The sequence below is a fragment of the Rutidosis leptorrhynchoides genome, chromosome 6 (genome assembly GCF_046630445.1).
Source record: "Rutidosis leptorrhynchoides isolate AG116_Rl617_1_P2 chromosome 6, CSIRO_AGI_Rlap_v1, whole genome shotgun sequence".
NCBI classification, from domain to species: Eukaryota; Viridiplantae; Streptophyta; class Magnoliopsida; order Asterales; family Asteraceae; genus Rutidosis; species Rutidosis leptorrhynchoides.
Genome location: NC_092338.1, coordinates 144086023 through 144158111, shown reverse-complemented (window position 1 = coordinate 144158111; position 72089 = coordinate 144086023). Strand labels below are relative to the sequence as shown.

Here is a 72089-nt window from a genome sequence, read left to right as displayed (position 1 = left end):
TTTTCATACACCAAAGGTATCCTTCAATCACAACACAAACACAAGCGGGTTTTCAAATGAAAATAATAATATAAAATGCGAAAAGTGACTTCCGTAAGGGTAAACCCCTAAGAAAGGATCGAACTATTAAAAGTTTAAACCAAATAACCAACTAGGCTAACCGCTTCCCCGGCAGCGGCGCCAAGAAAGTGTGATGCGTTCGTGCGATATACATCTTTTACCCTCTAAATTTATATTTGATTCAAACACTATAATCAAGCGCACACAACTAACGAGCACTTAGAACCCGATTATTATAGCACTTTGATGTAAGTATTCTTATCAAGTTCATCTCAAGGGAAGCGGTGTAAGTCAGATATTTGAAACTATCAATTGTCCATGGGTTTGTTTGATTGGGGGGGGGGGGGGGGGTTCGATTGATATCAACTAACAACTAAAACTTGCTCAATTAAACAAACCTAAATTTATCAATTAAACTAGTAGCAAGAAACAAGTAGTGAAGTATTAAGACTTAAAACAAATTAACTAAGACATGTTCACTTATCTAATCCTCTCTATGCTTGGCTTGCCCCATTTTCCCTATTTTTCTATCTCATTGGTTGTTGAACTATTAAATATTTAGCATCACTACTAAACCTCAAATCAAATGATACTCTGCGAATTCACATAAGCTTTATATCCTAGGATCGAGTTAAGCATGATTTGGTCATTGAGATTGAGCTTGGGTTGAAATCACTTAAAACCCCCAACTATCGAAATCACTTAAGATAATCGGCATTACTATGTTGACTAGAGGCCAATTGAAAACCAACCTAGATCAAGAACACAATCACTTGCAATTCCTAAGCTAGTTGTCTAGATCACCTAAGGTGTTGAAGCACATATTGATTCACTTTTCAAATCACTAAGAGAGCTACACAACATATGTAATCAAAGTCAAGCCTAAAACAAACTCATAGCAATGGATCTTTAGCTAACTCAACAACACATGATTATGTAATTCATTCAAACAACAATAATCAATTGATTTGGGGCAAACACTAGCATTAGATATTCGTAGATAAGCAAACACAGGAGATTTAGTCAATCATAGCTAAAATTAAACTAATAATAAGCATAGAAATGTAAATCATCATCATCTTCAAGTTATAACAAGTAATCAATGCAAAATATGAAAAGTAAAGTGAAGATTACAACCCAAAATGTAAAGAAGATGAAGATCTAATCTAAACAATGATGAATCTTGAGCTAGCTTCCTTGAATCCACCCATAAACACCAATGGATGATGAAATTAGGGTTTTGTATATGAAATTCGGACCTTAAACAGCTGCTCCCTAATATGCATATGAAAAATGACCTAATCTCGTTCCTTTTATAGTGCTGAAAATCTGGGCTGAAACAGCGACAGGAGCAGCGCTTTTGGCTTTAATGAGGAGCTGTACTTTTGATCAGGAACGCCGCTTTTAGCTCTAAACAAGGATGATGCTTTTGTTGAGGAGCGACACTTTTGGCTGAATAGGAGCGACGTTTTTCACTGTAGGAATGGCGCTTTTGCTCACTAGAGGAAAATGGAGCTGAAATGTGCATGAGAACGTCACTTTTAGAGTTGGTGCGGCGCTTTTGGCTCACAGGAGCGGCGCTCTTGAATGAGGAGCGGCGCTTTTGATGTTGATTCTGCACTTTCCATTTCCTTAGCCAATTTTGCCCAAGATTTGGTCAATTTTACACGAAATCAACTCCTTAGCCCTTAATTTACCATTTAGCTCAATAGCACACACAATAGGCTCCAAGATAGTCATAAACCAAGCAAAGTGAGGTAGATATCGCGAAACAAAACATATATAAATGGAGCGATATCAACCGTTAGGATAACCGAATATGTTCATGGAGTTTACGATTGTAAATCTGGCCATGGTGTTCATCATGGTTGACTTTCTTTTAAATAAGAACCTAACTAATCTTTTACCAATCATTAAGGAAATCATTGGAACACATCACGTCTCTCGATTACGATATGCCTTTTATTTTAGCTATGCTTAAGAAAGTTTAGACCTTCAGGATCGTTAATATGCCACCTTACCGGGTCGCTCCTATTGGATGAGCCGTCTAGTGTATTCACGTAGTCCGATTGCTCTGGCGTCGGGGGTATGTGGTGTTGCTGTCTATTCAGAATCGTCAAGCTTATCGGTATTATCTAGTGACATGTCTTTAACAGGGCCGTTTAGGATAGTATAGTAGGTAACTAGTCATTACGTACCCATGAGCCGGCATTACACATATCCAGCATCGTACTAACCAAAGCATTAACATGCACTAGCTTTAGCCTTATCTGAAATATAAATTTTATCATTTACTGCTTTATTTACTTATATATCTCTATAATTATTATTCAGGATTTAGGAAACTAAAATATATCACAACTAATCCTTAGAATAATACTAGGTTTATACTATAGCGAAATGTTGAATTTTGTTGACTTCTTAAAGGAACGACCCGAGGTCATACTTCCATTGCTCGCCCATAGGAAGGAGTAGTAGATTTAGGCCCCGCAATTATAAATTTAAAACCACTCACCCTTGTTGTTCACTTCATAGACGTTTAGCGACCTAACGACAACACATAAAATAACCGCGCGTTTTGTGCACAGTTGGGTAGGAGGAGTTTTTGTCGCTGCTGCCAGGGACTGGTATTAGGAAATACTTTTTTAATCAAATTTTTTGAATAGACTTACAATGGTGTCTAAGAAAGACAATTATACACATACTTGGCTGTTGGATTTTTTGAACAGTCTCCAATTTATTGGAACCAAAAGGATCGTGCCTCTCCGTAGTCGATCTGGCCACTTGGGTTTGCAAGACAATTTTGTGACAAACTTTGTTACTGAAGTACCAGGGAGTCATCAGTAAGAACCAAAACATCCGCCTTAGTTTATCCTTAGTATACCTTAGAAACCCATAGGTTTCCCTTTATCTGAAAAACTAAAAAAATAAGGCATACCTAGTGTATGACCTAAACCCGATCCAGTACAGGACCTCTCCTATTTGTTCTTGATCCGGAGTCAATATTATCCAAAGCGCGAAAGGAAGCCAAGCTCAAAGCTCTCGATAACCCGATGGCACTACGAGTTACTCTCGCCGAAAATACTAAACCCTCGATTGAATGTCGAGGAGGACCGATTCGATTTCCCGAGATACCAAGACAATCATTCGAGCTAAAACATCACATTTTTCAGCTTATCCAAAATGGCTGTCAATTTCATGGATTACCAAATGACGACCTCAACTCTCACCTCAATAAGTTTATCTATCTATCAAACTCCTACAAGCAGAACGGAGTAGGACGAGATATAGTCCAGCTATATCTATACCCCTACTCTCTTACTCATCATGCGCAGACGTTGTTTGAATGATTATAGAGCGAATCAATCACATCATGGCAGGAGATGGCTACCAAGTTCTTGACCAAATAATTTCCTATGTCCAAACAAACCAAGCTTAAAAATGACATCATCAATTTTAGACAAACTTATGAGAAATCTCTATACACCCCATGGAAGCGATTCAAGACCCTCCTGAAAAAATGCCCTAATCACCAGTTAGAACGGTCAGCCCAAATCTGTACCTTCTACAATGGTCTAACGGTACATCACAGGACGACCATTCATGCAACAGCTCCGGGAAATATGATGAACCAAACCGTAGATGAAGCATGGGATTTGCTCGAAAACATGACAATGCATCATCATGACTGGAATGTTGGTGAATAACTTTCATCATCTGCACCTCTCTTCACGCTCAACACTCAAACAGAGGCCATCAAAACCCTCACGGATAAGATGGATTCTCTTGCCAAACAACTTGGAGACCTGAAGAAGCAGTCGCAGCAAGTTAATCAGGTTCAGGCCTGCACTAACTGTGCTAATCAACCACCAATGGAAGAATATCAGGTTGAGTACGAAAACCCTGACGGTTCAGTCTGTTACGTTCAATACCCTGCTCGTCAACAAACCCTTGGATTTACTCAGCAATCCAGAGGAAACAAGTTTCAAAGAAGTGACCCACCTCATTTTTGATTCCCACCTTATCCTCAACAATAAATAACCTATGATCAGCCTCTACCACTCACTGGTCTACCACCAGAAGAAAACTCTCTTGCTACCCAAATTACAAAAGCAACCAACTCAACTCTCAGAACCGAAGAACATATCAACCAGTTCATTCAAGGTCAACACCAGCTAAATTAGAGAACTGCATCTAGACAAGACCAGATGAAAGTACACATGAGAAATTAATTGGATTTGCTTAAAAGTTTAGAGACACAGCTCGGACAGTTTTCTCAATGCCTTGAGGTCTGACCGCAGGGAAGATTTCCTAGTAATACCATCCAAAATCCCCACATAGAGAATCAAAAAAATGGATTCAATTATGTTGGTCCCTTGATAAATAACAGGAGTATTGTAGGGGGTGAATACAATTCTTTTAATTAACTTAACAGTCAAGACACAGTTTAGTATTCAAGCAAGTAAATTAAATAGAGTCAAAGGTAATTTTTCAACGGTTATTCTTTATTGATTAGATCACAAAGAATTACAGCTATCCTTGGCGAAATGATAGTTGGTTGATACATATTTACCTAAGTATAGCTACAGAGGGTGTTCTAAGCTATTACACATTTTGGACTCTAAATAAACAAACCCACACCACTAGTTGTTATAATAGTAGATACATAAATTTATACTAGTCCTATTATCCGTGTAGTTGTTCTATTGTCCACTGGTACATAGGATGTCTGTACTTGTGGGGACAACTGCATCAGAGAGCGTGCACTCTTCTTTCCTCTTTTGTAGCTATTTGCAGGAACACCCCAATTCGGTTTGGTACCACTATTTGTTTAAAAAAATAGAATGTTGTGTTCCCTACGCGTTGACAAGGTATAACACATGTCTGCACATGCGTTAAACTTCTGCATTCCCATGTGGTCTTGTAAGGTTACTTGTCAGCCACCGACGTGTGTCCTTTTCTGTTCAACTTTGTCTTTGACTTCTGTTGAATAGTACAATTGATGTAGACAACTCAGGAAACCACTATGCTTGTAATGGAGCATAGCTGTCTTGTGTAGTAAGCTGCATTCCAGCTATGATGGTTCTTCATTGCTGAGTCACTTGATATTCTTAAATTGCTGAGTACACATCATGTGCTTAATGAAGAATACTGTCTACATTGTGCTGGTAGACTAGGCAGCAAACTAAACACTCGACACAGCAATATCTGCTGTCTATACATAAACAAACTTGTGCTGGCTGCACATAATTTTTTAGTGCAAATAAATTACAGTTTTGTCATAATTAAATTCTTAATTATTTTGGGGACTTAAAAAATTACCCTGGAGGAAGAACCTACACCCAGAAGAAGGTCAGCCAAACTAAAGAAGAAGTCTGTTGACATACCGAAGACACCTCCACCAAATCCCGTTCATGTACCCTATCCTGGAAGACTCAAGAATGATCCGGAGAAGCTTGTTACCTTTAAGCTCGACGATAGATTCTTGGATACCGTTTCCAAATTACCTAACCGGAGTATATATATATGATGGCTTCTCTCTACGAAGGAACGGATGCCAGTTGCAGATAAAATTCCGCTAAGCGCTGAAAGCTCTGCACTACTCAGGAATACTCTACCTAAGAAACTAGGAGATACGGGATGATTTACTTTCCCATGTTCAATCTACCAATCTGGAACCATTCATGCTTTAACTGATTTATGAGCAAGCATCAACCTCATGCCCTATTCTCTCTTCAAGATATTAGACTTGAGAGACTTAACACCAACTAAAGTGACTATCCAGCTTGCCGACCACACTATCAGATATCCTAAAGGCATAGTTGAGAACATCTTGGTGAAAGTCAATAGATTCTTGTATCCTACGGATTTTGTAGTTATGGATATCAAGGAAGATCTTAATACCCCTATCATCTTAGGACATTCGTTCATGAACATGGCTAGGACTGTCATTGACATTTACAATCAAACCATGGTCTTACGATCACATGGGGAGAGCATTACTTACCGAATTGACCAGCCTACTTGTTTCTCTGAATGGGAGGAGATGTATGCTATTTCTGCCAGAAGGATTACTTCAAATGATGAGTCTCCACCAACCATCGACATGTTAATGGAAAATCAGCAAACGGTTAAAGATTTCAGAATGGAAGCAGATGATCCCGACGAAGAAATAGAAGAATCTGAGGAAGAAATGGAAATAGAGGAAGAAATAGAGAAAGAAATAGAGGAAGAGGATGAAGAAGAAATGGAAGACGAAACTAATATAATCTCACTCAGCGCTGAAGAAACAAAGAAATGTATTAATGAAATCATGCAGCTAGAGACGAAAGACCAAAGCAATAGAATGGTGATTCTTCTTCGAAAGACAGTCAATGGACCATCTGATTTGAAAGATATAGAGATTGACACTACCAATAGAGAAGCAAGACCTCCATAAACAGAAGAATCCTGCTCATCAGATGAGTTTCCCGACAGTTCAACTACTGATGATGACGAGTAAGATCATCAATTCACAAACGTTCTGGTTGATACTCGCTCTCTCCTGACAGCATCAGGACAAGAAGAGCTGGAATCTCCTCAGTCCAATCTCACAGGAGTCCCCATCATATCTAGTTACACCGATATGATCTCGTTCATCAATGATAATGATGAATTTAAGGATATCTTAGAAGTTATCCGTCATTCCACGATCATCTTAATGCCTTATATAAGGGATCAGATAGAAGATATCGAGGCAGAATATAGACAATACCAGCAAAGAGAAGAAGATAATAATGAACTGCTAGAAGAACGCATTAAGGACTTTATCACAGCACTTCATGGTCATAATCTCAGAGAAAGAAGGCAAAGAGAGCACGACTCAGTAGTATGCACTATTCACGAAACAAGATTCTGCCGAGATCAGAAAGTCATTTACTCTACGGTCTACAACGCATTAGCTGGATCTGCATTTCCTTTCTCAACCGACCAACGAGCACTACTTTCTCTCATCAGAAGATACCTTGACGAATCTACTGGACGCCCGACTTTCCATATTGATAACCTGTTGACCAATAAACTTCATAATATCTTCGTTCTCTTAGCAAGGAATGATTTTCAAAGCACATCAGATAGATTAGTGATCTACTGTAACCATCGATCATCATGCCGATCGGATTATCAAAGAATTACAAGCAGTAGTAACGGAAGAGGAGAACCAAAACAACCCTTTTTCTCATTTAGATCCTACCGGAGTCAACCTAGCCATGTTTGTGATGGGAGAGCTTAGGCGTATATTTAATGAAACAACGGATCCAAGTTTCACTTTCAAAGCCGGATTTCTAGAGATCTACCAAAAAGCAGCTACACTACTATTCGATTCTGGGTTAATCTTCACCTCTTGCTAACTCCGCATGTTGACCAATCTATGCCAAACTATCAACACATTTTGCGGGGATCCTGGTTCTGAAGACTTTGAGATAATAAAGATACAATTCCTGACATTCTTCGGAGAACTCGGAAATGAGCATCCTACGCGATAAGTAATCCACACCAGTACTGCCTATATGATTGACGTACATGGAACCGTCAGTAGGGCTGCACGTTACATTCTTACCGAACTCCATGACTTATCCAGAGCTACCAATGCCCATTTCCTATCTTTCAGAAGATCGACCAGAGAAATTCCGGATCTACTCCACCTCTTGATCCGACACTTTCTCAGGATCTACCCACCGAGCTACATCCAACCTCTTCTCAGTGAAGATTTCACTCACGAAGAATTGTCAACCTACCACATGTGAAAGAGACTACGGTCGAGAAAACAACCCTAAACAAAAGCGCTTCTCGGGAGGCAACCCGTGCAATAAAGTAGCAGTAGAAGAAAATAAGTGAATAAATGATGACAGAAGAGCATACAACTAAAGAAGCCGTGAGAATGTTGAAGCTTCCTGCCCTCCAGTCAGCCAGTTTCTTAATTTGCATCATCAACAACTCGTAGGGAAGTACTCGTTTTCATTCGTTACTAGCTTTAAATTCTAAATACATCAAATAAAAGCCGCATCTTGCTTATCACTAAGTGTAGGATTCCAAACCCAAAGCACCACTAAACAAATATTCCCCAAAAGTTTTATTAAAAATCCTAACTGTGGGATTTCACCCCATACAAAAAGAACATTAGGGACAATGTTCGTCTAAGTGTGGGATGGCGGTGTACACCTTTTTGATATCATATCATCCTATTACATAGATTCCATGTCATTAACTCAATTTTTGAATTTTTTAATAAAATAACGCCTTTGCAAATAAGTACTTTCTAACACCTAAAACGTTTGCAATAAAAAGAAAGGCACATTTAAGGCAGAATTCTTGTGGGACTAATCGATTCTCTAATAGAGCATTGCATGACTTGGCGTATTCGACCTATATTAATTATTGTGAGGTACCTAAATAAGGCCATGAAAGCATTCATTTTTAATGCTTCACTATTTTCCATTGAGTATGTCGATGTCTGTGCTCAGAATGTTCTCCTGATCTACATTTTCGAGTAGCGAAATGTGACATAGGTGATAATGCTAAAAATGAACATGTATTTCATAGCATTATCTTTCAAGAAAGATAAGCTTTTAGTTGCAATTGTTCTATTTACGAGTAATATTCGTTTAAATAATAAAAGGTGAAGACAAAAGACAGATTTGACAATTTGAAGACGCAAACGACCAAAAAGCTAAAAAGTACAAAGTACAATTGATGTGTGCAGCAGCGTATACGAAATAGTTATATTTTTATTGCGAAATACTATTAAATATGATACAATTTTACACAAGTTATTTATTTATTTTATAGAGTGGATATACCTAAACCTTGCTACAACACTTAGAGGCAGTGTACCTAATCGTACAGTAGTGTAGTTTTTAGTAAGTCCGATTCGTTCCGCAGGGAGCTAGCCAAGTTTAACGCTATATTTTTAAAACTATATATATATATATATATATATATATATATATATATATATATATATATATATATATATATATATATATATATATATATATATATATAAGTAGTAGTATTATTATTATTATAAAAGGGGGGGTTTTTACCGTTTAATGACCAGTTTGTCGATTTTATGTCTTTAGTCACAATTAAAACCTAATGTAAAATATTAAATATACAAATAACTTAATTTAAAGCATAAAGTAAATGACGATAAATAAAATGCCGATAAATAAAATTGCGATAATTAAAAAGTACGATAATTAAAAGTGCGATAAGATATAAAATAAAGGAATTATGCTTATTTAAACTTCCGTAATCATGATGTTCGACGTGTTGATTTTAGTTTATTACCATGGGTTAATTATCCTTTGTCCTGGATTATTCGATATGTCCATACGATTTTGTCCATAATAGTCCATCAATCATAAATATAAAGTGCGAGAGTCTTCGTCAAATTATCCTTATACCCGAAGTCAAATATTCCAACTAATTGGGGATTCGAACTGCAACAAGGTCTTAATACTTTGTTTAATGAATACACCAGGTTATCGACTGCGTGTAATCCAAGGTTTTACTACTTTTTTAACAATTACACCAATTACCCTTGAATGTAATCCACCCCTGTTTTAATGAGTCCATTAACTATTAATCCATTCACATGTCCGATAAAATGAACAATAATTCTAATTTATATATATCCCGCCCACCGTACCCGATAAAGCGTATGTGGTTATATATAGATACGTCAAATTGTAACCTTTATATTAAATTAACGAGGTATCGTTTAGTTAATATAAAGCCCATTAATAGCCCATAGTCTAATTTCCACAAGTGTCATTCTTTTGTCCAAACCCCAATTATGGTCCAAAGGCCAATTACCCCGTCTTTAATATTTAGCTCAACATCACGATTACTTTGGCTTAAATAAGCATAATAATAACTTAGCTACGAGACATTAATTTAAAAAGGTTGAACATAACTTACAATGATTAATAATAGCGTAGCGTTACACGGACAGAATTTCAACTTACACACTTACAACATTCGCCACTATAACCTTATTATTATTAAACTTAAATTAAAATTAAAATTATAAAATATAAATATAAATATATCGTAGAGAGTGAGAGATTGAATATTTTGTAATTAAATTGGCCGAATTCGTTGCTTTTTATAGGACTTGGCCTGCTAAAGGCTGCCATGCGATTGCATGGTTTTAAGCCTTCCTGGCCATGCGATCGCATGGCCTGCTTTTCCAGCTCACAATGATTCCAAAACGTGGGCTGTGCGTATTTATTTAATATATAATATAATATATATAATTTTATATAATTAATTATATATTATATTATATTCTTATACTCCGTTGACTTGTAATTTTAGCTCCGTTGCGTTGCGCGTTGATAGTTGGTTCATGTCCCGGTTCCGAATTTTCGAACGTCCTTGCGTACAATTTAATATCTTGTACTTTGCGTTTTGCGGCTCGTACTCTTGTAATTTTTAGACGTTTCTCATCAATAAATTAAACCACTTTGATTGTACTTTGTACTTTTTAGCTTTTTGGTCATTTGCGTCTTCAAATCGTCGAATCTGTCTTTTGTCTTCACCTATTAATATTTAAACAAATATCACTTGTAAATAGAACAATTGCAACTATAAGCTTGTTATTCTTGAGGGATAATGCTATGAAATATATGTTCGTTTTTAGCATTATCAAATATTCCCACACTTGAGCATTGCTTGTCCTCAAGCAATATAGAACTTGAATATAGCTTTACAAGAATCACTTCTTTATTCTTCACACTTTGTACATCAGTGATTTCTATACGGCGGTATGAAAAATGATAGTAACGATGTGGTTTACAGTCCCACATAACTATAAAAATTTAGATCCTTTAGGAAATTGGATCTTTATAAAAACATTTGATCTTTTGAAAATTCAATCTAGCTTTTACCCTAGATAAGTTTTCTGGAATAACCCTTCACCGGTGTTTGCAAATTGTTTTTGTGGGTTTAGTGGGTTTCAGATTTGAAAATTTTAGCTCAAAACTTGCGGTTTTGTGTCACCCACTTGCTAACCTTGTATTGGGAAAGCAACACGTCCAGTTTACTTGCTCCGTATATTACCTTTCTGTAAACTACCGTCCGGTTGTAAAGGAAAGCGTTGAAAAAGCAACTGTTAAGGCAATGTCCCGTGACATGCTTTTGATTATGGTCTATATCGTGTCGGATGCAATTACTATCCTTTGTAGGAGCAATAGTAAAGATTACCCTATAGTTTTTTTCGGCCTGGCACAAGGTCCTATCTTCGACCATGCTATGCAACCACCGTTCTTACGGTTGACACCTGATTTGGTTCAGGTGACCTAATGAATTCCAGGTGAATTCCTAGGATTTTACGTTCAATGGTAATGAACGCATTGAAAATGGGTTTTCAGAAAACAAACGGTTTGTAATTTGATCAAAATATTTTCTCGTTTAAGCTCGAGTTTAGATATCATCGAATTCCATGAGTTTGTAATTCTCAATCTTTAAGGTCAATCTCAAGGATTAAGTAATATCAGGCTTAAAAGCTGATTTTTAATCTTTAAGGATATTATCCTTTCTGGGGATCTGATTCATTAGTCTTATAAGCTAATTTGCACGGTGCCCCCCATTGTACAAGACAGATCCTCTCCTGGTTAGGATAAGTCTGACCACTTGGCGACCCTGTTTGATGCTGAGGTCCGTGGATTTCCAGCTGATTTTCGAGAAAACTTTTCAAGGTTTTTCGTAAACTCTACAACTAGTCTGGACGACAAATTCCTGACCTAAATCAAGAAGTGCGTCTTTTTCTCTTGAAAGACTTTACTTCCCTTTAAATTTCATTTATATTATAATAAACTGGGTAAAACTGATTAATATTGTCCAAAACAAAAGTATCTTCAATTATTTGTACAAAAATATGTGATATATGTTCTAAATAACTTGGTAAATCTTTCCCACACTTGGATTTTATTTTCCTTTCTTTGCCTTTTTATTTTCCCATATTCCATTTTAAATGAATTCAAGCGTTTTGAGTTGTTTCTCAATTTATGTCCTTTCCGAGGTAACAATAATTTCGGTGTTAACACCTAGTTTTATCGTTCATAAATATGTATAAACATAATTTTGAGTTCATTTAGTTGCAAATTTTTGAAAAATTTTACTAGAATTAGGTAGTCAGTATATAAGACTAAGGTTGATCTTTATTATCAGAGAGCACTAGATTCTAATACAACTACTGCGTTACTATTATTTTTAATGGTAACCAAGTGTTTAAATTTAAAATTTTAAAAATCCGAAAGAATTTAACCCCTTCCCACACTTAAGATCTTGCAATGCCCTCATTTGCAAGAAATCAGTACAATTTAAATTATTGAGGGTGATTAGCGTAGAAAAATGATTAAATTTTACCAAAGTTTCCAAACATATTGGCGTTTGTTTATTGAATGATAAATGGTGCACATCATTTGTTCATTCCGTCTTGTTGTTACATCACATTTGTTTTTCGTTTTGTCGTCAAAATTAGTAGCTTTTGCTGAACTTAATGTCAGTCTTTGAAAGTTTGCTGTTTTACCCTGTTGTGTACAATTGACAATATACATACATACAAATAATAACATGCATGGTAATTTGAAATGAGACTTAACATCCCACTTTCAAATTATAAATACGAAATATTAGTAACAAAATAAAAAAACAAATGTTAAAAATTACATAAAAGTATCATAATATTATATGTTTTAAACATAAGTAAATAAAAATAATAAAAGATAAAAATCACCAACGGGAACTGTATCAATCTGGATAGAGGTTCCAGTTCATGTCATCGGTCGGGTTCCATGGTTGGTTATAGGTGTGCTGATAGGCTTGGTTGGGGTCGTAGAGAGTAAATGGTGGTCACATATCGGGCTGGTGTGGCGGATAGTAAGCAGGTCAGGTCGGTACGTAGTTATTTAGTACCTGAGATGATAGCTGGCTCATGATCTGATACTGATGATAGTGCCATCTATAATGCTGTCATTTCCTGGAATGCTCGTACACATTCTCGGCGTGCCACTGCTCGTACTGACTATGTCTAGCCTCGTTTGTTATTTCTACCTCATCTATACGTTGGTAAACGTCAGTAACAGCCTCCCTAATGACATCCCTAATGTCATCCACTTCTTCCATTTTCTCATCTGAACCTCTCTCTACCTGTGGATGAGAGCCCTGATATGGTACTGCCTGATTGCGTCTGCTCTTTAATTCCTTTGCACTTTGATAGACCCGCAATCCTAAAGTCTCATCCTGTTCCCTACACACCATCAGTGGACCCTCTTGATCCCTATCTACACCCAAATACTCTCCAATGAGAGTAACAAAAATACTTCCTCCTATTATTCCCCCGTCCTGTATTCCTTCCACCATTTTAGACAGATAAAAACCAACACAGTAGGGGATATTAACAAAGCTTCTAGTGTTTCGAATGCACTTAAGGTAAAATAAATCGTGTAGAGTCATTTTCTCCTTGTTGTTACCTCTTTGTGTAATCGAGTTTGCTAAGAATCTATGTATTATACGAAGCTCGGCTTTGTTAATATCTAAATAGGAGGGTCTTCCTCCCCGCGAAAAAACATTATAATTTGACATACGCCTCCAGATGGCGTGCGCGTCAAAATTCCTATCTACCCTCTCACCATGATAAATCAAATTTGTACAATCAGGTAGTAGTAATTTGGCGGGAGTGTAAATCTGTAAAGCCCTGGCCATGTCCAGCATGGACCTCCTGTACATCCTACGGCCAAGTAAAAATCTAAGAAAACTCTTATCATCTACCCTATCTACATCCTTATTAAAAGCGATAGTACTCATTAGCTCAACACACCATTCTTTATATACAGGCCTACGAGTAGTAAATAAACGTTCCCAATCGGGAAAAGAAGAGCTGCCATACCTTTGAATTAGATGCTGCCTAACTGAGTTAGCTAGGTGGACCCTTTCCAAAGGCTCCCAATCGATTACCCTCGGTACTTCCACATTTTTCGTTGCCAGTTTAAATTTGTTACGTTGGTACGTCGGGTAATCTCTCCAACTTCTATCAATCCTTAAATTGGGATGCAACTGTTCTTCATGAATTATTGGGTATTCTACTATATGGTGAGCGGGAAATACAATGTAGGAAATAAAAATTGTGGGTCCGGTTTATAGTATGGTACATGTTGATCAGGTTGTTGTTGTTGTTGTTCCTGTTGTTGCTCCGGTTCGTGATATTGCATCTCTGGCTGTGGTTCCGGAGCAGGTTGCCTAGATGATGATGATGCACCATCAGTATCGGTATTTCTCTGCAAAACACATTAAACACAAAATTTGTGCATCCAAATATACATTTGTGTTAGCAAAATAACAAATTAAAATAATTACAATAACATGTTTAATCCATATTAAACTGATATTCATTTTCATATTTTTATCAATTCTACACTTTTTCAAATAAGCATATATGAAAATGTTTACAAAGTTCATAAGCATTCAACTTAAATAACATGTTAAAATAACCATTACTAGCAATTAAACGAGTTTCAAATGGCATTTACATCAATTTAATCAAGTTCATAAATTTTAGACTTAAAAAGTCCACTTTAATTCTAAAAAAAATCATGTTTAGGATCAAAGTTTGGATCATTTAGCTACCTAAACATGTTACACTACTTAATTTAGCAATAATTCATGATAAAAATCGGCCATAACCTGTTTATATCAAAAAGCCTCAAATTGCTCAAAAACACAAACCCTAGATTTCTAAAATTTTTGAAGTTTTTGGCTTCAAATCATGTTAAATAGCATCAATCTAGGTTATACATGCATAATATACTAACAATTTAACTCTAATTACACTAGAAATTAACAAAATTAAATTAGGTAAAATTTAGTTTAAGAACACTAAAATTCAATTTTAAAGAGTTTTAGGGGTGAAATCTTTACCTTCTTTGAAAAACTTCTGAACAATTTCATGATTAAAGCGGATTATAGCAAGAAAATGGGTGAATTTTGGTGAAAAATTGGTGAAAATTGAGGGTGTTTTGGAGTGTGTTCGTTTATGTGTATGTGTATGTGTGTGAAGTGAGAAGGCAGAACATGCGAGCTGCTCTTTTGATTCTGACCTGCATTTGGTCCCTATGCGACCGCATGGTTTTGAAGCACAAACCCCATGCGATCGCATGGGGTGTATTTTCTTTTTTCTTTTTTTTTTAAATAAAAACATTTTACTTGTTAAACATAATAATAGATTAATTTTAAAAATTTGTTTTTTAAGAATGAGGGCGTTTCGGATTATTGTCCTAGTCCGTCTCTCGACAAAATTTTAAAATTTGTCACTTTTTAAGCGTCATTTTAAAAGCAAATATTTTTGAGTTTTTTAATGTTTTTGGCATACTTTAATTCAATAAGATTAAAAATAATGATAATAAAATTTCTCGTCCCGCCCTCGGGTAAAGCAATTTCGGTTCAACGACCTAGTCTTCAACTCACGAAGAATTTTTAAATATCAAATTTTTAACTTAATGAAATAAAGTAAAATTTTTGTTTTTAAATTCACACCAAACTTAAATTTAAAATGCATAAAATTAAAAATTCATATAAATATCATTAATATTTTTATACATTAAATTTAAAAACTTATATTAAAAATATTAATTTTTTTAAAAATATATAAAAAAAACTTAAATATATTGATTTAAAAAGATTTACTATAATAATTTAATATTTATATATTAATTTTAAAAATATGATAAAAATAAAATTAAAAATCTTTTTGGTCTTTTATCCCACTTTAATCAATCAAATATTATCAAAAATATACGCCCCTCTTTTGGGTAAACTAATTTCGTCTATTTTACCTAGTTTTACTCCTGACGAATTTCTGAAATATTTTGGATTGATTGATTAAAGATATTTATACCTCAAGAATAAACGGTAAATTTCGCAGTGATGTAATAAATTTTTGTATGATATCAATAATTTCGGTTTCGCATACCTAATTTTATTGAATATCAATTTAATACTTTATAGCGAACGATTCAGCGTTTATTATCAAAAGGTTAAAAGAAATAAAAACAAATAAAAACTGTACAAACTTACCTATGAGAAAGAATTCTCAGAGACCTCCTTTAGCTGACTCATAGGAGAGTCGTGTGATTTGATTTTTCATAGCTACATAAGCGTAACCTCGATTTTTCAATAACTTTTCTTCTAAACATATGAATGGTCCTTCTCTGCATAGAGTAACAAATTCGGTATTTGAATATGTTTGATTGTTTGAACATTTACCTTCGTGTGACCATTTTCCGCATTTATGACATCTTTCAAGGTGTTGTGCTCTTCTTTTTGTTGCAGATTTTGATTTTCCTTTACCAAAATGTGTCTTATGATGATCTTTCCTGAGTTCTTTCCATACTTCATCCATTTTTCCTCTTATGAAGGATACCAGTTCACTCGGAAAAGTGTTATTATTACGTTTAGTAATCATAGCGTGTAGTAGTAGACCATGGTTCAGATCAAAGGAATTCTTCATCTCATAAAACCTAAAAGAAATAAAAATTCAGAATGGAGGGAGAAGACTAGTTCTTTAGGGTCTGCTAGGGAAAGACCATTCGGATTCCATTCTCGAAAACTACATGAAAACAGAATATCTAACTCTAACAGAAATATATATTATCCTTAAAAGACTTGATTCTCCCCACACTTAGTTAGCTGTGGTGTTGAAATTGTGATTAACTTCATTGTCAACTTCTATTGGACCATGTATGTAATGTTTAACTCTGTGACCATTAACTTTAAATTCAATCCCATTTGAATTTATCAACTCTATTGTTCCATATGGAAAAACTCTTTTAACTATGAATGGTCCAGACCATCTAGATTTCAATTTTCCAGGAAATAGCTTGAATCATGAATTGAAAAGAAGGACTCTGTCTCCTTCCTTAAATTCTTTTGAACTTCTGATTCTTTTATCATGTCATTTCTTCGTTCTTTCCTTATAGATTAACGAATTTTCATATGCTTCATATCTTAGTTCTTCTAATTCATTTAGTTGACTTAACCGTAGACGTCCAGCTTCATGTAAATCAAGATTACATGTCTTCAAAGCCCAAAATGCTTTATGCTCAATTTCTACTCGAAGGTGACATGCTTTTCCGTAAACGAGTCTAAAAGATGTGGTTCCAATTGGAGTTTTGTAGGCTGTTCTAAAAGCCCAGAGTGCATCCTCCAATTTCATGGACCATTCCTTTGGATTCGATCCTACGGTTTTCTCTAGAATACGTTTTAATGCTCGGTTGGTATTTTCAACTTTTTCACTTGTTTGTGGATGATAAGCGGTTGAGATTTTATGAGTCACTCCATATCTTTTGAGAACTTTCTCAAGTTGATTGTTACAAAAATGAGTACCCCGATCACTTATTAAAGCTTTCGGTGTTCCGAACCTAGCAAAAAGACGTTTTAAGAAGTTGACTACAACTCGTGCATCGTTAGTTGGGAGAGCTTGTGCTTCCGCCCATTTAGATACATAATCAATGGCTACGAGTATATATAGATTATTATGAGATTTTGGAAATGGACCCATAAAGTCAATACCCCAAATGTCAAATACTTCACATACTTGTATGACATTTTGTGGCATTTCATCACGTTGACTTATTTTTCCGGCCCTTTGACATGCATCACAGGATTTGCAAAGAAGGTGTGCGTCTTTGAAAATTGTAGGCCAATAGAATCCAGCGTCATAGACTTTCCTTGCTGTTAGTTGAGGCCCATAATGCCCTTCTGTTGGTCCTGTGTGACAATGGTTTAAGATTTGACTAGCTTCATCTCCGAATACGCATCGGCGTATTATTCCATCAGGACAACTTTTAAACAAATGTGGATCTTCCCAAAAATAGTGTTTTATATCACTAAAGAATTTCTTTCGTTTTTCGTACGACAACTCTTTTTTAAGGAATCCACATACTAAGTAGTTTGCATAATCTGCAAACCATGGAATTTCTTTATAATCGATCTTCAAAAGATATTCATCAGGAAAGTTATCTTGTATAGCCGATTCATTTAGAACTTCTAATTCAGGATTTTCAAGACGGGAAAGATGATCAGCGGCGAGATTTTCTGCTCCCTTTTTGTCTCGAATTTCAATATCGAACTCTTGTAAGAGTAAGATTCAACGGATTGATCATGGTTTGGCATCTTGTTTCAAAAACAGGTATCTAAGAGCAGAATGGTCGGTATAGACCACCGTTTTTGCTAGAACGAGATACGAACGAAATTTGTCAAAAGTAAAGACAATAGCAAGGAGTTCTTTTTCAGTAGTTGTGTAATTCGTTTGTGTTCCTTGTAACGTCTTACTAGCGTAATAAATAGGTTTAAAATCGTTTTTCAATCCTTTGTCCTAAAACGGCTCCCATTGCAAAATCACTTGCATCGCACATGAGTTCAAATGGTAGATTCCAATTTGAGTTATCATGATCGGCACATTAGTGAGTTTTTCTTTAAGAATATTAAATGATTTGATGCATTCATCCGAAAAGATGAATGGAGCATCCTTTTCTAGGAGTTTATTCATAGGAGTGGCAATTTTAGAAAACTCTTTTATGAACCGTCGATAAAAACCGGCATGCCCTAGAAAACTCCTAACTCCTCTAACATTGGTGGAATGTGAAAGTTTAGCAATTACATCTACTTTAGCTCTATCCACTTCAATTCCTTCTTTTGAAATTTTATGACCAAGAACGATGCCTTCTTTAACCATGAAATGGCATTTCTCCCAATTAAGTACTAGATTTGATTGCTCACATCTAATAAGCATTCGTTCAAGATTAACTAGACATGTTTCAAAAGTATCACCGAAGACTGAAAAGTCATCCATGAAAACTTCCGTGCATTCTTCTATCATGTCATGAAAAATCGCCATCATGCACCTTTGAAAGGTTGCAGGGGCGTTGCAAAGTCCAAATGGCATGCGTTTGTAAGCAAAAGTACCATAAGGGCACGTGAACGTGGTTTTCTCTTGGTCCTCGGGTGCGATTGGAATTTGAAAGTATCCGGAGAAACCATCAAGAAAACAATAGTAACTATTCCCAGCTAATCTTTCCAACATTTGATCAATGAAAGGTAAGGGAAAGTGATCTTTTCTAGTGGCGTCATTTAATTTTCTATAATCAATACAAACACGCCATCTTGTTACAGTCCTAGTAGGAATAAGCTCATTTTTTTCATTTGTGATGACAGTCATGCCACCCTTCTTAGGTACGCATTGAACTGAGCTTACCCATGGACTATCAGAGATTGGTTAAATTAAACCTGCATCTAGCAGTTTAATAATTTCTTTCTTAACAACATCTTGCATATTTGGATTTAGTCTTCGTTGGTGTTGCACATACGTTTTATGACCTTCTTCCATAAGGATTTTTTGTGTGCAATACGAAGGACTTATACCTTTAATGTCATGAATCTTCCATGCAATAGCTGGTTTATGAGCTTTTAGCACAGAAATGAGTTGAGATTTTTCATTTTCCATAAGAGAACACGATATTATTCCAGGTAATTCAGATTCACCATGTAAATAAGCGTATTCCAAATGGGTTGGAAGTGGCTTTAACTCTAATGTCGGTGGTTCTTCTATCGATGATTTGTATTGATATCTGTCTTGCTCTTTTAACATTTGAAGTTCTTCTGTTGTTGGTCCATATTCATTAGCCATAAGTGTAGCTAACATTTCAGCTTCATCAATTGGTTCAGTTCCTTCTCCTAAAGAACATTCTCCTGTTACTTGTAATTCTGGAAGTTCTTCTAACAATTCTGCATGTGAATCTATAGTTTGAATATAATAACATGTATCATCTGCAGATTGCGGTTGTTGCATGGCTCTATCAACAGAAAAGGTAACACTCTCGTCCTCTATACTTAGGGTCAGTTTCTTACCGAACACATCTATTATTGCTTTAGCCGTGTTTAAGAATGGTCTTCCTAATATAAGAGGAACTCGAGAATCTTCTTCCATGTCTAGAATAACAAAATCTACTGAAATATTAAAGAATAACAAAATCTACTGGAAATACTAAAGTACCAACTTTAACTAGCATATTCTCCATTATCCCTCTAGGATATTTTACTGTTCGATCGGCTAGTTGTATGCTTATTCGTGTTGGTTTCAATTCTCCAAGGTCTAGTTTAGTGTATAGTGAATACGGCATTAAATTTATACTAGCACCTAAGTCTGCCAATGCTTCTATTGAACTAAGACTACCCAGAAAACTTGGAATTGTGAAACTTCCTGGATCTGATAATTTTTCTGGTATCTTATTCAACAGCACTGCAGAACAATTAGCATTCATTGTAACAGCCGAGAGTTCTTCCATTTTCTTTCTATTTGTGATTAGATCTTTCAGAAATTTAGCATATCTAGGCATTCCTGAAATCACATCAATGAAAGAAAGATTGACATTTATTTGTTTAAACATATCCAAGAATTTGGATTGCTCGGCTTCAAGTCTTTCTTTTCTCATTTTACTCGGGTAAGGAAGTGGTGGTTGGTATGGTTTAACATAAGGCTTAGCCTTAACTGTGTTATCTTCATTAACCTTTTCAACTACCGGTTCTGTTTCCTTCTCTTACTCAGATTGTGGTTCTTGTGTAGTAGGAATAGAGTCATTAGAAATTTCAGGTATTTCAAGTGGTTTAAGTGTAATATCACTTCTTGTGGTAATTGATTTAGCTGTTTCATTTCGGGGTTTAGCATTTGTATCGCTAGGTAAACTTTCCGGTTTTCTTTCACCTATCAACCTTGCTAGGTTGCTTACTTTTTGTTCCAGATTTTGAATAGAAGCTTGTTGATTTCTAAATGCTTGAGCATTTTGTTCATTCGTTTGTTTCTGAGATGTGAAAAAATGCGTTTGAGATTCAACTAGCTTCGACATCATGTCTTCTAAATTTGGCTTTTTATTATCGGTTTGTGGTGGTTTATTTTGAAAAATAGGTCTTTGCTGATTGTAAGTATTGTTAGATACTTGTTGATTGCTAGGACCTTGTTGATTGTTGTATGGAACATTTCGGTTATAATTCTGATTTTGATTGTAAATTGGTCTTGGCGGTTGATAATTATTCTGATAATTATTTCCAGGCCTTTGGTTGATGTATGAAACATTCTCTCTTTGTTCCATTGTTTGTTCAATACTGAGACAATCTTTTGTCAAATGTGGTCCTCCACACTACTCACAACTAATTCGTATTGTGTGAATATCTTTAGTCATCTTTTCCATTCGTCTCTCGAAAGCATCTATCTTTGCGGACATGGAATCAAAGTCATGGCTAGAATCGGCTCTAGCCGCTTTAGATGATCTAACGATATCTTTTTCTTGGTGCCACTCATGTGAGTGGGAAGCAGTGTTATCAATAATTTTGTAAACTTCAGTTGCGGTTTTCTTCATAATGGAACCACCAGCTGCTATATCGATGTCTTTTCTTGTAGTGATGTCACATCCTTGATAGAATATTTGTACTATTTAATAAGTGTCTAAACCATGTTGCGGACATCCTCTTAACAACTTTCCAAATCTTGTCCACACCTCATATAGAGTTTCATTTGGCTTTTGCGTGAACGTAACTATTTCTCCTTGATGTCTCACGGCTTTAGACGCCGGAAAGAATTGTTTACGAAATTTTTCAACTAAGACATCCCATGTATCAATCGCCCCTTCAGGTAACGATTCTAACCAATCTTTGGCTTCTCCCTTTAAAGTTCAGAGAAATAACATGAGATAGATCTGTTCATCCTTAACTTCTCTGATTTTGAATAGAGTACAGATCCTATTAAAGGTACGAAGATGTTATTGTACAGATCCTATGTCCTAAAAACTAGAGCGTCGAGAAATAAGAAAGAAAAAGAGCGCGTCGAAAATAACATTAAGTTATTTGTACAGATCCTATGTCCTAAAAACTAGAGCGTCGAGAAATAAGAAAGAAAAAGAGCGCGTCGGAAAACGTCGAAAAACAAATGTCGAAAAACAAACAGTCGAAAAATAAAAATAAGAAAATAAAGCGTCGAAACTTAAAAGGTACTGAATACTAAAAATTAAAACTTACGTCTAAAAGTATTAAAGCTTAAAATGAATTCTATATTCAAAACGGTAATAACTTAAAAAGTACAACAATCTTAAAACGGCGTTCTAAAATTCTAAAGCACCTAAATGTTAGTCTAAAGAAAAAGCACTTTTACGGCAAAGCCTATAAATTTAGAAATAAAAATAACTACGGAAAAATATTACACTTAAAACTAATTACGAACGAAAAACATATAAACTACGAATTAACGATAAAAATATACAAAATGTAAAAATAAGCTTAAATTTATAAAAATTCAATTTTTTATAAAAATATTATTTTTATATTATTTATATAAAAGTATTAGTTTTATATATTTAATTAAACTTAATAATACTAATTAAAACTAAAAATAAAACTAAATTAAACTAATTATTATTTTAATTAACCCTAATTCTAATTAATTAATAATAATAATTAATTTTAAACCTAACCCTAATCGTACCAGTTTAAGGATCAGGCATGTCAAGTCACTCCATGCGATCGCATGGAGTGTTAGTTAAAATTTCATGCGGTCGCATGACCCTCGGATCCAGTTCAGATGTTGGGATGCTACAGTGCCAGGCCCGAATACTTTTTATATATTTTTTTTCTGTTTTTAATTTATAATTTTATTTTTTAAGTTTACAAAATAATATAAGTTATAATTTTAAGAACTAAACAAAAAAATATTTTTATACTTTTTTTTATAAGAAATATTTTCTATTTATAACACTTAAATATTTATATATACTTTTTTTTTATATTTTTGTATTTCAATATTTATATGAAAAATATTTTTACAAAAATAACTAAAAAAAAATTTTTTTATAGCGTTTCGCTTTCGGGTCCCCGGCAGCGGCGCCAAAAATACTTGATGTGTGCAGCAGTGTATACGAAATAGTTATATTTTTATTGCGAAATACTATTAAATACGATACAATTTTACACAAGTTATTTATTTATTTATAGAGTGGATATACCTAAACCTTGCTACAACACTTATAGGCTGTGTACCTAATCGTACAGTAGTGTAGTTTTTAGTAAGTCCGGTTCGTTACGCAGGGAGTGATGCTTCGCGAGGTGTATACGAAATAGCTATTAATTTTTGCAGGAAATACTATTAAATACGATACAATTTTACACAAGATATTTATTTATTTAGAGAATGAATATACTTAAACCTTGCTACAACACTTATAGGCAGTGTACCTAATCGTACAATAGTGTAGTTTTTAGTAAGTCTGGTTCGTTCCACGGGGAATCTTTTTAACCAAAGCTTAACGCTATATTAGTTTACTTTTATAAAAATACAAATATATATATAAGTAATATTATTATTATAAAGGGGGTTTTTACCGTTTAATGACCGGTTTGTCGATTTTAAAACTTTAGTCGCAGTTAAAACCAAATGTAAAATATTAAAAATAAATACAAGACTTAAATTAAAGCGTAAAGTAAATAACGATAATGAAATTGCGAATAATAAAAGTGCGATAAAATAAACTTGCGATAATTAAAAAGTACGATAATTAAAAGTGCAATTAAATACAATAACAATAAAAATGCGATAATTAGAAGTGCAATTAAATATAAAATAAAGGAAATTAAATATGAAATAAAAGAATTATGCTTATTTAAACTTCCGTAATCATGATGTTTGACGTGTTGATTTTAAGCCCATGGGTTAATTGTCCTTTGTCTTGGATTATTTAATATGTCCGTCTGGTTTTTGTCCATAACAGTCCATCAGTCATAAATATAAAGTGCGAGTATCCTCGTCAAATTATCCTTATACCCGAAGTTAAATATTCCAACTAATTGGGGACTTAAACTTTAACAAGATTTTAATACTTTGTTTAATAATTACACCAGGATGTCGACTGAGTGTAATCCAAGGTTTTAATATTTTGTTATCAATTATACCAAGTGTCCTTATACATAATTTCACCCCTGTTTTAATTATTCTAGTGGTTATTAATCCATTCCCGTGTCCGGTTAAATGAACGATTATTCGTACATATAAATACCCCGCCCATCGTGTCCGATCGAGTGTATATGGTAATTTATAGGGACGCCCAATTGTAAATCTTTATATTAACATTAACAAACTATCATTTAGTTAAACAAATATAAAGCCCATTAATAGACCATAGTCTAATTTCCACAAGTGTCGTTCTTTTGTCCAAACCCCAATTATGGTACAAAGCCCAATTACCCAATTTTAGTAATTAGCCCAACATCATGATTACTTCGAATTAAATAAGCATAAATATAACTTAGCTACGAGACATTAATATAAAAAAGGTTGAACATAACTTACAATAATTAAAAATAGTGTAGCGTTACACGGACAGAATTTCGACTTACACCCTTACAACATTCGCTAACATACCCTTATTATTAGAATTAAAATTAAAATTAAAATTAAAATTATAATATATATATATATATATATATATATATATATATATATATATATATATATATATATATATATATATATATATATATAATACGTTTATGAGAGAAGAAGAAAAAGGATGATAAAAATGATCAGAATTCGGTTGGCTTTATAGGGAGTTTCAAAACTTGGGCTCCGCGACTCGCGGCATTTTTGCCTTCAAACTCCGCGAGTCGCGGAGTTTGAAATTATAGCTCACCCATTTTGGAGTCTCTCTTGCCGACGGTTTTTATTTATTTATATAATATATAAATAATTATAAGAATTATTTAAATATTATATTATATTTATGTGCATAGTTGCCTTGTAATTTTTAGTCCGTTGCGTCGAGCATTGAGAGTTGACTCTGGTCCCGGTTCCGGATTTTCGAACGTCCTTGCGTACAATTTAATATCTTGTACTTTGCGTTTTGAATCTTGTACTCTTGTAATTTCGAGACGTTTCTTATCAATAATTGGAACCTCTTTGATTGTCTTTTGTACTTTTGAGCTTTTTGGTCGTTTGCGTCTTCAATTCGTCGAATCTTTCTTTTGTCTTCACCTTTTATTATTTAAACGAATATCACTTGTAAATAGAACAATTGCAACTAAAAGCTTGTCTTTCTTGAGGAATAATGCTATGAAATATATGTTCGTTTTTAGCATTATCAAATATTCCCACACTTGAGCGTTGCTTGTCCTCAAGCAATATCGTCTTGAAATACTAGAATCACTTCTTTATTCTTCACACTTTGTACATCAGTGATTTCTATACGGGGGTATAAACAATGGTAGTAACGATATGGTTTACAGTCCCACATGACTATAAAAATTTAGATCCATTAAGGAAATTGGATCTTTATGAAAACATTTGATCTTTTGAAAATTAAATCTAGTTTTTACCCTAGATAAGTTTTCCGGAATAACCCTTTACCGGTGTTTGCAAAATATTTTTGTGGGTTTGGTGGGTTTCAGATTTGAAAATTTTAGCTCAAAACTTATGGTTTTGTGTCACCCACTTGCTAACCTTGTATTTGGAAAGCAACACGTCCAGTTTACTTGTCCCGTATATTACCTTTCGGTAAACTACCGTCCGGTTGTAAAGGAAAGCGTTGAACAAGCAACTGTTAAGGCAATGTCCCCTGACATGCTTTTAATTATGGTCTATAACGTGTCGGACGCAATTACTATCCTTGGTAGGAGCAATAGTAAAGCTCACCCTTATGATTTTTCGGTCTGGCACAAGGTCCTGTCTTTGACCATGCTATGCAACCACCGTTCTTACGGTTGACACCCGATTTGGTTCAGGTGACCTGATGAATTCCAGGTGAATTCCTAGGATTTTACGTTCAATGGTAATGAACGCATTGAAAATAGGGTTTTCAGAAAACAAATCGGTTTGTAATTTTGATCAAAATATTTTCTCGTTCAAGCTCGAGTTTAGATATCATTGAATTCCATGAGTTTGTAATTCTCAATCTTTAAGGTCAATCTCAAGGATTGAGTAATATCAGGCTTAAAAGCTGATTTTTAATCTTTAAGGAGATTATCCTTTCTGGGGATCTGATTCATTAGTCTTATCCAGCTAATTTGCATGGTGCCCCCCCATTTTACGAGATAAATCCTTCTCATGGTTAGGATAAATCTGACCACTTGGCGACCCTGTTTAATGCTGAGGTCCGTGGATTTCCTGCTGATTTTAGTGATGACTTTTCTAGATTTTTCGTCAACCTACAGCTGGTCTGGACGACAACTTCATGACCTAAATCAAGAAGCGCGTTTCTTTTTCGAAAGACTTTACTTCCTTTTAATGATGGAATTGATTCATCGTGTAGATCCATCTTTTCTTTTCTTTCATTGGGTAAAACAGTTTAGTTTAGTCCAAAGCAAAAGTATTTTCAGTTATTTGTTACAGATATATGTGACATATGTTTAAGATAACTTGGTAAATTTTCCCACACTTGGCTTTTATTTTCCTTTTTATCGTCCTCTATTCCATTTTAAATGAATTTTAACATTTTGGTTTGTTTCTCAATTTATGTCCTCTCTGAGGTAACAATAATTTCGGTGTTAAAACCTAGTTTTATCGTTCATAAATATGTATAAACATGATTTTGAGTTCATTTAATTGAAAATTTTTAAAAATTTTTACTAGAATTGGGTAGTCAGTATATAAGACTAGGGCTGTTCTTTATTATCAGAGAGCACTAGATTCTAATATAACTACTGCTTTACTAGTATTTCTAATGATAACCAAGTGTATAAAGTAAAAATTTTAAAAATCCGAAAGAATTTAACCCCTTCCCACACTTAAGATCTTGTAATGCCCTCATTTGCAAGAAATCAGTAACAATTTAAATTATTGAGGGTGATTTGTGTGAAATTGATTAAATTTTACCAAAGTTTCCAAACATATTGGCGTTTGTTTGCTGAATGATAAATGGTGCACATCATTTGTTCATTCCGTCTCGTTGTTATTTCACATATATTTTGCATCTTGTCGTCAAAATTAGTTGCTTTTGCTGAACTTAATGCCAGTCTTTGAAAATGCGTTGTTTTACCCTGTTGTGTACATAAGATAAACTGCAAACATATATACATATTTTTGAAGTTTGGTATATTACCCCACATTCAAAAATTATTAAAATCTAGGAATAAAAGTTAGAAAATTATAAAAACTATTACAATATTAACATAAGTATTAAACGTATCAATATTACAAATTACAAAATAAATAAAACTAAGTAGACTAGGGATGATACTGGTACTAATAGGGGTTCCAAGCATAACCATAGGTGCTATAAAATGCTTCGGCAGGGTTATACGTAGGATACGGTGGTTGCATCTCAATAGACCAGGGAGGGAAGATGGGTTTTGGTGTAGGAATATAGTTTCTACCTATATGTTGGCAATGAGCTATGATTTGGTTTTGATGAACTTGCCAATCTTCAAATGCTCTCTGTCTAGCATTTTCGTATTCCTGTGAAGCTATAAACCTTTGCATTTCTTGCATCTCATTTCCCCCTCCTACATTACCTTGCTATTGGTTTCTCTCAACCTGTGGATGCCTACCATGGTATTGTACTGCGGAGTTATTTCGCCTCTTCAAAACTTTCGCACCATGGTATACATTTAAACCTATAGTATCGCGGGGTTTTGGTTCTTCGACTAATAATTCCCCCTGACTTATATCCACACCGAGATATGCAGCAATCAAAGTAATAAAAATACCACCTCCTATTATGCTATGCGGTCTCATCCCCCTAACCATAGCTGATAAATAATAACCCACACAATAAGGTATACTTACAGCGCTTTGTGGGTCTCGAATACACATATGGTAAAACAAATCCTGTTCATTTACCTTTTCCTTGTTCTTACCTCTTTGTGTAATCGAATTAGCTAAAAACCTATGAATCACTCTTAATTCAGTTCTATCTGTATCCAAATAAGAGTAATTTCCTCCTTTGAATCGGTGATGGCTTGTCATTTGACTCCATACACCGTGTGTATCAAAATTTTCATCTATCTTTCTACCATTTAGTATCAACCCTCTACAATCGGCAGATGCTAACTCCTCAGGCGTATATATACGTAAAGCCTGAGCCATGTCTAGTAAAGACATGTGGCGCATCGAACCTCCTAACAAAAATCTAATAAAAGATCGATCAGTTAAACTAGCTACTCGATCATTTAATTCTATACTACACAACAATTCTTCACACCATACTTTATATACAGGTCTACGCATGGTGAATAAACGTACCCAGTCATTAAAAGTAGAATTACCATACCTCTGTACAAGTAATTCCCTAATTGGCCCGGCCAATTCTACAGCTTCTAATGGTCCCCATTCTATGACCCTAGGTACCTCAACAACTTTAGAATGAAGAGTATGCAAACCCCTTTGATATTTTGGATAATCTATCCAAAGTCTGTCAAATCTCAGGTTCGGGTGCAACTCTTCCAAGTGCATATCAGAAAAGGTCATGACTGGATGAGGTATATCTTGCTTGTAGTAGTTATATACCTCCTGTTGTTCCGCATTCTCAGTAGGAGCATTGCGGGCTTGGGATGAAGATTCACCCCTTTCAGTCTGCAAAACACATCAAACACAATTTTTGTGCATCCAAATATGCATTAGTGTCAGCAAAATCATCAATCAAAATAATAATGACATGATCAATTTATATCAAACTTAAGCTCATTTTCACATTTTTATCAAATCTACACTTTTTCAAATAAGCATATACGAAAATGTTCGCCAAGTTCATAAGCATTTAACTCAAATAACATGTCAAAATAATCATCACTAGCAATTAAACAAGTTTCAAATGGCATTATCTCTCAAAAATCAAGTTCATGAATTTTAGACTTGAAAAAGTCCACTTTAATTCTCAAAATCATGTTTAGGCTCAAAGTTTGGATCATTTAACTACCTAAACATGTTACACTACTTAATTTAGTAACAATTCATAACAAAAATCGGCCATAACCTGTTTATATCAAAAAGCTCCAAATTTGCTCAAGAACACAAACCCTAGATTACTCAAAATTTGAAATTTAAGGCTTCTAATCATGTTAAATAGCATCAATCTAGGTTATACAAGCACAATACATAAACAATTTAAACATAATTACGCTAAAAAGCATCGAAACCAAATTGGGGAAAAAATTGCTCAAGAACACTAATTTTCGGATTAAATGGTGTTTAGGTGTAGAAATTTACCCTTTTTCTTGAGTAATTCCTTGATAGCATCCTTCTCAACATGATTTTAGTAAAAGATTTGATGATTAACGGTTAAAAATTGTGATTTTGGGGTGTATTTTTCGTGTTTTTTCGCTGTTATTACGCAGAGCTGTTCGATCAGATATATTTTTTTTCTGTATTTCGGTCCTCCCGCGAGTCGCGGGGTTTAAACCCTCAAACTCCGCGAGTCGCGGAGTTTGGGTTTTTTTTTTTTTTAATATCTTATACTAATTAAAACAATTAATTTTAAAATTTTGTTTCCCTTGTTATTTAGGACGAGGTCGTTTCGGATCGATGTCCTAGTCCGTCCTTCGACAAAATTTTAAAATTTGTCTTTTTGTAACGATTGTTTTAAAAGCTTAGATTTTTGGGTTTTTTTAATGTTTTTGGCATACTTTAATTCAATAAGATTAAAAATAATGATAATAAAAGTTCTCGTCCCTCCCTCGGGTAAAGCAATTTCGGTTCAAAGACCTAGTCTTCAACTTACGACGAATTTTAAAAATCATATTTTTAACTTAATGAGATAAAGTAAATTTTTGTTTTTAAATTCACACAATTTAAATATAAAATTCAAAATTAATATTAAAAATTCACACCAAACTTAAAATTTGAAATGCATAAAATTAAAAATTCATATTTTAAAAATTAAAAATTCACACCAAACTTAATTTAAAAATTTATATTATAAAATCACACCAAACTTACAATTTAAAATGCATAACATTAAAAATTCACACCAAACTTATATTAATTTTTTTTCAATTATGTACAATTTTAAATATATTGTTTTTACAAAGTTTACAATATTAATTTAAAATTTATATATTAATTTTAAAAACATGGTAAAAATAAAATTAAAAATCTTTTTGGCTTTTTTCCCACTTTAATCAATCAAATATTATCAAAAACATACGCCCCTCTTTTCGGTAAAGTAATTTCGGTTCCAAGACCTAATTTAACTCATGACGAATTTTTGAAATATTTTGGGTTGGTTGATTAAAGATATTTATACCTTGAGAATAAACGTTAAATTTCGCAGTGATGTAATAAATTTTTGAATGATATCAATAATTTCGGTCGCCAAACCTAATTTTATTCAATACCAATTTAATACTTTTTAGCGAACAAATTAGCGTTTATTATCAAAAGGTTAAAAATAAAAATAAAAATAAAGACTGTACAGACTTACCTGTGAGATAGTATTCTTAGTTATATGATCTATCTCATTCATAAGATAGTCGGTTTAATTGGTTTTCCATAGCTACATAGGCGTAACCTCGAGCATTCAGTGTCTTTTCTTCTAAACATACGAACGGTGCGTCTCTGCATAAAGTAACAAATTCGGTATTTGAATAGGTTTGATTATTTGAACATTTACCTTCATGTGACCATTTTCCGCATTTGTGACATCTTTCTAGGTGTCGTGCTCTTCTTTTCGCTGCGGATTTTGATTTTCCTTTACCAAATTGTAACTTATTATCTTCGCATCTGGATTCTTTTCTAACTCCGTCCATTCTTTCTCTGATTACTGATACTATTTCACTCGAAAGTGTGTCATTATTACGTTTAGTGATCAAAGCGTGTAGCATTAGACCATGGTTTAGTTCACAGGCAGTCTTCATTTTGTAAAAACCTAAAAAAATAAAAATTCAGAATGGGGGGAGAAGACTAGTTCTTTAGGGTCTGCTAGGGAAAGACCATTCGGGTTCCATTTTCGAGTACTACACGAAAACAGACAATCTAACTCTAACAGAAATACATAAACCTTTAAAGACTTGATTCTCCCCACACTTAGTTAGCTGTGGTATCGAAATTGTGATTAACTTCGTTGTCGACTTCCATCGGATTTTGTATGTAGTGTTTAACTCTGTGACCATTAACTTTAAATTCAATCCCATTTGAATTTATCAATTCTATCGTTCCGTATGGGAAAACTCTTTTGACTACGAATGGTCCAGACCATCTTGATTTCAATTTTCCAGGAAATAGCTTGAATCGTGAATTCAAAAGAAGAACTCTGTCTCCTTCTTTAAATTCTTTTGAACTTCTGATTCTTTTATCATGCCATTCTTTCTTTATAGATTAACGAATTTTCGTATGCTTCATGTCTTAATTCTTCTAATTCGTTTAGTTGACTTAATCGTAGACGTCCGGCTTCATGTAAATCAAGATTACATGTCTTCAAAGCCCAAAATGCTTTGTGTTCAATTTCTACTGGAAGATGACATGCTTTTCCATAAACAAGTCTAAAAGGTGTGGTTCCAATTGGAGTTTTGTAGGCTGTTCTAAAAGCCCAGAGTGCATCCTCCAATTTAATGGACCATTCCTTCGGATTTGATCCTATGGTTTTCTCTAGAATACGTTTTAAAGCTCGATTGGTATTTTCAACTTGTCCACTTGTTTGTGGATGATATGCAGTGGAGATTTTATGAGTTACTCCATATCTTTTAAGAACTTTCTCAAGTTGATTATTACAGAAATGAGTACCCCGATCACTTATTAAAGCTTTCGGTGTCCCAAACCTTGCAAAAAGACGTTTTAAAAAGTTGACTACAACTCGTGCATCGTTAGTTGGGAGAGCTTGTGCTTCCGCCCATTTAGATACATAATCAATGGCTACGAGTATATATAGATTATTATGAGATTTTGGAAATGGACCCATAAAGTCAATACCCCAAATGTCAAATACTTCACATACTTGTATGACATTTTGTGGCATTTCATCACGTTGACTTATTTTTCCGGCCCTTTGACATGCATCACAGGATTTGCAAAGAAGGTGTGCGTCTTTGTAAATTGTAGGCCAATAGAATCCAGCATCATAAACTTTTCTTGCTGTTAGTTGAGGCCCATAATGCCCTCCTGTTGGTCCTGTGTGACAATGGTTTAATATTTTACTGGCTTCATCTCCGAATACACATCGGCGTATTATTCCATCGGGACAACTTTTAAACAGATGTGGATCTTCCCAAAAATAGTGTTTTATATCACTGAAGAATTTCTTTCGTCTTTGGTACGATAATCCTTTTTCAAGGAATCCACAAACTAAGTAGTTTGCATAGTCTGCAAACCATGGAATTTCTTTATAATCTATCTTCAATAGATATTCATCAGGAAAGTTGTCTTGTATGGCCGATTCATTTAGAACTTCTAATTCGGGATTTTCAAGACGAGAAAGATGATCAGCGGTGAGATTTTCTGCTCCTCTTTTATCTCGGATTTCAATATCAAACTCTTGTAAGAGTAATATCCAACGGATTAATCTTGGTTTAGCATCTTGTTTTGAAAATAGGTATCTAAGAGCAGAATGATCGGTATAGACCACCGTTTTTGCTAGAACGAGATATGATCGAAATTTGTCAAAAGCAAAGACAATAGCAAGGAGTTCTTTTTCAGTAGTTGTATAGTTCATTTGTGCTCCTTGTAACGTCTTACTAGCATAATATATAGGTTGAAATCGTTTTTCAATCCTTTGTCCTAAAACGGCTCCCATTGCAAAATCACTTGCATCGTACATTAGTTCAAATGGTAGATTCCAATTTGGTGTTATCATGATCGGTGCATTAGTGAGTTTCTCTTTAAGAATATTAAAAGATTTGATACACTCATCTGAAAAGATGAATGGAGCATCCTTTTCTAGGAGTTTATTCATAGGAGTGGCAATTTTAGAAAAATCTTTTATGAAACATCGGTAAAAACCGGCATGCCCTAGAAAACTCCTAACTCCTCTAACATTGGTGGGATGTGGAAGTTTAGCAATTACATCTACTTTAGCTCTATCCACTTCAATTCCTTCTTTTGAAATTTTATGACCAAGAACGATGCCTTCTTTAACCATGAAATGGCATTTCTCCCAATTAAGAACTAGATTTGATTGTTCGCATCTAATAAGCATTCGTTCCAGATTAACTAGACATGATTCAAATGTATCACCGAAGACTGAAAAGTCATCCATGAATACTTCCATGCATTCTTCTATCATGTCGTGAAAAATTGCCATCATACACCTTTGAAAGGTTGCAGGGGCGTTGCAAAGTCCAAATGGCATGCGTTTGTAAGCAAAAGTACCATAAGGGCACGTGAATGTGGTTTTCTCTTGATCTTTAGGTGCTATTGGAATTTGAAAATATCCAGAAAATCCATCTAGAAAACAATAGTAACTATTTCCGGCTAATCTTTCCAACATTTGATCTATGAAAGGTAAGGGAAAGTGATCTTTTCTGGTGGCGTCATTTAATTTTCTATAATCAATACATACACGCCATCCTGTTACAGTCCTAGTAGGAATAAGCTCATTTTTCTCATTTGTAATGACAGTCATGCCACCCTTCTTAGGCACGCATTGAACTGGGCTTACCCATGGACTATCAGAGATTGGATAAATTAAACCTGCATCTAGCAGTTTAATAATCTCTTTCTTAACTACATCTTGCATATTAGGATTTAGTCTTCGTTGGCGTTGCACATACGTTTTATGACCTTCTTCCATAAGGATTTTATGTGTGCAATACGAAGGACTTATTCCTTTAATATCATGAATCTTCCATGCAATGGCTGGTTTATGAGCTTTCAACACAGAAATGAGTTGTGATTTCTCATTTTCAGTAAGAGAAGACGATATTATTACAGGTAATTCAGATTCACCATGTAAATAAGCGTATTCCAAATGGTTTGGAAGTGGCTTTAACTCTAATTTCGGAGGTTCTTCTATCGATGATTTATATCGATATCTGTCTTCTTCTTTTAGCATTTGAATTTCTTCTGTTGTTGGTTCATATCCATTAGCTATAAGTGTAGCTAACATTTCAGCTTCATCAATTTGTTCATTACCTTCTCCTAAAGAACATTCTCCTGTTCCTTGTAATTCTGGAAATTCTTCTAATAATTCTGCATGTGCATCTATAGTTTGAATATAATAACATGTATCATCTGCAGATTGCGGTTGTTGCATTGCTCTATCAACTGAAAAGGTAACACTCTCGTCCTCTATACTTAGGGTCAATTTCTTACCGAACACGTCTATCATTGCTTTAGCCGTGTTTAAGAATGGTCTTCCTAATATGAGAGGAACTTGAGAATCTTCTTCCATGTCCAGAACAACAAAATCTACTGAAAATACTAAAGTACCAACTTTAACTAGCATGTTCTCCATTATCCCTCTAGGATATTTTATTGATCTATCGGCTAGTTGTATGCCTATTCTGGTTGGTTTCAATTCTCCAAGGTCTAGTTTAGCGTATAGTGAATACGGCATTAGATTTATACTAGCACCTAAGTCTGCCAATGCTTCTATTGAACTAAGACTACCCAGAAAACATGGAATTGTGAAACTTCCTGGATCAGATAATTTTTCTGGTATCTTATTCAATAGCACTGCTGAACAATTAGCATTCATGGTAACAGCCGAGAGTTCTTCCATTTTCTTTCTATTTGAAATTAGATCTTTCAAGAATTTAGCATATCTAGGCATTCCTGAAATTACATCAATGAAAGGAAGATTTACATTTATCTGTTTAAACATATCCAAGAATTTGGATTGTTCGGCTTCAAGTTTCTCTTTCTTCATTTTACTCGGGTAAGGAAGTGGTGGTTGGTATGGTTTAACATACGGTTTAGCCTTAACTGTGTTGTCTTCATTAACCTTTTCAACTACCGGTTCTTTTTCCTTATCTTGATCAGGTTGTGGTTCTTGTGGAGTAGGAATAGCTTCATCAGAAGTTACAGGTATTTCAGGTGGTTTAAGTGTTGTACCACTTCTTATGGTAATGGCTTTAGCTGTTTCATTTCGGGGGTTAGAATTTGTATCACTAGGTAGACTTCCCGGTTTTCTTTCACCTATTAACCTTGCTAGGTTACTTACTTCTTGTTCCAGATTTTGAATAGAAGCTTGTTGATTTCTAAATGCTTGAGCATTTTGTTCATTGGCTTGTTTTTGAGATGTGAAAAACTGCGTTTGAGTTTCAACTAGCTTCGTCATCATATCTTCTAAATTCGGCTTTTTATCATCGGTTTGTTGTGGTGGCTTGTTTTGAAAATTAGGTCTTTGCTGATTATAAGTATTATTGGATACTTGTTGATTGCTAGGACCTTGTTGGTTGTTGTATGGAATATTTCGGTTATAATTCTGGTTTTGATTGTAAATCGGTCTTGGCGGTTGATAATTATTCTGATAATTATTTCCAGGCCTTTGGTTTATGTATGAAATATTCTCTCTTTGTTCCATTGTTAATTCAATACTGAGACAATCTTTTGTCAAATGTGGTCCTCCACACTGATCACAACTAATTCGTATTGAGTGAATATCTTTAGTCATCTTTTCCATTCGTCTCTCCACAGCATCTATCTTTGCGGAAATGGAATCTAAGTCATGGCTAGCATCGGCTCTAGCTGCTTTAGATGATCTAACGATATCTTTTTCTTGGTGCCACTCATGTGAGTGGGAAGCAGTGTTATCAATAATTTTGTAAGCATCAGTTTCGGTTTTCTTCATAATAGAACCACCAGCTGCTATATCTATATCTTTCCTTGTAGTGATGTCGCATCCTTGGTAGAATATTTGTACTATTTGACAGGTATCTAAACCATGTTGCGGACATCCTCTTAACAACTTTCCATATCTTGTCCACGCCTCATATAGAGTTTCATTCGGCTTCTGTGTAAACGTAACAATTTCTGCTTGAAGTCTTACGGCTTTAGATGCAGGAAAGAATTGTTTAAGAAATTTGTCAACTAAAACATCCCATGTATCAATCGCCCCTTCAGGTAACGATTCCAACCAATCTTTGGCTTCTCCCTTTAAAGTCCAGGGAAATAACATGAGATATATCTGTTCATCCTCCACTTCTCGGATTTTAAATAGTGTGCAGATCCTATTAAAGGTACGTAAATGTTCATTTGGATCTTCCTTCGGCGCACCACTAAATTGGCATTGATTAGTCACCATGTGTAGAATTTGTCCTTTGATTTCATAATCTGGCGCATTAATGTCTGGATGAGTAATTGCGTGACCTTGGCCAGTGCGTTTAGCACTCATTCGGTCTTCCATACTTAAAGGTTCCAGATTCTCCATAATTGAATTTGTTGAATCCGAATCACTAGAGGATTCTGATTTAATGGTTCGTTCCTCAACAATCTCTGTTTGAATGATTGGTGGTTCCGGAGGAAAGTTTAGTGGTTCAGGATCTACGAATCATTCCTGAATATTCTCCGGATTCTCAATTGTGAGGTTGGGTTCAAAAAATGGATTATCGGAAATTTGAACTGAAGTACTTGGTCGACTGGATGACGATTCTAAAGAAAAATCAACGGCAGTAATATTTGCTAAATGTCTTGATCTAGTTACAGGTGGTGAACGTACAAAAGGTGGTGAACGTCTTGCTCGGTGCATTCACTGAATATCCTATTAGTTTTTAAAAGGAAAGAAAAATTATAATAAGTTATCCAATCAATAGACTTTTCTGATTTTGCCCACGTTTTGAATAGCCAAAAGATGCAGCAGAGGGGCAGGATTCGTTTGGTCTCAATATAATTGAGGACTGTTTGGCTCCAATAACCCGGTCCACGTACAAATCCAACTATTACTACGAACCAGAAAATTTTGATGTCTATTAATTTAACCACTTAAAATAAATTTTCGTAATTTTAAGAAATTTAGATAAGAAGTAGAATAAAAATCTATGTCCTAAAACTAGAATAGCGAGAAATAAGAAAGAAAAAGAGTTCGTCGGAAAAAGGTCGAAAAAGAAAAATGGCTGAAAAATAAAAGGTGACGGAAAAATAAAAGAAACTTATAAAACTTAAAAACACTTGACTAACCTAACCTTATTACTACAACTAACTTAAAATTATAATCGCAAATTGAGATTACTAATTGGAATGATAATTGATACATAGGTAAAAGTCGTCTAAAAATATTAAAGCTTACAGTAAAAACTAAATCCCAAATGGAAAAAACTTAAAAAGAAACTAAATCTTAAAAAGGCGTCGCAAAATTCTAAAGCAACTAAATCTTAGTCTAAAGAAAAAGCACTTAAGGAATTCTACGGCAAAGCCTAAAAATCTAGAAGTAAAAATAACTAGGGCAAAAACTATGAATTAAAACTAAATATGAGTTAAAAATACAAATATTATGCTAAAACGATTAGAAAGGGACAAAATATAAAAATATACAAAAAGTTGTAAAAAGTACAATTTTTATAAAAATATTATTTTTATATTATTTATTTAATAAAACTACTAATTTTACAATTTAATTAAACTAATTAAATAAAATATTAATAAAAATTAAAATAAATAAAAAGTAAAACTTAAAATAAAACTAATTATAATAATAATAATAATTAGGGTTAAATAATAATAATAATAATAATTAATTACCCGTAATTAATTGCAGTTAGGGTTTCTGTCGGTGTCAGAGTTACTCCGCGAGTTGCGGTATTCAAGGCAGCAAACCCCGCGAGTCGCGGGGTTTCAAAATTCAAACCTGGAACAGTTTAAAACTGACGCGTTTTTTTTTTTTTTATTTTCTGTTTTAAATTTTTCTGTTTTATAATCTAAAATTTATATATAATAAAAACTTATATTTAAAAACTAAAATAAAAATAGAATTACTTTATAATTTTATAAATAAAAATCGTAAAACTAGATTTATATATATATTTTATTTTTTTTCGGTTTTTATATTTATAAAATAAATTAAATAAAACTTATATTTTTACAAACTAAAGAAACTTTATAAAACTTAAATATTTAACAAAATCTTAAAAATACTTATATTTTTGTTTTTCTTTTTATATTTTCGAATATTTAAAACGTATTTTTATAAAAACGAATTTTAACAAAAGTAAACTAAAAATCTTTTTTTTATATATTAGCGTTGCGCTTCCGGCGTTTAAGAGTATTCCCCGGCAGCGGCGCCAAAAAATACTTAATGCTTCGCGAGGTGTATACGAAATAGCTATTAATTTTTGCAGGAAATACTATTAAATACGATACAATTTTACACAAGATATTTATTTATTTAGAGAATGGATATACTTAAACCTTGCTACAACACTTATAGGCAGTGTACCTAATCGTACAATAGTGTAGTTTTTAGTAAGTCCGGTTCGTTCCACAGGGAATCTTTTTAAACAAAGCTTAACGCTATATTAGTTTACTTTTATAAAAATACAAATATATATATAAGTAATATTATTATTATAAAGGGGGGTTTTTACCGTTTAATGACCGGTTTGTCGATTTTAAAACTTTAGTCGCAGTTAAAACCAAATGTAAAATATTAAAAATAAATACAAGACTTAAATTAAAGCGTAAAGTAAATAACGATAATGAAATTGCGAATAATAAAAGTGCGATAAAATAAACTTGCGATAATTAAAAAGTATGATAATTAAAAGTGCAATTAAATACAATAACAATAAAAATGCGATAATTAGAAGTGCAATTAAATATAAAATAAAGGAAATTAAATATGAAATAAAAGAATTATGCTTATTTAAACTTCCGTAATCATGATGTTTGACGTGTTGATTTTAAGCCCATGGGTTAATTGTCCTTTGTCCTGGATTATTTAATATGTCCGTCTGGTTTTTGTCCATAACAGTCCATCAGTCATAAATATAAAGTGCGAGTATCCTCGTCAAATTATCCTTATACCCGAAGTTAAATATTCCAACTAATTGGGGACTTCAACTGTAACAAGATTTTAATACTTTGTTTAATAATTACACCAGGATGTCGACTGAGTGTAATCCAAGGTTTTAATATTTTGTTATCAATTATACCAAGTGTCCTTGTACATAATTTCATCCCTGTTTTAATTATTCTAGTGGTTATTAATCCATTCCCGTGTCCGGTTAAATGAAAGATTATTCGTACATATAAATACCCCGCCCATCGTGTCCGATCGAGTGTATATGGTAATTTATAGGGACGCCCAATTGTAAATCTTTATATTAACATTAACAAACTATCATTTAGTTAAACAAATATAAAGCCCATTAATAGACCATAGTCTAATTTCCACAAGTGTCGTTCTTTTGTCCAAACCCCAATTATGGTACAAAGCCCAATTACCCAATTTTAGTAATTAGCCCAACATCATGATTACTTCGGATTAAATAAGCATAATAATAACTTAGCTACGAGACATTAATATAAAAAAGGTTGAACATAACTTACAATGATTAAAAATAGCGTAGCGTTACACGGACAGAATTTCGACTTACACCCTTACAACATTCGCTAACATACCCTTATTATTAGAATTAAAATTAAAATTAAAATTATAATATATATATATATATATATATATATATATATATATATATATATATATATATATATATATATATATATATATATATATATATATATATATATATATATAAAATACGTTTATGAGAGAATAAGAAAAAGGATGATAAAAATGATCAGAATTCGGTTGGCTTTATAGGGAGTTTCAAAACTTGGGGCTCCGCGACTCGCGGCATTTTTGCCTTCAAACTCCGCGAGTCGCGGAGTTTGAAATTACAGCTCACCCATTTTGGAGTCTCTCTTGCCGACGGTTTTTATTTATTTATATAATATATAAATAATTATAAGAATTATTTAAATATTATATTATATTTATGTGCATAGTTGCCTTGTAATTTTTAGTCCGTTGCGTCAAGCGTTGAGAGTTGACTCTGGTCCCGGTTCCGGATTTTCGAACGTCCTTGCGTACAATTTAATATCTTGTACTTTGCGTTTTGAATCTTGTACTCTTGTAATTTCGAGACGTTTCTTATCAATAATTGGAACCTCTTTGATTGTCTTTTGTACTTTTGAGCTTTTTGGTCGTTTGCGTCTTCAATTCGTCGAATCTGTCTTTTGTCTTCACCTTTTATTATTTAAACGAATATCACTTGTAAATAGAACAATTGCAACTAAAAGCTTGTCTTTCTTGAGGAATAATGCTATGAAATATATGTTCGTTTTTAGCATTATCAGGGAGCTAGCCAAGTTTAACGCTATATTTTTAAAACTATATTTGTATAACTATATATATATATATATATATATATATATATATATATATATATATATATATATATATATATATATATATATATATATATATATATATATATATATATATATATATATATATATATATATATATATATCTATATATATATATATATATATATATATATATATATATATATATATATATATAAGTAGTATTATTATTATTATAAAAGGGGGGTTTTTACCGTTTAATGATCGGTTTGTCGATTTTATGTCTTTAGTCACAATTAAAACCTAATGTAAAATATTAAATATACAAATAACTTAATTTAAAGCGTAAAGTAAATGACGATAAATAAAATGACGATAAATAAAATTGTGATAATTAAAAAGTATGATAATTAAAAGTGCGATAAGATATAAAATAAAGGAATTATGCTTATTTAAACTTCCGTAATCATGATGTTCGACGTGTTGATTTTAGTTTATTACCATGGGTTAATTGTCCTTTGTCCTGGATTATTCGATATGTCCATACGGTTTTGTCCATAATAGTCCATCAATCATAAATATAAAGTGCGAGATTCTTCGTCAAATTATCCTTATACCCGAAGTCAAATATTCCAACTAATTGGGGATTCGAACTGTAACAAGGTCTTAATACTTTGTTTAATGAATACACCAGGTTATCGACTGCGTGTAATCCAAGGTTTTACTACTTTGTTAACAATTACATCAATTACCCTTGAATGTAATCCACCCCTGTTTTAATGAGTCCATTAACTATTAATCCATTCCCGTGTCCGGTAAAATGAACAATAATTCTAATTTATAGATATCCCGCCCACCGTACCCGATAAAGCGTATGTGGTTATATATAGATACTTCAAATTGTAACCTTTATATTAAATTAACGAGGTATCGTTTAGTTAATATAAAGCCCATTAATAGCCCATAGTCTAATTTCCACAAGTGTCGTTCTTTTGTCCAAACCCCAATTATGGTCCAAAGCCCAATTACCCCGTCTTTAATATTTAGCTCAACATCACGATTACTTCGGCTTAAATATGCATAATAATAACTTAGCTACGAGACATTAATTTAAAAAAGTTGAACATAACTTACAATGATTAATAATAGCGTAGCGTTACACGGACAGAATTTTGACTTACACACTTACAACATTCGCCACTATAACCTTATTATTATTAAACTTAAATTAAAATTATAAAATATAAATATAAATATATCGTAGAGAGTGAGAGATTGAATATTGTGTAATTAAATCGGCCGAATTCGTTGTTTTTATAGGACTTGACCTGCTACAGGCTGCCATGCGATCGCATGGTTTTAAGCCTTCCTGGCCATGCGATCGCATGGCCTGCTTTTCCAGCTCACAATGATTCCAAAACGTGGGCTGCGCGTATTTATTTAATATATAATATAATATATATAATTTTATATAATTAATTATATATTATATTATATTCTTGTACTCCGTTGACTTGTAATTTTAGCTCCGTTGCGTTACGCGTTGATAGTTGGTTCATGTCCCGGTTCCGGATTTTTGAACGTCCTTGCGTACAATTTAATATCTTGTACTTTTCGTTTTGTGGCTCGTACTCTTGTAATTTTTAGACGCTTCTCATCAATAAATTGAACCACTTTGATTGTACTTTGTACTTTTTAGCTTTTTGGTCGTTTGCGTCTTCAAATCGTCGAATCTGTCTTTTGTCTTCACCCATTAATATTTAAACGAATATCACTTGTAAATAGAACAATTGCAACTAAAAGCTTGTCTTTCTTGAGAGATAATGCTATGAAATATATATTCATTTTTAGCATGATCAACAATCCAAGTGGTTCAAATTATTGATGAGAAACGTCTAAAAATTACAAGAGTACAAGCTGCAAAAAGCAAAGTACAAGATATTAAATTATACGAAAAGGCGTTCGAAAATCCGGAACCGAGACATGAACCAACTATCAGCGTGCGACGCAACGGACCAAAAATTACAAGTCAACTATGCACAAGAATATAATATAATATATAATTAATTATATATATTATTATATATTATAATTATAAGCAGCCTACGTTTAATTCACTATGGTGAACTGGATTCCAAAGCTCCGCACTCGCGAAGCTGTGAAGCAAAAAACCACCGCAGTCGCGGAGCACAACAGTTCAAAGTGGGCCTATAAAAGGCCGTTCTGATCGATTTCAATCATCCTTTTCCTTCTTTCTATCTACGTAAAATATATATATAATTTTAATTTTAATTTTAATTTTAATTTAAAGTTTAATAATAATAAGGTAATGTTGGCGAATGTTTTAAGTTTGTAAGTCGAAATTCTGTCCGTGTAACGCTATGCTATTAATAATCATTGTAAGTTATGTTCAGCCTTTTTAAATTAATGTCTCGTAGCTAAGTTATTATTATGCTTTTTTAAATCAAAGTAATCGTGATGTTGGGCTAAATATTATAGACGGGGTTATTGGGCTTTGTACCATAATTGGGGTTTGGACAAAAGATCGACACTTGTGGATGTTAGACTATGGGCTATTAATGGGATTTATATTAACTAAACGATACCTCGTTAATTTAATATAAAGGTTACAATTTGACGTATCTATATATAACCACATACGCTTAATCGGGTACGGTGGGCGGGATATTTATAAATACGAATTATTGTTCATTTGACCGGACACAGGGATGGATTAATAGTCACTGGACTCATTAAAACAGGGGTGGATTACATTCAAGGGTACTTGGTGTAATTGTTAATAAAGTATTAAAACCTTGGATTGCACACAGTCGATAACCTGGTGTAATCATTAACAATGTATTAAAACCTTATTACAGTTTAAGTCCCCAATTAGTTGGAATATTTGACTTCGGGTATAAGGATAATTTGACGAGGACACTCGCACTTTATATTTATGACTGATGGACTGTTATGGACAAAAAACCAGATGGACATATCGAATAATCCAGGACAAAGGACAATTAACCAATGGTAATAAATTAAAATCAACACGTCAAACATCATGATTACGGAAGTTTAAATAAGCATAATTCCTTTATTTTATATCTCATCGCACTTTTATTTACTGTCATTTTATTTATTGCACTTTTAAATTATTGCAATTTTAATTATCGCACTTTTATTTATCGTCATTTACTTTACGCTTTAAATTAAGTTGTATTTATATTTAATATTTTACATTAGGTTTTAATTGTGACTTAAGACATAAAATCGACAAACCGGTCATTAAACGGTAAAAACCCCCCTTTTATAATAATAATAATATTACTTATATACTTATATATATATTGATACAAATATAGTTTAAAATAAATATAGCGTTAAACTCAGCTAGCTCCCTGCAGAACGAACCGGACTTACTAAAAACTACACTACTTTATGATTAGCTACACTGCCTATAGTGTTGTAGCAAGGTTTAGGTATATCCACTCTATAAATAAATAAATAACTTGTGTAAAATTGTATCGTATTTAATAGTATTTCGCAATAAAAATATAACTATTTCGTATACACCTCGCATAACAGCGAGTATTTTTGGCGCCGCTGCCGGGGAACTTCAACAAAGCCGAAAGTGAAACGCTATATAAAAAAATATTTTTATTAAGTTTTAAACTATTTTTGTAAAAATATATTTTTATAAGTTTTAAATATTAAAAAAAAACAAAAATATAAAAACATAAAAAAAGAGAAAAATATATATCTATATTTTTAAGTGTTTAAAATAAAAAAGGTTCATATTTATAAAAGCTAATAAGTAATATATTATATATATATATATATATATATATATATATATATATATATATATATATATATATATATATAAGTTTTATTATATTTTCTCTAAATTAAAAAGTTAAAAATCAAGTAAAAAAAAGTTTAAAAAAAAAAGCCTGAACCTACACGAATTTGAACCTGCCATCATCTGAATCTGCATCATCCGCACTCGCGGAGATTTTAGGCAGCAGAAATCCGCACTCGCGGAGCTGCTGTGACAGGCCAACCTAGTACGCATTTAATACCAAATTAGGGTTAAATAATTTATTTAATCTTTTAGGTTAAGATTTAATTATTATTAATAGTAATTAGGGTTAATATTTAATATTAATTAGTTTTAGTTTAATTAAATTTGTATTTTTAAGTATTAATTAGTTTTATTACTTATAAAATTAATACTTTTATAAAATAATAATATAAAAATAATATATTTATAGAAATTGTATTTTTATAACTTTAAGTTTTATTTTTATATTTTGTATCTTATTATTTCGTTTAATCGTAATTTGTATATTTATCGTTCGTATTTAGTTTAAACTTATTTTTTGCCATAGTTACTTTATATTTCTAGATTTTTAGGCTTTGCCGTAAAATCCCTTAAGTGCTTTTTCTTTAGATTAATATTTAGGCGCTTTAGAATTGTACGACGTCGCTTATCGCTTTAGTATTTAATAGAATTTAGTGCCTAATTAAGTTATTGCTGTTTTGGATATAGAATTCCTTTTAAGCTTTAATACCTTTAGACGCAACTTTTAGTATTTAGTTTTTAGACTTTTAAGTTTCGACGCTTTACTTTCTTATTTTTATTTTTCGACCTTTTATTTTTCGACGTTTTTCGACGCGCTCTTTTTCTTTCTCATTTCTACGCTCTAATTTTTAGGACATAGAATTTTCTTTATTTTCTTTAAACTTCGACGGAAAAATTATTTTAAGCGGTTAAATTGATAGACATCCAAAATTTTCTGGTTCGTAGTAATAGTTGGATTTGTTAGTGGCGAGTTGTGGGCTTCCGATTTAAAGGGTCCTGGCTACCTGCTGCATCTATTGGCTATTCAAAACGTGGGCAAAATCAGAAAAGTCTATTAATTTGATAACTTATATAATTTTTATCTTTTATAACTAATAGGATATTCAGTGAATGCACCAAGCAAAACGTTCACCACCTTTCATACGTTCACCACCTGTAACTCGATCAAGACATCTAGCCAATATTGTCGCCGTTGATTTTTCTTTAGAATCGTCATCTAGTCAACCAAGTACTCCAATTCAAATTTCCGATAATCCATTTTTTGAGCCCGACCTCACAATTGAGAACCCGGAGGATATTCAAGGACAATCAGAGATCCTGAACCAATAATCGTTCCTCTTGAACCACAAATCACTCATCCAGAGATTGTTGAGGAAGAAACCATTAAGTCAGAATCCTCTAGTGATTCAGATTCAACAAACTCAATTATGAAAAATCCGGAACCTCTAAGTATGGAAGACCGAATGAGAGCTAAACGCACTGGCCAAGGTCATGCAATTACTCAACCAGACATTAATGCGCCAGATTATGAAATCAAAGGACAAATCCTACACACGGTAACTAATCAATGCAAATTTAGTGGTGAACCGAAGGAAGATCCAAACAAACATCTTCGTACCTTTAATAGGATCTGTACACTATTCAAAATCAGAGAAGTTGAGGATGAACAGATCTATCTCATGTTATTTCCCTAGACTTTAAAGGGAGAAGCCAAAAATTGGTTAGAATCATTACCTGAAGGAGCGATTGATACATGGGATGTCTTAGTTGAAAAATTTCTTAAACAATTCTTTCCGGCATCTAAAGCCATGAGACTTCAAGGACAAATTGTTACGTTCACACAAAAGCCAAATGAAACTTTATATGAGGCGTGGATAAGATTCGGAAAGTTGTTGAGAGGATGTCCTCAACATGGTTTAGACACTTATCAAATAGTACAAATATTCTACCAAGGATGCGATATTACTACACGAAAAGACATCGATATAGCAGCTGGTGGTTCCATTATGAAGAAAACCGCAACTGAAGCTTACAAAAATATTGATAACACTGCTTCCCACTCACATGAGTGGCACCAAAAAAAAGACATCGTTAGATCATCTAAAGCTGCTAGAACTGATTCTAGCCATGACTTTGATTCCATTTCCGCAAAGTTAGATGCTTTCGAAAGATGAATGGAAAAGATGACTAAAGATATTCACGCAATACGAATTAGTTGTGAGAAGTGTGGAGGACCACATTTGACAAAAGATTGTCTCAGTATTGAACAAATAATGGAACAACGAGAGAATGTTTCATACATGAACCAAAGGCCTGAAAATAATTATCAGAATAATTATCAACCGCCAAGACCAAACTACAATCAGAATTATAACCGAAATGTTCCATACAACAACCAACAAGGTCCTAGCAATCAACAAGTATCTAACAATACTTATAATCAGCAAAGACCTATTTTTCAAAATAAAACACCACAAACCGATGATAAAAAGCCAAATTTAGAAGATATGATGTCGAAGCTAGTTGAATCTCAAACACAATTTTTCACATCTCAGAAACAAACTAATTGAAATGACCAGTCCTAATCCATCTGGATGAAGTCACCAACAACTGGTTCCATTGCGATGATCGACTCCAAATACTGTCTTTAAAATGAGCAAATGCACAGCGGAATGTTTCTTTCATACCTGAAAATAAACATGCTTTCAAGTGTCAACCAAAAGGTTGGTGAGTTCATAAGTTTATCATAAAACAATAAAGTTCATCATTTTGATAGACCACAAGATTTAAATCCTGCATGGTACAAATGGGCCCGAATCCTATACTCACATGTAATGTACATGCGATATCTTTTAAATACAGTACACCTTTCTCGTGTACGCAACCATTTTTCATAAATCTTAGTAACCGTACACATATCTCGTGTACAAAATATAATACACATAACCTGTGTATAAAAATCATTCTCTTGATATATAACATTCACATCAACTGGTGGCAATTATCATGTCCACATAATCCAATGGTGGCAATTATCATGTCCACATAATTCAATGGTGGCAATTATCATGTCCACATAATTCAATAATAATCCGCAGAACTTCTGTCTGCATAATAATTCATTCGAGGAATGTTTTGCTTGTGTCTATCTCGTCAAACATTTATAAAAGCATTTCATGTATTTGCAGTTCAAAATATATTTCAAAGCATTTAATAAAGCAGTTGTAAAAATGGCGCATGTATTCTCAGTCCCAAAAATGTAAAGAGTAAAAGGGAATCAAATGAACTCACCATACTGTATTTGTAGTAAAAATACATATTACAAATTGAACAATGCAGGGTTGGCCTTGGATTCACGAACCTATATTATTCATATATATATTAAAACATATAATACTAATCAAATAAGTTTATATATTGATATTATTAATATACATGTTAGTTTAGTATATCATATGCATTAAATATAGTTTTACATCACTAATTGTTATTTGGTACAATAATATTAATAATAATAAATAAATAGTTGTGTTATCTTATCATAATAATAATAATAATAATAATAATAATAATAATAATAATAATAATAATAATAATAATAATAATAATAATAATAATAATAATAATGTTAAAAATAATAATAATGATAATAAAAATATTGTTAATAAAAATAGTAATGATGATAATAATAATAATAATGATAATAATAATAATAATAATAATAATAATAATAATAATAATAATAATAATAATAATAATAATAATAATAATAATAATAATAATAATAATAATAATAATAATAATAATAATAATAATAATAATAATAATAATAATAATAATAATTAGAACACTACCTCATAAAGCTTTTCTAAAAAGAAATGTCCCATACCAGACTCGAACCCCCGACCTCTCGCTAACCCATAACACTCCTTAACCAAGCCTCTGTTACTTTAATTCTGAGTAAACTCCAAGATTCAATCTATTTAGTCCGTCCCTCTTTTAAATCCAACATAGAAAAAACGAATATTAGAGAGCATTAGCTCATCATCGTTTGTCACCTTCCAGCCCAATTCAATCGGATCACGGCCCATCTAGAAGAAATGAAACACTGGTCCAACAACCAAGTCTACAATACCAATCCACTTAAACATAATTAATCCACCAGTAGCCCGATCTAAAAATAATTAGTAAACCCAAAATGTATAATACCGAGTACATGAGGTTTTCTATCATAATATCATCAAAATCAAATTATCATCATCATCGTTAATATCATTGTGCATTACAGATCCTCCATAATCTCCTCATCACCATTTTTATCTTACACCTAATAATATGAACAACCTCATCATTTCTCTTAATCGTAATACGCGTTTCATCATCAACATAAAATCATGTATCATATTTCACGACATAAATCATATTATATCATTATCAAGTTCATCATCATCGTAATATATACTATAAGCATTATTCTATTTGATCTCCACTTCTATCTCCAATATGATTATTATTAATTCACTAATACCATATGACATCAACTTTTAAAAGAAAATAAATAAATAAATAAATAAATGATACCTAATATCAAAGTGTCGGCCATGATAAGGCTTGGATTCATCTCACCATAATACCGAACCCCCAATCATTCCAACTACTTTCCAAAGAATTTCCTTTACACGACGTACAAATTGAGTTGATTAACCAAGTATTCATCGGCCCACCACAAGAAAAAGAAAAAAAATGGCACGTTCTAGTTTTCCCTTTTTAGACAAGAGCTGATGGAATAGATAGTGGAATTAGTTGTCTTTATCTGCCACATGATTTCATTTAGCTCCACTAGCATAAATTGTTACCAAGAAATGATTATGCGATATGTTAAATATTCCCAACGTCCAAATAGACAACTCCAAACTGTGAATATATATATCAACCCACCTTTCACCCTTTTGAAAGCTAAGAAGAGTAGGAGAAACCTCTCGATCAGAAATAGAAGAACTAGAAGTTGGAACATGTAAACCGAAGTAGTTACAGTTAATAATTTGAAGGGTAGTTGCAGTGGAAGGGAAATATACAGTGATGGTTATTTGATGATGGTGTCGAAAAGTTTTGGTGTTTCCCAACTGTAGTAGCAGCCTGCTTTTGAGTCGTTAGATGGTAATAGTTGCTGCTGTTTTTGAATCGTTGTTTATGCAGAAGAAAGGTGGCGAAATGGGTCACAAGCAGAAGCAAACTATATTTGTTTGTGGTTGGCGTTCGACAAAACAGAAATATCATGATGACATTAGTTAACGGGCGATGGTGATAAGGTGATGCTTGTTTGAAGAAAGTGGTTGTGATCAATTATGAATTTATGTGGGTTTGTTTGATGTAAGTCGGTATATGTATATATGAGATTGAGAGATAGATAGTTTAATTGATCATAATATAATCATTTGATTTATTACTCATAATTAGAACCGACAATTCCTTTTTCCCATTTAACTTCTAGCAACTTGACATGGAATCTCATAGTATGGTAATCAGGAAAAGAAAATAAAAGTTGAAGTGGTTGCAATAGATTTTTGGTTATATTTGCATCGAATTCATTTTGGTACAGAATTATAGATAAAATCCAACACCTCTTAAAGATTGATAATGATAAAAATAGATTCAGTATTTATTTATTGTTATTATGTACCTTCCGTATTTATATTTACATATACACCTTATTTATTTATTTATTTAACTGCATCCATATATCTATCTATATATCTAATCTGTATATGTAATTTGTAGATTAATCTGTATTTTATGTATGTATACAGCGTATATATTTATGTATCAGTATCCATGTATTTATATATATATATATATATATATATATATATATATATATATATATATATATATATATATATATATATATATATATATATATATATATATATATATATATATAACTGAATGTTGTATATGTGTATGTTTAATTTATAGTTAGTAAACATTAATACTAATTCTATTATCATTTATAATAATATTAATATTAATAATTAAATTTATAATTTTACTACTAGTTTTAATGATATTCATAATAATAATAATAATAATAATAATAATAATAATAATATAACAAATCAAATATATCAAACTAAATTAATAATACTGATATTAATAATATTTATGAGAGTAATAATATTAATATAGCAATTATGTTTTAACTTGTATCATATATTAATTATGTATTATTCAATAATCATATTATAATTTTTATAGAATATTTATTATTTATAATTTTTATTTATTTTACGATATACCTATAATAAAAATTATCTATAGAAATCATATATGTCCATATATGATTTATTCTAAAATATACATGATTATTTTATATCTTATTTTTACATTTTTTATTTTATTTTAATGTTTAAGTTATATTTTATAATTTTCAAATTACTATATATTTTTACCTTTATTTATGTATATATAAATATATACATATTTATTTACAATTCAATTGCTCGTGAATCGACGGGAATAGTCAAAGGTCAAATGTATACATGAGCACAGTTCAAAAGTTTTAAGACTCAACATTACAGACTTTGCTTATCGAGTCAAAATCATATCAAGATTATGTTTAAATTTGGTCAGAAATTTTCGGGTCGTCACAGTACCTACCCGTTAAAGAAATTTCGTCCCGAAATTTGAGTGAGGTCGTCATGGATAACAATAAAAAATGTTTTCATGACGAATATGAGTTTATAAATAGAGTTTTATCATCATTGAGTAATATAGATAAAAAAAATAATTCGATTATTGGAAGAGTACGAATGAAGCTATCACAAAAGAGTGAAATGAATAAATGAAGTTTCGTTTTAACTTTTGATGTTGCCTTGGTTGAATTTAGAAAATGAGGTGCATCTTAACTTTTGACGTAGTCAGGGTTGAATTCCGGAATTCAAGAGATTTAAAGAAAATCTTTGAAATCTAAAAGCTTTGATTCTTCGGCGAATAAGGAAATTAAAATCTCTATAATTAAATACGGTGATCTGCCTCGATTACTCTGTCTGATATTTCTATTATAAATTAAACTTTTTCGTTCCATTATTTTCACCATTCCTATACCTTCTTTCTTAATTCTTACATCCAAAAGATTGTGAAAATGCTTATCCAGTTCGGATCCTTGTCCTTATTCTGACTATCGCCACAATCATTCTCCTTTTCCAACTTCCACCGGAGGAATCTGTTTTCTTCTACTTCGCCCTTGGGGTTATAGTGTTTTTAATTCTCCCGTGTCTTTACGTTGCGATAAACATTGACATACACGGTTTGTAATTTTCGTGTTGTTATCGGGCTTTATATCCTCCCTTATATTTCGGAGCTCCATGCTTTTGTTTTTTTTTTCTCTTCCCGACTTTAAATCAAGCGAATAATGATCCAGAATTCATATATATGAATTTCGAAATGAACATAGTTAATGTTCTAAGAAAGAAATGGTAATAGCACGATCTTGATTCGTCAAATTACCAGAATATCCGGGAAAGATAGAATTATCAAGAAAATATGTTCTTGATATGTTTATATATCAGGTAAAATGTAAGAGTCGTGTAACATGGCGCATGATGACGTTATAATCTGTGAATCATCATGTCCCATTTAGAAACTCAGCATGACTTACTGTAATATAATCACGTTGATCAAGTGTCATTATATTATACTAACTCATGCTTCAGTTCCCAACACTACTTCAATATCATTCATAATTAAATCTCGAAAGTTTACAGAATATAGAAACTAACAGTTTCTTATATGAAGTAACACTGATAGCGCGAAGAGATATATAATTTCGGACGAGAATATTTTTGAAAATATTTTCAGAAATATCGAAGATATTTATGATGATATTTTGGAATTTCTAAGTTCGATGATTGATGAAGAAAGATTTTCCACAAGATTTTAATATGAGTACGGAGCAAGATATTCTCTAAAGATTTCAACGGATCCTGAATTACCTGGATTCTTTGATTATAGGGTTTGGTTCTTGTATTTATCCTTGGTCTCCTTCGTGGTTAGCTCAATCCATTTTTCAGTTCCAACTTTTCTGAGCTTTTCCAACATACTATTCTTTATCATCAACTTCTGATGATTAAGGTTATTTACGGTTGTCTACAGTTTCTGCTGCTTCATTCAGCTTTTTCAACATTCAGAGTATTGATTGGTAGACTGAGTGCTTTTCAGAATTTCAGAATGAAAGATCATAATTCTAAGAGATAAATGTTATACATATAACTGTTGATGTAGATATGCTGTGAGTTTTCAAAGTACTGATTGCTGATTTCCGGTAATTGGTATGGCAGTTCTCTTTATCAGATGCGAATAAGTACATGATAGAGTTTAACGAACAAATATAATGGTTCTTCGGAGAGACTTAGGCCAATGAGTAATGAAGTTGCTGGTGAGTTTACTGCTAATGTGGTGGAACATAAATGGTTTCCTGGTATCGATGGCAAAAGACAAATTATATATCAGGGTTATAATAAGCTAATTCGAGTGAAAAGTCGAAGTTGACTTGTTGGAGCTGTGACCAAATTGGCTAATTTGGAAAGGGATTGCAAATTGATTTTCGGTAATGACAACGCCAAAGGAGTTAGCACAGTTACGTGTTAAAATTTTACACAGGTTCTGAGTGTTTTCAGGGGCATAACTATATGCATCAATCTCTTCTTCCGTAGATGGAGTGCGATTGTTTCATCCTATCGATTGAGGTATTTTCAAGAATCATGAAAGGATTGAACGCAGATTGTAATCGTCAAGATACAAATGAGGTTTAAGATGAAATCAAGTGGCAAACTTGAAGAATTGTTTAGTTTCATATGTTATAATCAATATTTTAATTCATTTTAATTGTCCAATGTTATTAGTCCACATTCGATAGTTTACAGTTGACAGTCCAATAATTCATATATAGCTTAATATATAATATTTGAATTAATTAATATGTGTCGTGACCCGTGTACATGTCTCAGACTCGATCACAACTCAAAGTATATATATTATTGTAGAATCAACCTTAACCCGGTATAGAGAACTCAATCATTACTGCATATAGAGTGTCTATGTTGATTTCAATTAATATATATAGATGTGTCGATATGATATGTCAAAACCTTGTATACTTGTCCCGATATTTAAAGTGCGTAAAATAATTACAGAAATTAAATGACGATAAATAAAATTACGAGAATTAAAATTGCGATAATTAAATTGCGATAAATAAATTGCGATAAATAAATGTAATACGGAATTAACAGTTAGCTAGGAACAGTTAGCTAGGATTTTGTTAGCGTGATTTCTTAACAAAATTCCTCATAGTTAATTTGTCTGTTTCTATCAAATTTTATTTTGTCAAATGTTTTCTTCATTATGCCACTTATTGGACTCTGATAGATCAAAATCCAAATATGAAATTGAATAAAAAGGGTTATTCTGAGGTGAACGGATATGTATATCGATGGTTGTAAGTAGGATAGTAAATGACTGTTGAATCAACTTCCACGAATGTACAGTATAACTTATTAAGGTGAAATCTAAATATTCCTCAGGTATTACCTACCCGTTAAAATATTTTCACCATTAACAGTTTGTACGAAAGAATTTTCAATTACAATCTTTATGAAAATATATATATATATATATATATATATATATATATATATATATATATATATATATATATATATATATATATATATATATATATATATATATATTTTCTTCAGAGGTAATTATAGATTTAATGAGTCAATATGATATTAAACTCATTTGATTTTCGGTTTGAGCTAGAATAAATAATTTCTAAAACTTTTAGAAACCACATATTCTTCGCAGAATATTTCTTCAATGAAGTTATGAATTAATACTTCATCGTTCATTGTTGTTGGTACTCCTTGATATCTATGGTGCGTATGACGTTGATGTTCGTGTGACAGATTGTGAAGTTGAGGTTTGCGATGCGGTTGTTGTTGGTGGTTGTAATGGTACTGTTGGCGTTGATGATGGTGGTACTGGTTACGCTGCTGGTGCTGCTGCTGGTGTTTGTAACCTTTGCACCATATTCTCCAAAGCCACTACCCGAGCACGAAGCTCGTTGACTTCTTCTATTACATCAGGGTGATTGTCAGTTTAGACGAGCGGATAAATATGATCTAGAATTTAGTATAATATATAATCGTGACGAGATACTCTAGAAATGAGAGAGAAAATGGTGTTTCGGACAGGTTCGCCGGTAAGTGCTTTAGGTTCTTCGCCAAGAGATTAATGTGGTGGATGGAAAGGATCACATTCTTCTTGTCTCCATCGCTTAAGTTGACTACGAACTCATCAGATGAATTGGTTGATTCAATCTGATGGCACTGCTTTCAGAGCTTAGGTGAAATTCCATATCGGAATAGCTGTCGGAATCTGAGGAATTCGAACTGGTTGAGGGATTCATCTTGTACGATCAGATGAAGGATTTTCGATAAGAAATAGATTATAGGATATAGATTAGTACCCTGCAATACATAATTTACATATGCATATATAATACTAAAATCCCATAAGTTACGGAGGAATCTACGGAAGCTGTCAGGCAAAGGTAAAAATAACAGATATGCTAAAATATGAATTTATCTATACACTGTCTATGCAATAGAGGCAGTAAGACATGTCTAGACTTTATGGATGATAAGCAAATAATTTTCGACACTAAATGATAAGCAAAACTTTTGACATGCAGACACGGTCGAAGTCCAGACTTACTAATGCATCCTAACGACTATCAGTTAGACACACTAATGCAAGACCTAGTTCACTAAGACCACCACTCTGATACCAACTGAAATAACCAGTCCTAATCCATCTAGACGAAGTCACCAACAACTGGTTCCATTGCGATGATCGACTCCAAATACTGTCTTTAAAATGAGCAAATGCACAGCGGAATGTTTCTTTCATACCTGAGAATAAACATGCTTTCAAGTGTCAACCAAAAGGTTGGTGAGTTCATAAGTTTATCATAAAACAATAAAGTTCATCATTTTGATAGACCACGAGATTTAAATCCTGCATGGTACAAATGGGCCCGAATCCTATACCCACCTGTAATGTACATGCGATATCTTTTAAATACAGTACACTTTTCTCGTGTACGCAACCATTTTTCATAAATCTTAGTAACCGTACACATATCTCGTGTACAAAATATAATACACATAACCTGTGTATAAAAATCATTCTCTCGATATATAACATTCACATCAACTGGTGGCAATTATCATGTCCACATAATTCAATGGTGGCAATTATCATGTCCACATAATTCAATGGTGGCAATTATCATGTCCACATAATTCAATAATAATCCGCAGAACTTCTGTCTGCATAATAATTCATTCGAGGAATGTTTTGCTTGTGTCTATCTCGTCAAACATTTATAAAAGCATTTCATGTATTCGCAGTTCAAAATATATTTCAAAAGCATTTAATAAAGCAGTTGTAAACACAGCGCATGTATTCTCAGTCCCAAAAATGTAAAGAGTAAAAGGGAATCAAATGAACTCACCATACTGTATTTTGTAGTAAAAACACATATTACAAATTGAACAATGCAGGGTTGGCCTTGGATTCACGAACCTATATTATTCATATATATATTAAAACATATAATACTAATCAAATAAGTTTATATATTGATATTATTAATATACTTGTTAGTTTAGTATATCATATGCATTAAATATAGTTTTACATCACTAATTGTTATTTGGTACAATAATATTAATAATAATAAATAAATAGTTGTGTTATCTTATCATAATAATAATAATAATAATAATAATAATAATAGTAATACTAATGTTAAAAATAATAATAATGATAATAAAAATAGTAATGATGATAATAATAATGATGATAATAATAATAATGATAATAATAATAATAATAATAATAATAATAATAATAATAATAATAATAATAATAATAATAATAATAATAATAATAATAATAATAATAATAATAATAATAATAATAATTAGAACACTAACTTATAAAGCTTTTCTAAAAAGAAATGTCCCATACAAGACTCGAACCCCCGACCTCTCGCTAACCTATAACACTCCTTAACCAAGCCTCTGTGTAAGACCCTAATCAGTTTGTACAGCAGTGTAAATATGTTACATAGAGTGTGGGTGATGTTGTGCTGTTAAACAGAAGTCACTGAGTGAGCTGAGCCTAGTGCGTGCCGCGCACACTAAAGGGAGCGCGCCGCGCACCCCTTACTGTAGCCGGGTTCCAGCTTTTTAAATCAGATATTTTGATGGGCATTTTGGTAAATTCACTTATGGACGAATTAAAGGCCCTAGATCAGTTTGGTTGAGCCTCATTACTCCATTTCTAACCACCAAACTTCATCCACTTAAATCCTAGTGAGAGAGTGTGATTCAAGTGTGAGAAAGCTTAAATCCAAGAGGAAGGAGCTTGTTTTGGGTTAAAGTTCAAGCATTAAAGTTGTTCATCTTATCTCTAGCTTCGTTGTGGTAGTTGTGGTATGTTCTAATTTTATTTTCCTTACTTTGATTTAGTGTAAGGGTTAGGGTTTGAGTAAATGATGAACACAAAACCCATTATTGGTGATTTTGGGTGTTCTTGGGTAAAATTGAGTCTTGAATACTAATTGGTGACTAGTCTAGGGTTTCAAAGTATTAAATGATGTTTATGAACCCTAATTGGTGAGTTAATTGCTAACACATCTAGTTATTTAGTAAATGGGTGTTGGTTAGTTAGTGGATGACCCGAAATGGGTGTGTCGTCTTAAAATGGTTATTTGGGTAATAAATTGACCTAGTTTGGAAAGATGGGTATGAATTACCCTAATTATGTATTAGTTGGTGTTGTTGGACCTTAATCACTAGCTTTAAAGTGATTAGTGGTGGTCTTGACTTTAATTGGGCAGTTTTGGTATAAATGAGCGATTTAATACATTAAGTCATTAAATGCTCATGTGTAAGTGTTAGTATTGAGTCCACTTAGCTTGTGTGTTGATCAAGTACTTATTATATTAGGTACTTTGCTTTGAAGCTTGTGGAGGTTGAAATCGTCATCTAATTGTTAAGGTGAGTGGAATAATTATATGCGTAGGTATATAATGTATCTATTTGTTGTAGCGTGAAATGTGTAGTGTCGAGGTGTTAAGACACCACGTTTCGCGTGAAGGGTGTAGCATCGAGCTGTTAAGATGCCACCTAGGAGTGTAGTGTCGAGGTGTTAAGACACCACTCCGTAAAATAATGAGTGTTGCATCGTGGTGTTAAGATGCCACTCGGGGTGATGTGCTGAGGTGTTAAGGTGCCACCCTAGGGGTTAGTGGTGCGAGGTGTTAAGTGCCCTAATGGATGTTATGAACACCGATGGCGTTTTCGCGAGCGCCGTTCCCTTGTACTATTGGTCGACCATGGTTACTTGTGTTGTAAGCATATTATATCATTTCGAGTTATATTATTATGCGGTTGTTGCTAGCTTGTGGTATTGGAGATTATAGCTTGTTAATGTGACGATAAGCTAGTTGTGTTGCTAGCATGTTTGCGGTTGGTGTAAGTGTATGCAAGTAGGTATAATTATATATGTATTCATATAATTATTGCATTCACTAAGCTTTGCTTACCCTCTCGTTGTTTACCATTTTATAGGTTCGGTTTCGGACAAGGGTAAGGGCATCGTATTGGACTAGAGATCCCGCTTGATACTAGGGGACGCTTTTGGCTTTAGTAGCTTTTGGAGTTTGACCGGTAGTTGGGTAGTTTAATCCCAAACGCCATGCTCATTGTGTAGTTTGGAACTTAAACTTTTTGGTGGTCGAAACTCTAAACTTGTATTAAACTTGTATTTTGGGTCGTGTGGGCCCCGCTTGTAAAACGTCATTTTTATGTTTGATTCGTGTTAGTTTTACATATATAAGTTTGTTGTGAAAAGCGTATGGTCTAAAAGTGTCGGGAAGTCGAAGATCTTTTCGCGAAAAATGGACATTTTGATCAGAACTGTCTCAGGTCCTGTGCGCGCCGCGCATAGGCAGTGGTGCGCGCCGCGCACCCTCCAGATCAGTTTTAAATTTTTTTTTCCGCGTTTTTGGTTGGTTAACGGGTTGGGTCGTTACAAGTGGTATCAGAGCATGGTCTAAGGGATTTAGGTGACTTGAGATAGGCGCCTAGACTTAGACTTTTTGTGTGTGCGTTATGCGGGACTTGTAGGATTTTAGGTCGGATCGGGATTGGTTTATGCATAGGTTTATGTAAACTAATCATGCGCTATTTGTTATGTATGTTTAGCGGGCATCGAGCGAGATGGACGTTGTACTAGCAAGTTAATGCGACATGCTCGCGTAACAATGATTAGCTACCATTGTTACGGGCGCAAATCGTGTTAAACAAGCAATGTACGACGATTGTTGGGCGAGATGGAGTAGTGTGGCATATATGTATATACACATGTAATTGTCCTTTCATTTTTGTGGTTTAACCTATTTCGTTTTATAGAATGAAGACGAGAAACGGTCCCGATCATGATAACGGAAGTACAAGCGAGGACGCCGAGTTTTTGGCCAAGGTTGAGGCCGTCTTTAAAAAGTTAAAAGCGGATTTTCTTACGGACGTTCGAAAGGTCTTTCAATATTTGGTCGATGGGCAGGTGACCGATTTGATAAATGAACAAATGAAGGCCACTATCGAAGAGGCCCTTGATGAAATGTCCCGTTCTTATTGATTAAAAACGTTCCATATTAATTGATTTCGTTGCGAGGTTTTGACCTCTATATGAAACGTTTTTTCAAAGACTGCATTCATTTTTAAAACAAACCATAACCTTTATTTCATAAATAAAGGTTTAAAAAGCTTTACGTAGATTATCAAATAATGATAATCTAAAATATCCTGTTTACACACGACCATTACATAATGGTTTACAATACAAATATGTTACATCGAAATCAGTTTCTTGAATGCAGTTTTTACACAATATCATACAAACATGGACTCCAAATCTTGTCCTTATTTTAGTATGCAACAGCGGAAGCTCTTAATATTCACCTGAGAATAAACATGCTTTAAACGTCAACAAAAATGTTGGTGAGTTATAGGTTTAACCTATATATATCAAATCGTAACAATAGACCACAAGATTTCATATTTCAATACACATCCCATACATAGAGATAAAAATCATTCATATGGTGAACACCTGGTAACCGACATTAACAAGATGCATATATAAGAATATCCCCATCATTCCGGGACACCCTTCGGATATGATATAAATTTCGAAGTACTAAAGCATCCGGTACTTTGGATGGGGTTTGTTAGGCCCAATAGATCTATCTTTAGGATTCGCGTCAATTAGGGTGTCTGTTCCCTAATTCTTAGATTACCAGACTTAATAAAAAGGGGCATATTCGATTTCGATAATTCAACCATAGAATGTAGTTTCACGTACTTGTGTCTATTTTGTAAATCATTTATAAAACCTGCATGTATTCTCATCCCAAAAATATTAGATTTTAAAAGTGGGACTATAACTCACTTTCACAGATTTTTACTTCGTCGAGAAGTAAGACTTGGCCACTGTTGATTCACGAACCTATAACAATATATACATATATATTAAAGTATGTTCAAAATATATTTACAACACTTTTAATATATTTTGATGTTTTAAGTTTATTAAGTCAGCTGTCCTCGTTAGTAACCTACAACTAGTTGTTCACAGTTAGATGTACAGAAATAAATCGATAAATATTATCTTGAATCAATCCACGACCCAGTGTATACGTATCTCAGTATTGATCACAACTCAAACTATATATATTTTGGAATCAACCTCAACCCTGTATAGCTAACTCCAACATTCACATATAGAGTGTCTATGGTTGTTCCGAAATATATATAGATGTGTCGACATGATAGGTCAAAACATTGTATACGTGTCTATGGTATCTCAAGATTACATAATATACAATACAAGTTGATTAAGTTATGGTTGGAATAGATTTATTACCAATTTTCACGTAGCTAAAATGAGAAAAATTATCCAATCTTGTTTTACCCATAACTTCTTCATTTTAAATCCGTTTTGAGTGAATCAAATTGCTATGGTTTCATATTGAACTCTATTTTATGAATCTAAACAGAAAAAGTATAGGTTTATAGTTGGAAAAATAAGTTACAAGTCGTTTTTGTAAAGGTAGTCATTTCAGTCGAAAGAACGACGTCTAGATGACCATTTTAGAAAACATACTTCCACTTTGAGTTTAACCATAATTTTTGGATATAGTTTCATGTTCATAATAAAAATCATTTTCTCAGAATAACAACTTTTAAATCAAAGTTTATCATAGTTTTTAATTAACTAACCCAAAACAGCCCGCGGTGTTACTACGACGGCGTAAATCCGGTTTTACGGTATTTTTCGTGTTTCCACGTTTTAAATCATTAAGTTAGCATATCATATAGATATAGAACATGTGTTTAGTTGATTTTAAAAGTCAAGTTAGAAGGATTAACTTTTGTTTGCGAACAAGTTTAGAATTAACTAAACTATGTTCTAGTGATTACGAGTTTAAACCTTCGAATAAGATAGTTTTATATATATGAATCGAATGATGTTATGAACATCATTACTACCTCAAGTTTAGTAGGTAAACCTGCTGGAAGTGACAAGAAATGATCTAGCTTCAAAGGATCTTGGATGGCTTGAAAGTTCTTGAAGTAGGATCATGACACAAAAACAAGTTCAAGTAAGATTTTTACTCGAATTAAGATAGTTTATAGTTATAGAAATTGAATCAAAGTTTGAATATGAATATTACCTTGAATAAGAAAGATAACCTACTGTATATAACAAAGGTTTCTTGATCTTAGATGATTACTTGGAATGGATTAGAAAGTTTGGAAGTAAATTAGTAAACTTGAAGGGATTTTTGAAGTGTTCTTGAAGTGTTCTTCCTATGATGATTATAGCTTGATTCTTGAAGTGATTTTTGATGAAGATGATGATTAACTACTGGAAAAATACGTTCATAATAGTGTGTGTGTGTGTGTGTTGAGAGAGAATTAGAAAGAGAATTGGAAGTGAAATGGAGTGAATGATGAGTGGTAATTGGTGAGTGGTGAGTGGGGTTAAAAGGAGTTCTAGTTAGTTGACTAGCTCATGGTAGAAGTTAAAATTGATTATTCATACATGACATAATCAAGAGTCGAATCCCATGCTAGTTCCTATTGGTATATACCCATAGTAAGTACGTTTTGAAGCTGTGTATAATACGGGTAAGAATACGACTAGAATTCTTGATGAAAGAAAAGAATGGGAAAGTAACTGTAACCATTTTCGTTAAGTATGAGTGTTTTGATATATGTCTTGAAGTCTTCCAAAAGTATTTTAATACATCTAAATACACTACATGTATATACATTTTAACTGAGTCGTTAAGTCATCGTTAGTCGTTACATGTAAGTGTTGTTTTGAAACCTTTAAGTTAACGATCTCAATTAATGTTGTTAACCCATTGTTTATTATATCTAATGAGATGTTAAATTATTATATTATCATGATATTATGATATATTAATATATCTTAATATGATATATATACATTTAAATGTCGTTACAACGATAATCGTTACATATATGTCTCGTTTCGAAATCCTTAAGTTAGTAGTCTTGTTTATATGTATATAACTCATTGTTAATATACTTATGGAGATACTTACTTATCATAATCTCATGTTAACCATATGTATATCCATATATATATCGTCATGTCGTTTTTACAAGTTTTAACGTTCGTGAATCACCGGTCAACTTGGGTGGTCAATTGTCTATATGAAACATATTTCAATTAATCAAGTCTTAATAAGTTTGATTGCTTAACATGTTGGAAACATTTAATCATGTAAATATCAATCTCAATTAATATATATAAACATGGAAAAGTTTGGGTCACTACAGTACCTACCCGTTAAATAAATTTCGTCCCGAAATTTTAAGCTGTTGAAGGTGTTGACGAGTCTTCTGGAAATAGATGCGGGTATTTCTTCTTCATCTGATCTTCACGCTCCCAGGTGAACTCGGGTCCTCTATGAGCATTCCATCGAACCTTAACAATTGGTATCTTGTTTTGCTTAAGTCTTTTAACCTCACGATCCATTATTTCAACGGGTTCTTCGATGAATTGGAGTTTTTCGTTGATTTGGATTTCATCTAACGGAATAGTGAGATCTTCTTTAGCAAAACATTTCTTCAAATTCGAGACGTGGAAAGTGTTATGTATAGCCGCGAGTTGTTGAGGTAACTCAAGTCGGTAAGCTATTGGTCCGACACGATCAATAATCTTGAATGGTCCAATATACCTTGGATTTAATTTCCCTCGTTTACCAAATCGAACAACGCCTTTCCAAGGTGCAACTTTAAGCATGACCATCTCTCCAATTTCAAATTCTATATCTTTTCTTTTAATGTCAGCGTAGCTCTTTTGTCGACTTTGAGCGGTTTTCAACCGTTGTTGAATTTGGATGATCTTCTCGGTAGTTTCTTGTATAATCTCCGGACCCGTAATTTGTCTATCCCCCACTTCACTCCAACAAATCGGAGACCTACACTTTCTACCATAAAGTGCTTCAAACGGCGCCATCTCAATGCTTGAATGATAGCTGTTGTTGTAGGAAAATTCTGCTAACGGTAGATGTCGATCCCAACTGTTTCCGAAATCAATAACACATGCTCGTAGCATGTCTTCAAGTGTTTGTATCGTCCTTTCGCTCTGCCCATCAGTTTGTGGATGATAGGCAGTACTCATGTCTCGAAGAGTTCCTAATGCTTGCTGTAATGTCTGCCAGAATCTTGAAATAAATCTGCCATCCCTATCAGAGATAATAGAGATTGGTATTCCATGTCTGGAGACGACTTCCTTCAAATACAGTCGTGCTAACTTCTCCATCTTGTCATCTTCTCTAATTGGCAGGAAGTGTGCTGATTTGGTGAGACGATCAACTATTACCCAAATAGTATCAAAACCACTTGCAGTCCTTGGCAATTTAGTGATGAAATCCATGGTAATGTTTTCCCATTTCCATTCTGGGATTTCGGGTTGTTGAAGTAGACCTGATGGTTTCTGATGCTCAGCTTTGACCTTAGAACACGTCAAACATTCTCCTACGTATTTAGCAACATCGGCTTTCATACCCGGCCACCAAAAATGTTTCTTGAGATCCTTGTACATCTTTCCCGTTCCAGGATGTATTGAGTATCTGGTTTTATGAGCTTCTCTAAGTACCATTTCTCTCATATCTCCAAATTTTGGTACCCAAATCCTTTCAGCCCTATACCGGGTTCTGTCTTCCCGAATATTAAGATGCTGCTCCAATCCTTTGGGTATTTCATCCTTTAAATTTCCTTCTTTTAAAACTCCTTGTTGCGCCTCCTTTATTTGAGTAGTAAGGTTATTATGAATCATTATATTCATAGATTTTACTCGAATGGGTTCTCTGTCCTTCCTGCTCAAGGCATCGGCTACCACATTTGCCTTCCCCGGGTGGTAACGAATCTCGAAGTCGTAATCATTCAACAATTCAATCCACCTACGCTACCTCATATTCAGTTGTTTCTGATTAAATATGTGTTGAAGACTTTTGTGGTCGGTATATATAATACTTTTGACCCCATATAAGTAGTGCCTCCAAGTCTTTAATGCAAAAATAACCGCGCCTAATTCCAAATCATGCGTCGTATAATTTTGTTCGTGAATCTTCAATTGTCTAGACGCATAAGCAATCACCTTCGTTCGTTGCATTAATACACAACCGAGACCTTGCTTTGATGCGTCACAATAAATCACAAATTCATCATTCCCTTCAGGCAATGACAATATAGGTGCCGTAGTTAGCTTTTTCTTCAATAACTGAAACGCTTTCTCTTGTTCATCCTTCCATTCAAATTTCTTCCCTTTATGCGTTAATGCAGTCAAGGGTTTTGCTATTCTGGAAAAGTCTTGGATGAACCTTCTGTAGTAACCAGCTAGTCCTAAAAACTGGCGTATGTGTTTTGGAGTTTTCGGGGTTTCCCACTTTTCAACAGTTTCTATCTTTGCCGGATCCACCTTAATACCTTTTTTGTTCACTATGTGACCGAGGAATTGAACTTCTTCCAACCAAAATGCACACTTTGAAAATTTAGCGTACAATTCTTCCTTCCTCAATACTTCTAACACCTTTCTCAAATGTTCACCGTGTTCTTGGTCATTCTTTGAGTAAATAAGTATGTCATCAATGAAAACAATGACAAACTTGTCAAGGTATGGTCCACACACTCGGTTCATAAGGTCCATGAACACAGCTGATACATTAGTTAAACCAAATGGCATGACCATAAACGCGTAATGACCGTAACGTGTTCTGAAAGCAGTCTTTGGAATATCATCTTCTTTCACCCGCATTTGATGATACCTGGAACGTAAGTCAATCTTTGAATAAACAGACGAGCCTTGTAGTTGATCAAATAAGTCGTCGATTCTTGGTAGTGGGTAGCGGTTCTTGATGGTAAGTTTGTTCAACTCTCGGTAGTCAATACACAACCTGAATGTACCATCTTTCTTCTTGACAAACAAAACAGGAGCTCCCCACGGTGATGTGCTTGGTCGAATGAAACCACGCTCTAAAAGTTCTTGTAATTGGCTTTGTAGTTCTTTCATCTCCCTGGGTGCGAGTCTGTAAGGAGCACGAGCTATTGGTGCAGCTCCTGGTACAAGATCTATTTGAAATTCAACGGATCGATGTGAGGGTAATCCCGGTAATTCTTTCGAAAATACATCGGGAAATTCTTTTGCGACGGGAACATCATTGATGCTCTTTTCTTCAGTTTGTACTTTCTCGACGTGTGCTAGAACAGCATAGCAACCTTTTCTTATTAGTTTTTGTGCCTTCAAATTACTAATAAGATGTAGCTTCGTGTTGCCCTTTTCTCCGTACACCATTAAGGGTTTTCCTTTTTCTCGTATAATGCGAATTGCATTTTGTAACAAACGATCTCTGCTTTCACTTCTTTTAACCAGTCCATACCGATTATCACATCAAAACTCCCTAACTCTACTGGTATTAAGTCAATCTTAAATGTTTCGCTAACCAGTTTAATTTCTCGATTCCGACATATATTATCTGCTGAAATTAATTTACCATTTGCTAATTCGAGTAAAAATTTACTATCCAAAGGCGTCAATGGACAGCTTAATTTAGCACAAAAATCTCTACTCATATAGCTTCTATCCGCACCCGAATCAAATAAAACGTAAGCAGATTTATTGTCAATAAGAAACGTACCCGTAACAAGCTCCGGGTCTTCCTGTGCCTCTGCCGCATTAATATTGAAAACTCTTCCGCGGCCTTGTCCATTCGTGTTCTCCTGGTTCGGGCAATTTCTAATAATGTGGCCCGGTTTTCCACATTTATAACAAACTACATTGGCATAACTTGCTCCGACACTACTTGTTCCGACATTACTCGTTCCGACACCATTTGTTCCTTTCGTTCTATTAACCCCTGGTTCGTAGACCTCACACTTCGTCGCGCTATGACCATTTCTTTTACACTTGTTGCAAAATTTGGTGCAGAACCCCGAGTGATACTTTTCACACCTTTGGCATAGCTGCTTCTGATTGTTGTTGTTATTGCGGTTATTATTGTTGTTGGGATGATTGTTGTAGTTGTTGTTGTTGTTGTTGTTGGGCCGTTTGTTGTAGTTGCAATTGATGTTGCGATTGTTGGGATAATTGTTGCGATTATTGTTGTAATTGCTGTTGTTGTTGTATTGGTGATTCTTATCACCGTTTTCCTCCCACTTTCTTTTGACTTGCTTCACATTGGCCTCTTCAGCAGTCTGTTCTTTAATTCTTTCTTCAATCTGGTTCACTAGTTTGTGAGCCATTCTACATGCCTGTTGTATGGAGGCGGGCTCGTGTGAACTTATATCTTCTTGGATTCTTTCCGGTAATCCTTTCACAAACGCGTCGATCTTCTCTTCCTCATCTTCGAATGCTCCCGGACACAATAGGCACAATTCTGTGAATCGTCTTTCGTACATGGTAATATCAAATCCTTGGGTTCATAACCCTCTAAGTTCTGTCTTGAGATTATTGACCTCGGTTCTGGGACGGTACTTCTCGTTCATCAAGTGCTTGAATGCTGACAACGGTAGTGCGTACGCATCGTCTTGTCCCACTTGCTCTAGATAGGTATTCCACCATGTTAACGCAGAACCTGTGAAGGTATGCGTAGCGTACTTTACTTTGTCCTCTTCAGTACACTTACTTATGGCAAACACCGATTCGACCTTCTCGGTCCACCGTTTCAATCCGATCGGTCCTTCGGTTCCATCAAATTCCAAAGGTTTGCAGGCAGTGAATTCTTTGTAGGTGCATCCTACACGATTTCCTGTACAGCTAGATCCAAGGTTATTGTTGGTATGTAGCGCAGCCTGTACTGCGGCTATGTTTGAAGCTAGAAAAGTACGGAATTCCTCTTCATTCATATTCACGGTGTGTCGAGTAGTCGGTGCCATTTCCTTCAAAATAGTCAAATGGAACAAGTTAACCATACAAAATATTAAGAGTAGTTAATAGTATTTCGTAGCATAATATGAACTCATTTATAAAAGCTTTTTCTTCATATTAGCGTTTTATAAGTTTAAATTCGGGTAGTACCTACCCGTTAAGTTCATACTTAGTAGCTAATATACAATTCAACTACTACAATTCTATATGAAAAACTGATTATAATAATATTTCGCGTTCAAACTTTTATACAATATTTTACAAACTTACAATACCGCTTATTTTACATAAAGCATGAAATATAGCACACAATAACTTTGATACAAGATAGTTGTGAAGATAATTCTAGCTAGTACACAAGTTGTTCAGCAAAGTCAATAAAGACACGTAATTCATACGTCCAGAAACAAGTCATGCATTCTGGTTTTACTAGGACTACTTCCCATCCTTGGTCTTGTGGAACATAACCGTTATGGCCGTTGATAAGACAGCGTGTTGTAACGTCGTCAAAGGGACGAGGGTTACGTAATGTCCAACAATCCCGTAACAATCTAAAAACCTCATTTCTTACCCCAATTACCGACTCCGTCACTTGTGGGAACGTTTTGTTTAATAGTTGTAGGCCGATGTTCTTGTTCTCACTTTGGTGAGGAGCGAACATTACTAATCCGTAAGCATAACATGCTTCTTTATGTTGCATGTTAGCCGCTTTTTCTAAATCACGAAGTCCAATATTCGGATATATTGAGTCAAAATAATTTCTTAACCCATTCAGTAAAATAGCATTTGGGTTCCCCGCAATATATGCGTCAAAGTAAACACATCGTAACTTATGGATTTCCCAATGTGATATCCCCCATCTTTCGAACGAAAGCCTTTTATAAACCAAGGCATTCTTGGAACGTTCTTCGAATGTCTTACAAACTGATCTCGCCTTAAATAGTTGTGCCGAAGAATTCTGACCGACTCTAGACAAGATTTCATCAATCATGTCTCCGGGTAGGTCTCTTGAAATATTGGGTTGTCTATCCATTTTGTGTTTTTGTACTGTAAAATAGACAAGAGTTAGATTCATAAAAAAAATACTTATTAATACAAGCAATTTTTACATATATCATAAAGCATAAGCACACTATATTACATATATTACACCACACGAATACAACTATCTTATTCCGACTCGCTTGTTTCTTCTTCTTCGGTTTTGGTTCGTTTTTCCAAGTTTCTAGGGATATATGATGTTCCCCTAATACGAGCCGTCGTTTTCCACATTGGTTTAGAAAAACCTGGTGGTTTAGAGGTTCCCGGGTCATTGTTACAACTTAAGGACTTCGGGGGTTGACGATACATATAAAGTTCATCGGGGTTGGAATTAGATTTCTCTGTTTTTATGTCCTTTCCCTTATTATTTTCTTTTGCCTTTTTAAATTCAGTTGGGGTAATTTCTATAACATCATCGGAATTCTCGTCAGAATTCGATTCATCGGAGAATTGGTAATCCTCCCAATATTTTGCTTCCTTGACGGAAACACCATTGACCATAATTAACCTTGGTCGGTTGGTTGAGGATTTTCTTTTACTCAACCGTTTTATTATTTCCCCCACCGGTTCTATTTCTTCATCCGGTTCCGATTCTTCTTCCGGTTCCGATTCTTCTTCTGGTTCCGACTCTTCTTCCGGTTCCTCTTCGGGAACTTGTGAATCAGTCCACGAATCATTCCAATTTACATTTGACTCTTCATTATTATTAGGTGAGTCAATGGGACTTGTTCTAGAGGTAGACATCTATCACATAATATCAAACGCGTTAAGAGATTAATATATCACATAATATTCACATGTTAAAAATATATAGTTTCCAACAAAATTTGTTAAGCAATCATTTTTCAAGTAAACACGGTCGAAGTCCAGACTCACTAATGCATCCTAAAAAACTCGATAAGAGACACTAATGCAAAATTCTGGTTCTCTAAGACCAAAGCTCGGATACCAACTGAAATGTCCCGTTCTTATTGATTAAAAACGTTCCATATTAATTGATTTCGTTGCGAGGTTTTGACCTCTATATGAGACGTTTTTTCAAAGACTGCATTCATTTTTAAAACAAACCATAACCTTTATTTCATAAATAAAGGTTTAAAAAGCTTTACGTAGATTATCAAATAATGATAATCTAAAATATCCTGTTTACACACGACCATTACATAATGGTTTACAATACAAATATGTTACATCGAAATCAGTTTCTTGAATGCAGTTTTTACACAATATCATACAAACATGGACTCCAAATCTTGTCCTTATTTTAGTATGCAACAGCGGAAGCTCTTAATATTCACCTGAGAATAAACATGCTTTAAACGTCAACAAAAATGTTGGTGAGTTATAGGTTTAACCTATATATATCAAATCGTAACAATAGACCACAAGATTTCATATTTCAATACACATCCCATACATAGAGATAAAAATTATTCATATGGTGAACACCTGGTAACCGACATTAACAAGATGCATATATAAGAATATCCCCATCATTCCGGGACACCCTTCGGATATGATATAAATTTCGAAGTACTAAAGCATCCGGTACTTTGGATGGGGTTTGTTAGGCCCAATAGATCTATCTTTAGGATTCGCGTCAATTAGGGTGTCTGTTCCCTAATTCTTAGATTACCAGACTTAATAAAAAGGGGCATATTTGATTTCGATAATTCAACCATAGAATGTAGTTTCACGTACTTGTGTCTATTTTGTAAATCATTTATAAAACCTGCATGTATTCTCATCCCAAAAATATTAGATTTTAAAAGTGGGACTATAACTCACTTTCACAGATTTTTACTTCGTCGAGAAGTAAGACTTGGCCACTGTTGATTCACGAACCTATAACAATATATACATATATATTAAAGTATGTTCAAAATATATTTACAACACTTTTAATATATTTTGATGTTTTAAGTTTATTAAGTCAGCTGTCCTCGTTAGTAACCTACAACTATTTGTCCACAGTTAGATGTACAGAAATAAATCGATAAATATTATCTTGAATCAATCCACGACCCAGTGTATACGTATCTCAGTATTGATCACAACTCAAACTATATATATTTTGGAATCAACCTCAACCCTGTATAGCTAACTCCAACATTCACATATAGAGTGTCTATAGTTGTTCCGAAATATATATAGATGTGTCGACATGATAGGTCGAAACATTGTATACGTGTCTATGGTATCTCAAGATTACATAATATACAATACAAGTTGATTAAGTTATGGTTGGAATAGATTTGTTACCAATTTTCACGTAGCTAAAATGAGAAAAATTATCCAATCTTGTTTTACCCATAACTTCTTCATTTTAAATCCGTTTTGAGTGAATCAAATTGCTATGGTTTCATATTGAACTCTATTTTTTGAATCTAAACAGAAAAAGTATAGGTTTATAGTCGGAAAAATAAGTTACAAGTCATTTTTGTAAAGGTAGTCATTTCAGTCGAAAGAACGACGTCTAGATGACCATTTTAGAAAACATACTTCCACTTTGAGTTTAACCATAATTTTTGGATATAGTTTCATGTTCATAATAAAAATCATTTTCTCATAATAACAACTTTTAAATCAAAGTTTATCATAGTTTTTAATTAACTAACCCAAAACAGCCCGCGGTGTTACTACGACGGCGTAAATCCGGTTTTACGGTGTTTTTCGTGTTTCCAGGTTTTAAATCATTAAGTTAGCATATCATATAGATATAGAACATGTGTTTAGTTGATTTTAAAAGTCAAGTTAGAAGGATTAACTTTTGTTTGCGAACAAGTTTAGAATTAACTAAACTATGTTCTAGTGATTACGAGTTTAAACATTCGAATAAGATAGTTTTATATATATGAATCGAATGATGTTATGAACATCATTACTACCTCAAGTTTAGTAGGTAAACCTACTGGAAGTGACAAGAAATGATCTAGCTTCAAAGGATCTTGGATGGCTTGAAAGTTCTTGAAGTAGGATCATGACACAAAAACAAGTTCAAGTAAGATTTTTACTCGAATTAAGATAGTTTATAGTTATAGAAATTGAATCAAAGTTTGAATATGAATATTACCTTGAATAAGAAAGATAACCTACTGTATATAACAAAGGTTTCTTGATCTTAGATGATTACTTGGAATGGATTAGAAAGTTTGGATGTAAATTAGTAAACTTGAAGGGATTTTTGAAGTGTTCTTGAAGTGTTCTTCCTATGATGATTATAGCTTGATTCTTGAAGTGATTTTTGATGAAGATGATGATTAACTACTGTAAAAATACGTTCATAATAGTGTGTGTGTGTGTTGAGAGAGAATTAGAAAGAGAATTGGAAGTGAAATGGAGTGAATGATGAGTGGTAATTGGTGAGTGGTGAGTGGGGTTAAAAGGAGTTCTAGTTAGTTGACTAGCTCATGGTAGAAGTTAAAATTGATTAGTCATATATGAAATAATCAATAGTGGAATCCCATGCTAGTTCCTATTGGTATTTACCCATAGTAAGTACGTTTTGAAGCTGTGTATAATACGGGTAAGAATACGACTAGAATTCTTGATGAAAGAAAATAATGGGAAAGTAACTGTAACCATTTTCGTTAAGTATGAGTGTTTTGATATATGTCTTGAAGTCTTCCAAAAGTATTTTAATACATCTAAATACACTACCTGTATATACATTTTAACTTAGTCGTTAAGTCATCGTTAGTCGTTACATGTAAGTGTTGTTTTGAAACCTTTAAGTTAACGATCTCAATTAATGTTGTTAACCCATTGTTTATTATATCTAATGAGATGTTAAATTATTATATTATCATGATATTATGATATATTAATATATCTTAATATGATATATATACATTTAAATGTCGTTACAACGATAATCGTTACATATATGTCTCGTTTCGAAATCCTTAAGTTAGTAGTCTTGTTTATATGTATATAACTCATTGTTAATATACTTATGGAGATACTTACTTATCATAATCTCATGTTAACCATATGTATATCCATATATATATCATCATGTCATTTTTACAAGTTTTAACGTTCGTGAATCACCGGTCAACTTGGGTGGTCAATTGTCTATATGAAACATATTTCAATTAATCAAGTCTTAACAAGTTTGATTGCTTAATATGTTGGAAACATTTAATCATGTAAATATCAATCTCAATTAATATATATAAACATGGAAAAGTTCGGGTCACTACACTTGAC

At 33.3% G+C, this 72089-nt stretch overlaps 1 non-coding gene across 1 annotated transcript; it reads right to left on the bottom strand.

Annotated features, from left to right (window-relative positions):
• Window positions 1–46045: 46045 nt before the first annotated feature.
• LOC139856368 (small nucleolar RNA R71) lies at window positions 46046–46152 on the bottom strand. Its single transcript, XR_011761854.1, has one exon. It is a non-coding gene; the product is annotated as a small nucleolar RNA R71 (small nucleolar RNA).
• Window positions 46153–72089: the final 25937 nt, after the last annotated feature.